At 38.3% G+C, this 62,665-nt stretch overlaps 1 protein-coding gene across 1 annotated transcript; it reads right to left on the bottom strand.

The window, feature by feature from the left end:
• Window positions 1–3,226: 3,226 nt before the first annotated feature.
• GOT1 (glutamic-oxaloacetic transaminase 1) lies at window positions 3,227–35,590 on the bottom strand. Its single transcript, XM_001373188.5, has 9 exons — window positions 35,203–35,590; window positions 23,241–23,422; window positions 14,970–15,093; window positions 14,236–14,348; window positions 13,817–13,921; window positions 13,034–13,184; window positions 12,752–12,917; window positions 10,429–10,571; window positions 3,227–3,832 (listed from the first exon to the last, which is right to left on the bottom strand). The coding sequence occupies exons 1-9, from the start codon at window positions 35,477–35,479 to the stop codon at window positions 3,693–3,695; spliced, it is 1,401 nt and encodes a 466-aa protein (XP_001373225.3). The 5' UTR covers window positions 35,480–35,590; the 3' UTR covers window positions 3,227–3,692.
• Between the last annotated feature and the right edge of the window lie 27,075 nt (window positions 35,591–62,665).

Below are 62,665 nucleotides of genomic sequence, written 5' to 3'. Positions count from 1 at the left end.
GGGGTTATATTTTATCCCAGATGCAATAGGAAGCCACTGTTGTTGAGTGCGTGGAGGAGTCATATGGTTAGATCTGTATTTATTAAGGAAGGTTATTTTAGCAATAGTGTTTAGGCTGGATTAGACTGGGTAAATTGAGGCAGTGAGATGATTAAGGCTGTTGTAATAATCTAGTTGAGAGGGGATGAGAGTCTGAACTAACGTAATAGTTGTGAATATTGATAGAGTTGCATCCAAGAATGTTGAGAAGGTACAAATGGCAAGATTTGGAAGCTGAATGTGCTGGAAAGAATGAAGAGTTAAGGCGATGGCAAGGTTACAAAGTTAGGCGACTGGATGATGGTGCTTTTGCCAAAAATTGGGAAGTTTAGAAGGAAGACAGAATTTGGAAGGGAGAGAGATAACTTCTGTTTTGCACATGTTGAATTTGAGACATCTCTAGGACAAACCTTTTAGAGACCGAGTGCCCAAACTACAACCCTCATGCTACAAATGAGCCAGACAGGAGAGGGAGGAAACGCTCCCATTGAGCTGCGAGGCAGAGGGGTGAGTGATGAGAGAAATGTCCACAGGCATGTGTGGGAAGGGGGAAGGGCGCAGTCCCCTCTGGTACACGGGCCATAAGTTCACCAACATGGCTCTAAGACATCCAATTTGAAGTGTCCAGAAGGCAAATGATGACACAATACTGTGTGAAATTAATACAAATCTATTCTCCTCTTTCCTTTTTGGAAGGAGAGTTTTGAGAATCCATGTTGGTCTCACCCCACGCTTTGGGTTGGAAGAAGGGCCTGAGGCTTATCTGTATAAGAAGGATGCTTCATGGCTCCCTGGCATCCCAGAAGATCTTTCCCTCTTGACCCACATCACTCCTGGCATCTAGAAGTCTGACCTCTGACCCAGACTGGGGTCAGGTCTGTCCAATCAGGGAGACCCAGAAGGGGGTAACATCACCACCAAGGTTATAAATTGGAGCTCAAGGAAGTTTGTGTTCTCCTTCCTAGGAAGCAGCTGGAGTGAATGGGACACTAGGTGAGTGGCAAATTCAGATTAGCGAGGAATCAGTCTTGGGATGATGTGCCTTTTCTCTCTCTAACCCACTTTGACTATTAAATAACTAATAATTATTAATTAAATTAATTATCAATCTCCAGAGAATTTTAATCCTAATAATACCAAGGTTCAGTAGAAACTGAGGCTAAAGATATAGATCTGAGTCATCTTCAGAGAGACATTAGTTAAATCCATGGGAGCTGATGAGTTACCAAGTGAGAACATATAGAGGAAAGAGAGCCCAAGATGGGAAACTCCCACACTTGGGGGGCATGTTATAGATGAGTCAGGAGACTGAGAAGGGATTGACAGGTAGGACCATGAGAGAGCAGTGTCATGAAAACCCAGAGTATCCAATTTTCTGCCAATCCTTAGACACCATTTTCTTGATACTCTTCACCATCTTGGTTGCCTTCCCTTGGATTTCCTCCAGCTTATGTGTCCAACCAAAAATGTGATGCCCCAAACCATCCACAGTAGTCCAGATGTAGGGTGGAATACAGAAAGACTATTGTACTTCCCTAGTCCTGGGAAAATATGTTTGTGAATGAAAGCTGCATTCAATTTTTTGGTCACCTTATCTAAAAAGGTCACTCTAAATTCATAATGACCTATAAAGGGAACCCCTTCCTCCTAGGGTTGTGAACTTTCTGCTCAACTGAGCCAGCCCATTAGGTTGGCTGGAACGCTTCAAACAGAGGTCACAGGTTAAGAGCCCTAGGAGCAAGACCCGGAACTAAGGCTTATGGGTCTGGGTCAGAAGGACTTGATTGGTTCCTGAGATGTAATAGACCAGCACACAGGGAAAGGAAGTGACGTGGAGAAAGAGGACTATAAAAAATGATACCTTAGAGGAGATGAGGTTATTCTCTGAAACTCTTTGGCAGGGGTCTTTCTGTGATTCGGCGTTGGTGGCCTGAGCAGAAGACACTCATGGGCTGGTAAGATTAGGGTGGTAGGCTGGGAAATATTTTTCTATTTCCTTCCCTCCTTATTTCTATCTTAGGCTATATTTATATTAAATTTAAATTGTTAAAAGCTACTATCATCCTCGTGACTTAAGGGTTAGTTGTTTTATAAACGGCAACCACAACAATCTTTTTTTTTAAACTAATTTTGTATTTCCAAACCAATTTTTCAACATTACATTTAGCATATTACATTTGGCATAATTTTCAATATTACAGAACTTGAAGAACACTAAAGCCTCCAGATCTTTTTCAGCCAAATTGCTGTCTAGACACACCTCCTCCATTTCATGCTGTGAAAATCTTTTTGAAGGAAAAAAAAAGTAAGATTTTATATCTATTGAATTTACTCTTTTAGAGATACAGACCAGTGATCCTGCCTGCTAAGATCTTACTGGATTCTAATTCTGAGTCTGAACACTGGCCTTGCTATTTACTAGGTATATGGCCTTGGTTTTCTCAGAGACTTAGTACTCTCATCTAAAAAATGGGGGCGTTTGATTCTCCAAGAACCCCATCCTCTCCACTTCCATAGAGAGTTAGAAGGTTTATGAATTAAAAGAAAGATTTGACTTGTGAGGTTTATGGAGTCCAATATAATTATGGTATCAGCCTGTTGCTAGGTAGCCATAATTGGGTTTGAGTCAATGGTAAGTGATGTCATAGGGCAGCTAGATGGCATAGTGGATAGAGTTCTAGATCTGGAGCTGGGACAACCTAGGTTCAAATTTGGCCTCAGACATGTCCTAACTGTCACTTAACCCTGTTTGCCTAAACCTTGCCCTTCTATCTTAGAGTTGTTCCTAGGGCAGAAAGTGTTATTTAAAAAAAGAAAGGGTGCCTTGGCCTCTGGGAGAAATACACTGACGTTCAATAAAAAGGAGTTTCCTTCTCTTATGCCCCGCAGGGACACCCTGAGGTATATATGGCATTTCTTCTTTTGGTTTCAGTGCCTTAACTTACACAATACAATCATACTTAAATTAACTGAAATTCACAGGACTACTTGGGTTTAATGTACCATATTCTTTAGCTCGGTGGGTCTTGACATTGTTTAAGGATGTGTCATGCAATGAGTCAAAGGGGAGAAACTCTTTTTGCCTTGGAAAACCACCAAAGCATGCATGGAAGCTTAAGGCACAGGATGGGCAAGCGGAGAAAGCATAGGAAAAGAAACAGGAAGAAAGCCTTTGTAGAGAGAAAAGTTTTGTTTTGTTTCGTTTTAATGGTATTGCCAATGGCTACAATCACAGAGTTCTTCTGCTGACTGGATCTTTGGGGTGGGTTTTGCTCCACAACTAAATGATTTGGCATCATCTATCCTTCACAACACCCACACAGAAGCAAATGAACTACGAACACACTGATTGGGGGAGGGTGGGCCAACATGCCTAAGTAACAGAATGATCATGAACATGGTATGGGGAGGGGGTTCCTTTTTTTTTTGGCCTTTAAATCAAAATGTCAATTTTTCATGGGACTCCAAAAGGACCCCAATCCTGGGTAAACTCAAATGATGTCAATTCCAAACACCGGCATCCCCACCACTGTAGTCATTTCAGTGCTTTGATTGTCACTAATACACTATATAGATAATGGGTCTAGGCAAGCAGGGGATACACACACGCGATAGACAGCAACTTTGGTGGTGCTGGTGGGATTGGTGCTTCTTCACTGGATTTTAGTGACAGCTTCATGGATGGAAGTGGCCACATAATCCAGATTCTTTGTGGTCAGGCCACACATGTTGATCCGGCCGCTTGGCAGTAAGTAGATGTGCTTTTCATTGATTAGATATTCCACTTGCTTAGCTGTTGAAAAGAAAGAAATTGTGGTTAAAAACAGCAGGGATTGGGGGCAGCAAGGTATCACGGTGGGTTGAGTCAGAGGGCCTGGGTTCAAATCTGGTCTTTGATACTTCCTAGCTTTGTGACCCTGGGCAAGTCACTTAGCCCCAATTGCCTAGCCCTTACTGATCTCCTACTTACACAGTATTGATTCTAAGATGGAAGCTACGGGTTTTAAAAAAATAACAAGGATTTGACTCATAACTGAAGGGGAATATTTAGGAGGTTCTCACTTTTCCTTTCTCTGCTCCCCAAAGGAGATACCAAATAACAAAGGAAATATTCTACTTGACTTACATAGGAAAAATTGAAGGGATTATGCTCTGAGGAAGAAGTCTTTTGTTATTAACTCCCAGGAAACTACATTTTTCTAAAAGGTACCATAGATAATGAAGTAAAACCAAAAAATTTTAGCAAGTCTCTCTGATAAAGGTCTCATTTCTCAAATAACTAGAGTCACATTTTAAAAAATAAGTCACTTTCCAACTGATAAATGGTTTAAGGAATATTAAAGGCAAGTTTTCAGAAGAAGAAATCAAAGCTATCTCTAGTCATATGAAAAAAATGTTCTAAATCACTACTGATAGAAATGCAAATTAAATCAACTCTGAAGTACCAACTCATACCTATAAGACAGGACAAAGACTAGAGGGGATTGTGGGAAAATAGATACTAATGAACTAGTGGCAACCTTGTGAACTGGTCTAAACATTCTGGAGAACAACTCTGAACTCCACCCAAAGGGCAGTAAAACTGTGCCTACCCTTTGACTCTACTGGTCTGTATCCCAAAGAGATCAAAGAAAAAGGAAAATGATCTAGTTGCACAAAAATATTTAGAGAAGTTCTGTTTGTGGTGGCAGATAATTGGGACCTGAGATGATGCCCATCGATGGAGGAATGGCTGAACAAGTTGTAGTATGCGATTATGAGGGGGTACGATTGTACTGTAAGAAATAGTAAGTTGGATGGTTTCAGAAAAACCTGGGAAGATTTACATGAACTCAGCAGAACCTGGAAACCATTGTACACAATAACAGCAATACTATAATAATTGACTATGAAAGACTTAGCTAGTGTGATCAATACAATGATCCAAGACAGTTAAGAAGGACCCAAGGTGAAATTTGCTCTTCACTTCTAGAGGGAGAACTGAGGAACCCTAAGTGCAAACTGAAGTATAATTTTCTCACTTTATTTTTCTTTCTCTTTTTGGTGACCTGGCAAATTCGGAAATATGTTTCATATGATTACACATGTATAATGGGTATCATGTTGCTTGCCATCTCAGTGGGTGGGAGAGGAGCTGGAAGAAGAGAATTTGGAACTCAAAATGTTTTTCAAAATGCTTAAAAATAAGTAAACAATGATTTTGTTTTATATGAAGGCACAAAATAAAAGAAAAAATGCCTGTCTATCAGCAACATACATTCTACTGTATTTCTGCTTGCACAGCAATAAGATCACTTTCAAACCGATTCTAGCCATAGTTTTTCGTGCCTATTGAGTATAAGTTTCAACCAGCTGGTGCCATTGAGAAATCCTCCATCCCTACACTCGGCATATTCACCAAGAAAAGAAAAATGACTGATGATAAGTCACACAATCAAAAAAGTTTAGAGACCACCGATTTAGAGGGGAAGACTGAGATAAGTATAGGTAAGGAAGCAAAGGCCAGGTAGAGTTATTCATTCAAAGATAGAGCTGTTTGTAAGTCAGATCATGGATTCAGAGCACAATGCCATCTTCAAAGTCATCTAATCCAATCTCCTCATTCTTAAACCTAACACAGGTTAACTGGCAGGTCACAGTCAGGTCACATAAGTAGTAAATGGTGAAGAACCCACATCCTCTGAATGACTGCCCTTTCAAGATGGAGCCTGCCCACATGACACTAGCTTATTCTGAAGAGTCCAAGGTTTACTCAATTTTAGGGTTAGTTTTCCAGAAAAGTTTTCTTCCACATTATAAGATACTGTGTTGTTAGCGAGCAGAGAGAATTGCATCAACAAATGTATAACTGCTTATTAAGTCCTCTCTCCCATGACAAGCTTCCCAAGCCTACTTAGTTTTCCTAAAACTCTGAGATAGACCAGAGCCTTTCTGTCCCAAAGAAGCCCCTTTTATTAGATAATTTATTATAATAACCTTATCTTTCTATTCAGCCAAATAGCTGGTTAATGTCCTTCACAAGTTGAATTTAAATTGGGTCCAAGATATTTTTTAAAAGAATATATAATAGATAATGATATGATATAGTTATATATTATGATTTTTAACATTATAGATGTAACAACAAATATGAGAATGATGACATAATATACAATGACGATATAAAAAGTATATAATAATGATAATATGTAATAAAGACAATTCTTAATTCTGTAATCTTAAGTAAGAGATTAAAAGTAATAGGAGATATCCTGTCAACATCAGTTCTGGTTTTATGCTCATTAATACAGGGGGGTAGGCTGCTGCCTCATTTAACCATCATTTAAATTCAGAATGACACCTGGGACCTAAAATGCCTCCAGAAGTAAGTAGTGACAAAAATACCCAACAATACAGATGTAATTTTTTTAAGTAGAAATATTTCCTTCAATGTTTTTGGGAAAAAATGTGCTAATCTTAATTTTATTTCTTGTTGCATTTGAATAATTTGGAGGTAAGTACAAGTCAGAATCAAAGCTATTTCCATTAATACTTCTTGGTGCAACAGAAGCTAGTTCTGGAGTCAAAGGACCTGATTTCAAATCCTGGTTCTGCCATTTAATGCCATTGTAATTTGGTTAAAAAAAAAAAGAGTAAGTTGGTTAAATTCCCCAACTTAAATGCAAAATGAGAAAGTTGAACTTCAAGGCATCTTCCAGTTCTAAACATAAAGCTCTGTGATTCTTCTTAGAAAATAAAAAAGGAGCCATTCTCCAACTGATAAGTAGTCAAAAGATATGAGCAGGCAATTTTTGGATAAAGTAATCAAAGCTATATATCGCATGAAAAAAATGCTCTAAATCATTATTGATTAGAAAAAAGCAGATCAAAACAATTCTGAGATACCATCTCACACCTATCAGATTAGCTAAAATGATAAAAGGGGCAAGATGACAAATGTTGGGGGGGAGACACAGAGAAATAAGGACACTTCATATACTGTTGGTGGGGCTATGAACTGATCCAAACATTTTAGAGAGCAACCTGGAATTATGCTCAAAGAATTCTAAAACTGTGATTACCCTTAGACTCAGCAGTACAACTATTAGATCTGTTTCCCAAGGAGATCAGGGAAAAAGCAAAAGAACTTATATGTTCCAAAATATTTACAGCAGCTCTCTTTGTGGTGGCAAAGAACTGGAAATTGAGGGGATGTGCATTAATTGGGGAATAGCTGAATAAGTTGTAGTATATGCTTGTGATGGAATATTATTGTGCTCTAAGAAACAACAAGCAGGTTGATTTTTAGAAAAACATGGAAAGACTTGCAAGAAAACATGAAGAGTAAAATGAAAAGGACCAAGAAGTACACAGCAATAGCAATATGTTTGAAGAATAACTGTAAATGTCCACTCCAGAGAGAAAGAACTGATAAATGGAAGTATGCATGAGATAGATAGATAGATAGATAGATAGATAGATAGATAGATAGATAGATAGATAGATAGATGGATAGAAAGAGAGATAGGCAGATAGATAGATGGAAGGACAGATAGGTGGACAGGTAGAAGGATGGATGGATAGATGATTAGATAGATAGATAGATAGATAGATAGATAGATAGATAGATAGATAGACAGACAGATAGATAGATAGACAGATAGACAGACAGACGGATAGATGGATAGAGAGAGATAGACAGATAGATAGATAGATAGATAGATAGACAGATAGATAGATAGATAGATAGATAGATAGATAGATAGATAGATAGATAGATAGATAGATGGATGGATGGATGGATAGAGAGATGGATGGAAAGAGAGAGCGAGAGAAAGATAGATAGATAGATAGGCAGATAGATGGATGGATAGACAACAGATAGATGGATAGATAGATGTGTATGTATAGCTCTGTCAAATGGTGGCCTTCCCCAGATTGGAGAGGGAGAGACAGATCAGAACTAAAAATATAACAAAAAAAGGTAAATTTTTTAAAAAGGAAGAGACATTAAAAAAGCAGTACAGGGACTAAAAATAAAAATACAAACAAGTCACATGAAGCTTCCAAGTGATATCTGTAAGTAATACAGATAGAAAAATGGCACTGGCCTAGGAGGCAGAGGAGCAGGGTTTTAATACTCACTTTACACAAACTAAGCAATGTGATGTCATACCCTGTGAAGTCTAGCTCTAGATGCAACTACTAGTTTGGGGGAAGAAAAAAAGCCAAACTTTCTAGATTTAAATAATTTTTAGAAAGGTAAACAATGATGGAACCTGTTGCAATAGATACTAAAAATTCTACCTTGGTATTTGTAAGCACAAATGTTGATAAAATGATTCCTTTTTCTCACTCTCCCTGATTTTCCATTGAAAAGAAAACCCTGGAAATAGGTAACTGCTATACTTATCAGTTGCTTATCTAAAACATTAAAAAGTAATGGAAGACTCAATACCCCCAAATACTTCCTGGGATTTATAACAATAACAATTGTCTTTTTTCTTTCCTTTTTTTTTTTAAGTTTTCTGAGTCTTTAAATTTGAGCCTCATCCAGCCAATATTCCTCTTTTCTTGAATCCAGTATCTCCAATGAACTACCAGGGCACCTTGACTCTACCTCCTTTAGAAATGCTTGTTATCAGGGCAAGTTGGTGGCTCTGGTCAGACCTGGTATCAAGAGGACCTGGGTTCAAATTGACCTCAGATACTTCCCAACTGTGTGACCCTGAACAAGTCACTTAATCCCAATTGCCTAGCCCTTGCCCTTCTGTCTTAGAGTTGTTACCAAGACAGAAATTAAGGGTTAAAAAAAAAAGGAAAATGCTTGTATCATCATTGATAAGAGAAATGAGATTTATATAATATTTTGTGAGGCATTTCCACAAAATCTCACTAATCATTATGATTATTGCTAATAGAATCATAGGAATAAGAGTCAGGAAGAGACTATAGAGCTGGTCCAACCACTCCATTTTACAGATTAGGAAACTAGAACCCTACCGTGGTTTGCCTGAAGTTATAATAGAAAGTAAGCAGCAAATCCAAAGATCTAACCTCTGCCTTCAATAACGCCTCACATTCTTAGTGTTTTAAGGTACACAAAGCACCTTTCTCACAACAATCAAAATATTAAAAACAAAGAAACGATCTTTAAAGATGAAAGTGCTTTCCAGGATCACAGAAGCCCGGATAAAGACAGTGCAAAGATCATATTGCACTAAATGGAAGACAGAAGAAACTCAATCTAGTCCAAGTTTCCCAAGTCTGAGCTTCCTTCCATTAGAGCACTCTGTGAGTGCCTCAAAAGCAAGAAAATATCAGCTCTCCTAATTCTTTTCCTCCTGCCACATCATAGCATCCATATATGAATCTCTAGGACTTAAAGGCATCTCTTACCTCTTGCTAGCAGACAAAAATTCCACATAGCTGATTGTTATATTTTTAAATGGTTAAGTCTAGGGCAGCTGGGTGGTTCAGTGGATTGAGAGAAAGGGCTGCAGATGGGAGGTCCTGAGTTCAAATCTGACCATGGACACTTCCTAGCTGTGTGACCCCAGACAAGGCCCCATTGCCTAGCTCTTATTGGTCTTCTGCCATGGAATCAATACATAGTATTGATTTTAAAATGGAAGACAGGGAAAGAACATGAATCATGTAAGTATGGGGAAATATTCTAAACTAATTAAATAAATGAATTTTAAAAATTTTTTAAGAAAGAAAAAAAAAAGAAAAGAAAATGGAAGATAAGGTCTTAAATAAATAAAATTAAATGGTTAAGTTCTCCCCACAGCTCAAAAGATGATTTCTTAAAAATCTCTACAACCAAGGAAACCATCAGGAATGTTTTTCTTCATACAGTCTTATAGAGAATTTTGGTGAAGTTTTTTAAAAGATAGTAGTGAGCATGTGTTAGTCAAGGGTTCAACATTAGACTTCGGCCTGAAAGTTGGAATGTGGTGAAACCTGATATCCCCCCCTAGCATGTCCTTTGCTTATACTTGGGCTATACCGATATTCCAAGCCCAACCACCTGCCGCTACTAGGATACCAAGGCAGGCTCTGTGGCAGGGTGAAGTCTCAGAGCCTTTGAGAGGGAAGCAATGAGAAAAGTTTGCTTGTTGTGGGTCACTGGGTTCCCGGGAGCTTTCTTACACTACATTACACGGAGCTTTCTGACATTAAGCTTCTGTAACAGCTCAGTTAATGGCCAATTTAAAGACGGTCTGCCGGAGGGGGAGGACAGGAAGCTCTGAGGGAAGGAGGCTGGAATAACTGGAGAGAGTGCGTGAGGAGGAGACCAGGAAAGGAGGTGGAAGTGAGGAGCAGAGCTGGAGGGGGCGTCCCGGGAGCTGCTGGTGCAGAGGGACACTGGGGCGGGGGTGGGGAGGCTGGGTGCCTGGCACTGACCCGACAGGCCCGTGAAACTGAACATCCCAATCTGGTCGGTGATGTGGCTCCAGGTGCCCGGGGTGCCGAGGGCTTCGAGCCGTGATCGCAGCTCAGCTCTCATCAGGAGGATCCGGTCAGCCATGGTCTTCACGTTGTCTCTCCTGTAAGAGGGAGAGGACTATTAGCTAGCGGCAGGCGAACACCGCATGAAGCCCTTCTACCGATGAACAATTAGCTAAATCATGAAAAAGGGCGCCCGATGTGTGCAAAGGACGGCTGGACTGTTGTAAAGAGGCTGCTTTACTGACGCAGATCTAACAATGAGTTAAGATTGAACCTGATTAAACAGGAACTGTTGAAGACAAGGACGATGACGACTCTATGGAATGGTTAAAGACGGTGTCTCGAAAGTCTTCGTGTAGGGGGCAGTGAGGTGGCTCAGTGGATTGAGGGCCAGGCCTAGAGACAGGAGGTCTTGGGTTCAAATGTGATCTCAGACAGCCAGACTTTCTGACTGTGTGACCCTGGGCAAGTCACTGGAACGCCCACTGCCTAGCGGTTACCACTCTTCTGCCTTGGAACCAATCCTCAGTATGAATGCTAAGACACAAGATAAGGGGTTAAAAAAAGTATTAGCGTAGTCTTCAGGCCTGTATTTCAGAGTGGGCACGGAACAAGCTAAGAATTCCGATCATTTCATTACCTGCAAAGAATCCTATGGATTATCACACTCATGGGGGAAAGCTAGATATTTTGTTCCACTAAGAATTTCTTCCTGACTTCTCCCTCGGTAAAGACTACACGATAGATAGTCCAAGCATAGAACAAAAGAGTAAATGAATGTTGCTGCCTGGGGTAGTAGAACATCATGAGCTATTAGAACATTTTATTTATTTTTCAATAGGCCGGGTCTACCCACCAAAATTCTTCTCACTAGGTCCCACAGCCAAGTGCCTATATTAACTCTGTAGTAATATTTGGTTTGGCAGCTGGGTGGTGCAATGGATACTGCACCAAGCCCAGAGTCAGGAAGACCAGCCTCAGATGCTTACTAGTTGTGCGACCCTGGTCAAGTCACCTGCCCCTGTTGGCCTCAGTTTCCTCATATGTAAAATAAGCTGGGAAGGAAATGGCACACCACTCTGGTTCTTTTGCCAAGAAAATCCCAAATGTGGTCCCAAAGAGTCAGATGTGACGGACTCAACAACAACATTTTTAAAGCCTTACCTTCCATCTTAGTATCAATACTGTACACTGGTTCCAAGGTAGAAGAGTAGGAAGGGCTAGGCAATAGGGGTTCAGTGACTTGTCCAGCATCATAGAGCTAGGGAGTATCTGAGGCCAGACTGGAACCCAGGGCTTCCCGTTTGCAGGCCCGGCTCTCAAGCCACTGAACCACCTCCCTGTCCCCTAAGCGCAGACTTTTGAGACAGTGTATCTAACCATTTATTCTATGATTTTATCATATCATTTTATCAGCTGCCCCTAAAACAAAAATTTGCCATAAAAAATATTTTCACTTTTTAAAAATGTGGTTACAAGCTTGGACAAGATGTACCACTTTGGATATTTAGCCAAAGATCAGAGTAGAGAGATGGGGGGGGGGGGGGGGGGTAGGAAATGAAGTACTAGGACACTCTTGTGTATCCTAGTTTCTGGAATACTAGATATTAGGCTGAAAGGGAATTCATGATTTTTATTAGGCCATGCCCCTGCTTTTGTTTCCTAAGAGATTCTCAGGCCCACAGAAATGCTGAAGCACGCAAACGCCTTTCCCAGCCTTACCGTGGAGCAGGCACTTAGGACACTGCACCCACAACCAACAGGCAACCCAAATCTGATAAATGGAGGCTCGGTATTAACTGCTCGTCTGGTTACTAGTCTCTAACACGGAACACAACCAGCTACGTTCTACAACGGGATAAGCCACACCAACAAGGCCCGGTGTAAAAAATAGACTCGAATACAGGACTACAATCCCCACGAGCCTTTGCTCCACTTCCCCAGAATGCCTTGTAATCTCACCTGGGCTGAGATCGAGAAGGTATTTAAGCTAATTCAAAGGCTTTTGAGTCTCGCTCTCTTGGGCTCTTTTTGGACTTCCATTTTGGAGCAGGCGGTCTCTTGCATGATGTGAGGTTATTTTGTCTAGGCCTCTGGCCTAGGCACATGTTTCTTACTTGTATATTCTTTAATCTTTAACCTTTAATAAACCTCTAAAAAAATATAATACTCCTTGCTGAGAGAAACTAATTTCTACCTGCCTCAGTCTCCCCGTCTCCCCTAAATTTTAATCTTTACACCGGCCCTCTAATTCTCTTCTCTGTCCTGGGCACCTTACCACTCACTGAAGAGCTCGGGGCTCGACAGGGTGGTGGCCACTATCCGAGCTCCCTGAGCAGGAGGGTTGGACCACACGACACGCACAATCTTCTCCATCTGGGAAAGGACACGCAGGACGTTATCACCATCTTTCCCAACCACGATCAGGTTCCCCACCCGCTCATCTGAAGAGAGACAGAGACAGAGATCAATTCTAAGTCCAGCGAGCCTCCCACCCCAGCCAAAGACGGGGGGCTCTGGGCCCCGGATATAAAAAGGGCTTATTTAGGGGATCACTCACTGTAGAGCCCGAAGTTCTTAGAGAAGGACTGAGCACAGAAGAGCTCAAAGCCCTCATTCACAAAATAGCGGACAGCCCACGCATCCTTGTCCAGGTCCCCAGAGGCAAAACCTTGATAGGCTGAGTCGAAAAAAGGAAACAGAAATCGGCGCTGCAAGGAAGGAAGAAGAGTTAGAAAAGGGGAACTTGGCCCAGCCCTTAAAAAGCCCATCCCCCCACTCCCACCCCCACCACCTGGCTCATCAGACAGAGCACCTACAAGACATCTATTTCCTAAACTCCTAGAGACACAGCGGCTGCCCTCCCTCCCTGTTCATTTATGAACACAGGAGCAAGCCCGAGCCCAGGAACTGGACAGCTCCATGGACGATGGGGGAGAGGGCCCTAGAAGGTGTGAACTGATTCGAAACTGGGGATCATGCTACCAGATACATCAGCATCTGAGAACACTAAAGAGGAGATCCTTCCTGTTCTTATCGACTGAATTTCGTCAGAGGAATCTCAGTTGGACAGTGCTTGGTCAATGGGTTTTAACGTTGTATTCCCCCAGACTCTTGGAAGGCAACGATCACGACCTCAGCTTTAGAATACAAGGGGCGTCTCTCAGGGTGGATTTTTCACGCCAACTCTAGCCCTGCAGCAGGTTTCTAGGAACATGAATAGAGATGATTTTCTGGTTTCACCGCTACCTTTAGGCCACCAATCAAGTGGTTTTTGGAATCGTACCAGTACACGCATTAAGAAGGTAGGTGGTTGTATCAACAGTCTGAAAGGGGCAGTTACCTTCATGACAGAAGCAATCTTCTCCCATTGCTCTGGAGTTGGATCAGTGCCAGTTGGGTTATGTGCACAGGCATGAAGGACAAAGATCGAGAACTCTGGAGCATTCTGAGGAAAAGAAATAAGCGTCAGTTCTCGCTGGCATCAACAGGAAATATCAGGAAGTAGAATCAGTACTGGTTTGGCAAGCTAAGGAAGGTCGTGAAAAAGCTGGATTTGTTCCATATATGTAATTAAGTCCCAGAAAACACCACCTGTTTGAGGAAAATGGCTCAGGCCCTTCTCAACCCAAAGACAAAAATCTCTTCATCCTCCTAGAAAGCCTCTCCCAATGACTGTGTAACTTTCTATTACGTAGAAGATAGACAGACAGACAGACACATGAGAGAATAAATAACTGAATGACTAAGTAAGTGCCGAACCTCCATATCTTGTAGCATGCCCTGAAGGTCAAGTCCTCTCTTAGATGCATCCCAGTAATGATAACTTCGGATGTCCGTAAAGCCAGCAGCACTAAATACACCGTTATGATTTTCTGAAAATAAAAAGTTTCAGAAACAATGATTGTCATAATTTGAAATCCTACAATAGAGACCTTTTCTTAGAGATCTTTGAGACTGCTTCCCTATGATGAGACTTCCTGGGACAAGGTCATTTAATAGGAAGATATAAAGGGGGCAGCTGAGTGGTTCAGTGGATTGACAGCCAGAAGGCCCTAGGTTCAAATCTGGCCTCAGACACTTCCCTTCCCATCTGTGTGACCCTGGGCAAGTCACTTAACCCCCATTGCCTAGCCCTTACTGCTTCTCTGCCTTGGAACCAATACACAATATTGACTCTAAGACAGAAGGTATGGGTTAAAAAAAAATAAGAGGGTATAAATTCTACTAGCTTCATTGTATTTTATTATAATGGTCTGTCCTCAAATCTCAAGATTTTGCCTGTTCAGTATTCTGTTCTCATGTTTTTGCCTTTTATTCTTAGCAAAATCTGAAATTTACCACAACATGGTAATAGGACACACCTTTGCAATAAAACACAATTGTGGTGGCAATGTAGCTAGTAGAAATGTAATCTATCATCAAGAAAGAAGTCACAAGGATCATTTCTTTACTGTTTTCTCCTTTTATCCTTCCTCAACAATTAAAAAACTTACCCCAGGTAGGAGAAGACACGTAGACTGGGGTGGCTGCATTTTTCGTTCCATTATACCACCTGCGTAAGAACTCGGCTCCAATTCGAAGGGCACCCGTTCCTCCCAAACCCTGCACACTTCCTATCTGAAACAGAGAAGGATGATTGGGGTGGAGGATAGTTTAGTTCTACTCATAAATACTTCAAGAGGCTAAAAATCACCATAGAATATTTCTCTGCTGTTTAATCTGAACCAAGACTTCTCAACTACTTAGGAAGCACATGAGATGAAATGGTTTCAACTTGTCAGATCAAATCATCTTTTGGTAGTGTGGCCCATCTTTATAAACCAGTCTGTTATTTTTTGGAATTAAAGTACTGATATCGTATGTTACACCCAATTAATTCTTCCCTCTATTCAGCTTCATCTCTCCTCTTAGGAAGTGCATCAGATAGGAAGCAATTCAGTAAAATATAGGATGGATTAGTTTTCAGATGGAGCATCTTCACAAATGCATATAATACATTTTCCTCTTGATGATGCCTGAATCCTTTAATTTTAGATGCCAGAATATCAATAACTTTATCAGGTTTCCCTGACAAGGGAAAAAGTTCCGCTGCCTAAGACCATCATTATAGGTAAAATAAAACCAGATTAAGAATGAAAGCTACCTAATGTTTTAAGCCAACAAGCCTGAATCAAATTATTTGAAAAGTAAATGTGTTTGACTATACACCTATCACTAAAAAGACAACAATAGAAGACCCAATGCCACTTCCCAATTGGCAAGTTTTCAAAGAATATGAACACACAATCCTCAAAAGAATTGCAAACTATTAACAACTATGTGAAAGAATGCCCCAAACCATTAATAATTGAAATGCGAACCAAAATAGCTATGAGGTTCCATCTAATATCCAAAAACTTGGCAAAGATGAAGAAAAAAAGATTATCTAAAAGAGATTACAGAAAATCTGACACATTAATGCACTACACTGATGGAGCTGTGAATCAGACCAACCATTTTGTAAATCAGTTTGGAATTATGTGAAGAAAAGCAACTAAAATGTCTATTTCTTTTGATCTGCCAATTACACCACTACGCATGACTCCAAGGAGATTAATGACAAAAAAGAAATATTCCACATACTCTAATATATTTATAGAAGTACTTTTATCTAGTACCAAAGAGATGCCCATTGGCTAAACAAGTTGTGGTGCATGAAATATAATAGAATACTACTGTGCTGTAGGAAATAATTACTTTGGTGATTATGGTAAGTGTGGGAAAACTATCTCCCTATCTTTATAGAAGTAGAGGGATCATGAGTATGAAATACGATAAGTTAGATTTTCTTTTTGATGTGTAAGATAGTTTTGCTGGTGTGTACCCCAGGCAAGTCACTTAACATCCATTGCCTATCCCTTACCGCTCTTTTGCCTTAGAACCAAAACACAGTATTAGTTCTAAGACAGAAGGTAAGGTATTAAAAAAAAAAAGTTTTGTGGAGCGTTTTTTCTCTTTCTATTTTTTATTCTCTGCAATAAAGGATAGGTCTGGGAGAGGAAAGAATGTAAGTGATATTAAAAAAAGGAAAGAGATCACTAAATTTTTTCTTTTAACAGAAACCTGGGGGGAAACTCTGAAAGACAAACATTTTAAGGAAAAGTTATATGCCCTCTAAAACATGGGTCTTAACCTATAAATTCCTATACTGATATCTACATAGAGAGGTTAAATGGCTATAGTTTAATTTTTAAGGTTTTATTATTAATAGGCAAATAAGATGTGAGGATGTGAAGACTTGACTGAAAAAAAAAAAGCAACAGGTATTAAATTTTCCATATTCTCACCAAAGAACTATTGGTGTTTTTAAAATAAATGTTACATTAATAATTTTTAAACTGATGAATAAAATGTTTATAGGGATTTACTGATTATGTCTAGTCATCTGGCCTTTACTCTCCCATTATTATTTCTTATTTTTAAAATTTAATTGAATTAAAAAAAGTTTTCCCCCATAATTACATGATTCTTGTTGTCTCTGTCCCCTCTTCCCTCCCCCATCTTAGAGTTGACAAACAATTTCACTAGGTCATAAATATATTATTGCTCAAGACCTATTTCCATATTATTCATTTTTGTAATAGAGTAATCTTTTAAAAACAAACCCCCCATCATATACCCATATAAACAAGTGACAGATCATGTTTTCTTCTGGATTTCTACTTGTAGATGTCATTATTTCTAAAAAATAATGTAATATATTTTATCTAAAACTATATATAATGTTTGGTTATTACACCATTTTGTTTCCTTTTATTGTTTCAAAATTTCTGGAAATTCAACATTTTAAAAAATATACCTCTTCTCTTGGGAGCCCCTGAGATACTTCCAACCCCCACAAGATATGTTCACCCAAAAGACATGTCTTTGATCTCTTCTAAGGTGACAGCAAGTATGGTAGTTTTGATCTCTAAGCAAAGATTACAAGAAGTAGGTCTCATAGACTTTTGGCAAAGAATGCTATCTACCTCCAGAGAAATAATTTTTGGAGTCAGAATGCAGATGAAGCATACAATTTTTCACTTGTTTGGGTTTTGATTTGGGGTTTGGGTTTTATGTGATTATTCACTTACAAAAATGAACAATATGGAAATGTTTTGCATGATAATACACATATAATCCAATCAAATTGCTTGCCATCTCCAAAAGGGGAGAGGGAAGGGAGACAATTTGGATCATATAACTTCAGAAAATTTATGTGGAAATTTGTTATTTCATGTGATTGGTAAAAATAAATAAATAAATAAAAGCTTTAAAAAAATGTAGGTCCCATAAAACAATTAACATTCCTTAACTGTCGAGGAGGGATGGTTACTAGTCCCACAGGGGTCCTAGTCCACTTTCTTTAAAATAAACAATCATATTGTTCCTACCTTATGATGCTATCTACCCTGCAACCAGATGCACTGTTTTTCTCACCTACCCAACTCTACTTCTTAAAACTATAAGAAGGCTAGTTAGTCCTACCTTTGGGCCTTTTGGTTATTGAGGCAGGTCGTTGCTATCCTACCTAATAAATTGATCATGCTCAGAAAATTGTCTCTCTATCTTAATTTCCAAATATAACACCCTCTATTTTTCTCCCACCCCATCCCCATTTAACAAATTTTTAAAAACCCCAAGCCTCTCTGCACATAGCTTCATAATCCAGCAAAAACAAATCTCTACAATAGCTGTGTTGGAAATATAGGTCTCTTTCTGCATTGTAAGTTCATCACTTCTCTGTCATGAGATGAGTGGAGTGTTTCACCTTTATTCCTTTTGACTTACAGTTTGTCTCTGGGTTGACCAGAGTTCTAAAGTCTTTTGAAGTTGTTTCTCTTTTAGGATGTTGTTATCAGTGTACAAATTTTTCTCTTAGTGCTCATTTTGCTCTTTTATTTCATAGAAGTCCTTCCAATTTCATCTGAAACTGTTCATTTCATAATACTCTATATTATCTTATTTACTACCATTTGCTTAGTGATTTCCCAATGGAAACATACTCCCTTGGTTTTCCATTTTGGGCTCCCACAGAAAGGATTGCCATAAATATTTTTGTGCGTATAGATCCTTTTCTTCTTTTTTTTATTCATCTGGGGTTTAGATCTAGAGTGTTATAGTTGGATTGAAGGGTATGCACAGACTGGTAACTTTCTAGCACTAAAGAAAAAAATTGATGTGGTTTTAGGCTCAAATTTGTCAGAAACATTTTAACTTAATTTAGCATTAATTCAATAACCAAGCTACTTTCAGCCTGGAGAAACAGTCACACTAGCATAATCACCCACGTCCTCCAAGACAATTCTCTGCACCAAGATCATTTCAGGAACAAGGAAGAACGTTTCTATTCATTTAGAGAAATCTGATACAAGGAAGAAATCACAATATATGTATTAACATTCCAGAATTGTTGAGTAAGGAAACTGTAATCCCATTTCCATTAGTACCCTTATCTCAGGAGTTTAAAAAAAAAACAAAAGGGACCTTGCCCTTTCCATGGATAATCTTTTCTCTGTGGCTCAGAAAAAGGGTGTCTCCAATCACTTCAGGTGGCCAAGTAGAAAGTCAAAGGCCAGAATAAAGTAAGAATAAAGTTTGATTTGGAGGGAGTTGATGGTACAGCTGATAGAGTGCTGAGTCTAGAAGCAAGACTTGATTCAAATCTGGCTTCAGACACTTTCTAGCTGTATGACCTCAGGCACTTTGGCCTCAGTTTCCTCAACTTTAAAATGGGGGTAATAGCACCTAACTTGCAGGATTGGTGTGAGGATCAAATCAGGTAATTCCAGGGGGCAGCTGGGTGGCTCAGTGGATTGAGAGCCAGGTCTAGAGAAGGAAGTCCTAGGTTCAAATCTGGCCTCAAACACGTCCCAGCTGTGTGACCCTGGGCAAGTCACTTAATCCCCATTGTCTAGCCCTAACCATTCTTCTACCTTGGAACCAAAACATAGTATTGAATCTAAGACAGAAGGTAAGGGTTAAAAAAAAAGGTAATTCCATAAAGTACTTAGCATAGGGCCTAGCATATAGTAAGCACTATATAAATGCTTATCCCCATCCATTCCCACAGCAGAATTATCTCTTAATCTAGTTCCCTAAGAAAAGCTCTTTTGTCCTTGACTTTTCAACAACTATTCTAAGAAGCTTTGCCCTGGAGTCTTGAAAAGAAGAAAGTATTGTTTAATACTGTCAATTTTACTAAAAAGGAGGTTTTAAATATGCTTCTACAGAGGGCATTATTCCAAATTGCTTTCCAGAAAGGCTGAACAAATCATAGCTCCCACCAACAGTGAACACACCCTCTCCAACATTTGTCATTTTCCTCTTTTTGTCACCAGAATGACAGGTGTGGGGTTGCTTTTATTTGTATTTTCCTAATTATTTTAGACTTAAGAGTTTTTTTCATATGATTGTTGATAGCTTGGATTTCTTCCTTTGAAAACTGCCAGTTCATATCCTTTGATCATCTATCCACTGGGGAAAAGCTCTTGGGCTTCTAAATTTGTCTTGAATTCAAATCTGGCTTCAGACACTTCCTAGCTGTATGAATGCTTGAATATAAGGCTTTTACTGGTGAAATTTGTTGCATAAATTTCCTACCACCTGCCACACAAGTTACCTGTCTCTTCCTCCTAGTTTTAGAAGCAATAGGCTTATTTGTGCGAAACTTTAGCATTATGTAATCAGAATTGTCCATTTTATCTAGTGTGATCCTGTTGCTTACTTAGTAAAGAATTCTTCCCCATCATATGTATATTCAGTTCTTCCATACAATCTCTGAGATGTAGAGCATATTCATGGAGGACCAGCACCTCTGGTGTGAGGGCTTGCTGAGCCCTCTTTAGGGTGGTCTGCCATCACCCATTTCTCATGTGTAGTCCTAAGAAGATGTAGCATGTGCAGCAGCCACACCTCAATTAAACTGTTTCAGCAGCCGGGCTAAACCAGGCTGATTCAAACCCATCAGTGAATTAGGAGCATCTGCCCCAAGCAGGGGAAGACTTCCCCCAAGGGAACGAGCGAATGAGAGCAATTTGTTCCAAAGGCCATGAAGGCAGCTGAAGCAGGTGCTATGAACATGTAAGAGTTTGACCAAAGAAGCCAACGGCAGCCACTGCATCCTCAGCCACCATCAGTCATCCTGACTTCTGTCTTGGCACTGAATATTGATGGCTGATGGCTCTGTGCAAGTCTGCCTCACTTATTAAGTCTAATTCAAGAACCAGCCAAGACATCACCCTTTGAGGCTCCTGGTCCTCTGGGAAATGAAGGACAAACAACAATTTCTGAAATAAGCGAGTTCCTCTTTCTGTTTAAAAGTATACTTTCAGGGCTTCTGGTCATTTTACTGATATGAACCCTCCCTCCAAGTTGGAGACTGCAACTTCTCTATAGCTTAGTCAGCCTTCGGGAGTTGCTATAGCTGAAAAAATGCATTACCCTGTGGCTAACCTGGTCATGAGTCTCTCTGAAGTAACTATATTCATAACAGACTTGTATTGAAAATATACAGATACTATCACAAATCAGGAAGCTTATTCCCTTTTCACTAGTTCTCACTGACCGCATGGGATGTGAATGTTAAAAAAAACTGTCTATTTTTGATATTTAGCAGAATTCACTATTGGAAGTGGCCATAGTCTTAATTGAGATGTTTTTTCAGATCATAATTTCTCCTTTGTAAGAAAGATATTGCTTTCAAATTAAGGCTATGAAAATAATCTTAGTGTCTCTCAATAAGTATTTGCAGATTTGACTGACTCCTTGTGCCGTCTTAGAAGTGATTTCTGTAAACCTACCAGGGAAAAAGAACCAAGACGCCTCATCCCTGATCTGGTTCTGTAGGTTTCTAATGCTCCTAAGACAATGATGTTTTATAACAACCTCCTTATCTCAGCCACGAGGCACCATTGGCTTTTACTTGTATTCTCTTGTATGCACAAGACACATAAATCACACCCAAAATAAGTCAATATTAGTAGCAAGAAATATACTTCCTCAAAAGAAGATACCGACCGTGATTCCCAAGAACGTTCCCTCCTCAGAGCTTACCTGACCCTAAGGTAAGTATAACTCTACTTTGAAATCCTGCTTATTAGTCATGTGGACAACAGTCTACCAAGAAAGAAACTGGAGCCTGGCAAGGGGAAAGTCAGTAATCCAGATGCAGGATTCCCAAGTCTGTTTCTTTCTGTTTGGTGAAGAGGCAATCGGGTATTACTTGTGAACGGGAATGGTTAGTACATTGCAGGTACTCTATGCTCAGAGCTAGCAACTCTTTCCAACCCCTCCCACTCCTAGCCAAAGAAAAATAAAGGCAGCCTGGAAATGCCAACAGGTATAACTAGATTATTGCAAAGGCCTCATAGCTGTCTTCCCATCCCCAACCCCTTCTCCAAGGCATTCTGTTCACATGGTCAAACTCATTTAAGAACCCTGTTCAATTAATTTTAAAACTTTCAATTAATAACATTATAATAAATTTAATTCTACAAATATTTATGAAGTGCTTACTATGTACAAGGTCCACGACAAGACACTAGGGTTATAAAAACAAAGTTTGTTCAAGGCTTGGCGCTATTCTACCTGCCCAAACCTATTTCCAATAACTACCTTAGGAACACGCCCTATCCATACATTCCAGTTAGGCAAAAGACAACATTCATTGTCCCACAATCATGCTCTGTTTGGTTCTGCTTTCTTGGCTTCACGTGTATGGCTTCCCTCACTTGAAATGCTATCCTTTTTCCTATCCAGATCTTTTGTTTGTTCATTTAGTGTGTGTGTGTGTGTGTGTGTGTGTGTGTGTGTGTGTGTGTGTGTTTTGGGAGGATTTTATTAGTATGAGAATTCCTTGTATGGAAATTCTCTCCAGGAAAGCAGATTTATCATGAGGAGTGAATAACTCTGGTCACACAATAAGTACCAAATACAGGACTTGAACTCAGATCTGCCGGATTTCAAGTCTAGCCCTCTAACCACTATTCTGTTTCATCTCTCCAAATCTCACCCATTCTCAAAGGCCTTCAAGTTCCACTTTCAGCTTTGGCAGGGGGCCCCTGGGTAGCTCAGGCGATTGAGAGCCAGGCCTAGAGATGGGTTCAAATCTGGCCTCAGACACTTCCCAGCTGTGTGACCTTGGGCAAGTCACTTAACCACCATTGCCTAGCCCTTACTGCTCTTCTGCCTTGGAACCAATACACAGTATTGATTCCAAGATGAAAAGGTATGGGTTTAAAAAAAATCAATAATAACAAATAAATAAATAAATAAATCAGCTCTGGCAGATTTCCTCCATCTTGGAATTCCTAACAATACAGTATCACATCAAATAGTACCCTTGTTTATGTACTATCTCCAATTGTCTATCTTTGTCCCTAATCTCTGTGCCAGGGGCAAGGTTGTTCTTTTTCGTTATCTTCTATAGTGCTCTGACTAGCAACCACAAAATAGGGACTCATCAGATACTTGTTTAATTAGTAACTTCCCAATGCACTGGAATTAACAGCTAGGTGACCAGAGAGAACTGAAGGGAGTGGCACCCTCAGAGTTAGTTCATATTAAAATAATGCAGTCAGCCAAGAAGGTATGCCAAGGGTTACACAGTAATCTGGTTGGGTCTTGATCTCGGTAAGTAACACTGCTCTAAATAAAGGCCTATCACTGGCATTCAAAGGATCACTTGTGTGTGAACTTTCTCCACAGGTTTTTAAGGGAAAAATGATTCCTTACCCAGAACTTACCCGATTCTCCTTGATGGCTGGGCTGTCATCCCCAAGAGCAATTCGGGAAGCATTGCTTCGAAATTCTGGCAACCCCAAGATAGGCAAGTACTCATGGTTTATACTCTCATTAGCAGCAATCTGTTGCTGCACCTTTCTCACTACTGGCAAAACCCAGGGCTGGCTTTCATCTGTGCGATATGCTGCAAGACAAGAAGGAGTATCTTAATAAAATCCCCCTTTGTATGGAAGTTTGTGGCATGATGGAGAGGCTTATCACCTTCCTTTCCAAAACAAGATAGAAAATCTTTGTGTGACCTTGAGCAAGTCACTCAAGCCCAACTGCCTAGTCCTTACCACTCTTCTGCCTTGGAAGGGCCTTGGAATATTTAGCATCAATTCTAAGAGAGAAGGTCAAGGTTTTGACAGACAGAGAAAAAACCATTAATAAAGTCCTATATTTAATGTGGTTATCATAAAGAAACCTTATGGATTATGCTGAGGTCATGGTTTCATTGGCCTAAGTTCAACTTTCTTGATATTTCGCTCCTATCATTATTAATCAGACCTTTTCTCCCTTTGTATATTATCTAGGCCTTCATTTCCAGTTACCTTCTCCTTTAATTTAGTAGTAGAAATCAATGTTCTCAGACTGGGTCAAATGTGTCCAAGAAATTTGCTCATATATGGAAAAATTCAGGCACTATATAAATCTGCTTCTACAAATTGATGCAAGAAGGTAGAAAGGAGTAGAAGAAGCGGTACCTGATTTCTGTTATGCATTACTGGAGTTAATAATCAAAGATGACTTGGGATCACACCTACATTTCAAAAACAAGTAGCTTATCTGCTAATGCCTTCAAGTAGAGTTCAATATACAAAAAAACACTTAGAATCACTGAACTGCAGGACTGGAAGGGACCCATCCCAAAAGCCATTTCAACTTGTGCACAAACAGAAATCCCCTGGATATCCCATAGGCATCTCAAAGTTAAAATGTCTAAAAGAGAACTGTTTCCCTCCCCCCTACCTCTTTATCCCTATCTCTCCTCCAAACTTTACTATTTTAATTGAGGATACCACCATTCTTCCACATATCAGGCTTGGCAAACTCAAAATCATTCTCAGTTCCTCTCTCCTTCAAACCACCACATTCAAGGAGTTGTTGGTCTTGTGAATTTTACCTACTTTTGTTCCTCTCTCATTCACACAGCACTACCCTCACTTAAGCCTTTCATAACCTCTCATAAGGACTATTGTAATAGATTTGTAGCCTTCCTATTTCTCTTCTTTTTCTCTCTGACCCATCTGGAGAACATTAAAATAATCTTGGGCCAGATCATGTCACTTTCCTACATGAGGCTCTTCAATGGTTCACCATTACTTCTAAGATAAAATAGATTCTTCAGTATGGCATATAATATTCTTCATAATATACTAATCTAAACAATATACCATACAATATATCAAAACTCTTTCAATCTACCTTTCTAGATTTAATTCACATTACGCCCTTTCATTCATTCTTTGTTCCAACTAAACTAGCCTACTTGTCGTTCCCAAAACAGGTGTGCCATCTTCCATCTCCATTCATTTGTACAAGCTGTCTCTCATGCCAAAAAATGTATTCTCTTTGAATCCCCAACTTCCCCTAAGGCTCAACTCAAGTTTCCCCTCTTTGAGTCTTCTGCAAACCTAATTCCACCTGAGCACTGGCCAAAGTCTGGATACTCCAAGAATTCATACTATTCATTCCCATCTACCCCCATCAAATGTACTTCCAGGTTGAGGCAAGTTAGTGTCTTAAGAGAATTTTTCTGGTTTGGCTTTATTACTTCCATTTGTCTAAAACAGTAGATCACATTACTAGCTAGAGCCTGCAGCATTTAGATAAGACCTCAAACTTTAGCTCATATAATTAAATGGTTAGAACACAAATTCCGGTTTTATCCTGAATATTTTTTAAGTTTTATAATTTTACCTGATATGGATCTTCCCTCCTTTCAGCTATCTGTTCTTTTGCCTTCTCTTTATGTCTTCTGTAAAATTCCATTGTGTCCATCTTGCTGATGTAACTAAGACCTATATAAAGATACTGAAAACTGTTGCTCCTGGTCCACTGGATCTTCTACACCACAGGCCTATGCTCTGAGCACAATAATCAGTTTTTACAATGTTTCCTTGCATTGATAAGCATAGCTGTTAGGAATGCCATCAATGAATCCTTGGACAATTTTTATGTCATCAGGTAGCAAGCATGTGTTGCAGTGATGGCAAACCTTTTAGAGACCAAGTGCCCAAACTGCAGACTGGGTGAAAAGGGGAAGGGAGCAATTCCACCCCATGTCCCTCTGGCTTTCTAGTAAAAAATTCTGATGAGCTCTCTGCTGGGGTAATGGTGCACATGCCCACAGAGAGGTCTCTGAGTGCCCCTCCCCCCCCCCCCCCCCCCGGCATGCATGCCATAGTTTCACCAATGTGGCCTTAGACTATCCATGACCAAAGACAATTGGAGGAAAAGAGGCATGAACCACTAGCCACATAACTCCCATTTCTTATCGAAGCTGCCTTTGGACCCTGGATTAACCAATGGTATACCAACCCCTCTAATTCTAAAAAAACACACATAAATGATGTTCATCAAACACCTAAGAAATTAATCAAATACAAATAAGCAAAAAGAGGAAGAATGGTTTTATGGAAAATGCCCATTTCACCTGATAGAACCAAGGCCCAACAGCCTAACTGCGACTAATATCAGGCAAAGTCAGGCAAAGGTCCAAGGAATAAGCAATCATTTAATTCAGTCCTTTATCACCTACTTTGCATAAGATGTTGGAGAGACAAATGAAATTCCTTTCTGCACTCAAGGGATTATATTATATTGAAGAAATAGAATAGCCACACAGATAAGTATCAAAGTACCCTTAGGAATAGCTAGAAGAGAGAAAGCACTAACTGCTGTCTGGGTAGAGGGCATTTCTGAGGTGGGCAGTTTTAGGGGGAAATGGCTCTTGTCAGGTGGTGGGCATGCAGGGGACATTATAGGTAATATGAAATAAGATTTAAGGTAGCCAGATTGAGTTGACAGTCCAAATTTTATCGCAGAGATATAGATCAACAAGTCAATAATGAGCAAAGCCCTTTAGCAAAAACCCTCCAGTAAAGCATTATTCAATAATCCAAGGCTTCACAGTCACAAACATTTATGGTCCCTCTGCATTTCCTGATATTCCAGTGTCTAAGGGTCTTTGGCTGTTTGTTTGCTCATGTAAATTACAACACTTATTTCATCATCTTTCTGTAGGGCAAATTTCTACTCACTCCTTTACTTTCCAGGTTAGTTACAACATTTGTGATTACAAAATCTATGAAAGTATCTTAAGAGCTGGACTAGAGCCAGGATCTCTTCTGGAGCGTCCCTAACAAATGGGCCATGGATGATACTTATGTGCCTTTATGACAATAGTTCATTACCTAAAAAAACTTATACAATGTGACGGAAATATCTGAGATCTAGGGCTAGGAGAGATCTCAGGGGTCTTCTAATCTCCAACCCTTCATTTTCCAGATGACCACAAAGGTGTTCCTGCTCTGTAGAGGCAGGATTAACAACCCTGGTTCTTTGACTACAAATCCAGCACACTTTCCGGTGAGCCAAGCTACCTCTAAGTTTTAGAAGCTCTAAATTCTAGTTCAGGCCTGTGAATTTTAGATTTGCTCCACCCTGCTTAGTCTAACAAAACAGGAATGTCTACACCTCTATTTAAGATTAAGTGTTGAGAAGGATGGCCTATTACAGACATGTGCTAGCAAATGACAAATCAGAAACAAGTTTAAGCTACCATTGGTACATGTGAGATGTAGGAAGTGATGTAGAAACAGTCTATATATTTCGCGTCATTTCCTCTCTCTGGCTTCTTTTCGCAGAGGTGGCTCTGGCTCTTGAGGCAGAGAGGTGGCTGGTGGCAGCATGCTGAGAATCTTGGCATCTTGGCGTGGCTGCAGATATTGTCCGGGTTTGGCAGTGAGCGTCCTTGATACTATACTGGGAGAAGCTTAGTAGCCTAGTTCAGGTGAGGCATCTTCACTGAGCTCTCTCAGAATTTAGGCTGATTCCTTTTCCTTTAGTTTCCTAAAAATGCCATCCTCCTAGGAGGTTCCTCATCTTGGAGGAAGCCTTTGAACTCCCCTTGGCTTAGGCTAGGCCGGAGAAATCCTATACCCTTTTACCTCTCTCTTCTTCTTAATTCCTTCCATCTATATTAATTAAACCACCATAAAACTTCCAAACTGACTTGAGTATTTTATTTGGGATTTGAATCCCTGGCGACCAATTAAATTTATATTCAGTCACAACCCTTAAATTTACCCTTATACTATGTGACTTTGGATAAGCCATCTAAGTTCTCTGAAGCTATTTCCTCACTTGTAAAATTAAGGGATTGAACAAGACAACCCCTAAGGTTCTAATATTCTAATAACATAATATAATTGACATAATAATAATATATTAATAGCTTATTGTACTATTAAGACTACTGTGATTCTAAGAAAAAGTTTTTTCCTATATAATTTGAAATTGTTTCCCCATAACTTCTCTTCTTAATTCTGGCTTCCACAGTAGCATAGACCCAAGCACACACCATCTTCTGCTGCATGACAACCTTTCTATTATCTAAAAACCAGTTGTTCTGCTGTTCCCTTTGCTCTTCTTCTTCTTTCAGACCTCTTATCATTCCAATCACTCACCTTTGGTTTAGCAATGTCACTCCTCATTCGTGGCACCCAGAATTGAGCACAACATTCCAGATAGGCCCTGAACAGTTTCCCATGATTTAGAGGCAATTTTTTTTTCATTAATGGAGCCCAAGATTATGTCAACTTTTCTAATAGCTCCATCAGTTTGCTTCACATTAATCTGGTAATCAAATAAACCCCTCAAATCTTTTTCAAATGAAGAGCTGGGTAGTCATGTATGCCTCACTCTATGCCTAACCAACTTGTTAAAATAAACTAAATCAAGTTTCTTATATATATCCCAATCAATATCAATGCACTCAATTCAAGGCAGGCTTTTTGTCTGTTGGGACTTGCTCTGAATCATTATGCTATCACCTATCCAATTAGTTCTCAGTAATGTTACCCGCACACTTACAAGCATTTGTTAAACCAAGTTATTGATTAAAATGTTAAAAATAATGGGACCTACGGGCAGCTAGGTGGTTCAGCAGATAAGGAGTCAGGCCTGGAGTTAGGAGAAACTGAATTAATATCTGGCTTGATACTTCCTCACTGTGTGACCCCAGGCAAGTCACTTAACCCTAAGGGCCTAGCCCTTATAATTCTTCTGTCTTAGAATGGATGCTTAATACTGATTCTAAGACAGAAGGTAAAGATTTTGAAAAAGAAAAAATAAGGTGTGTAGCATTTGTTCCCTTTGTATAGGACCTCCTCCCATTAGTATAGCCACAAATCCCTGGATATGAGTACTTCTCTGTGTATGTGCCTTAGGTGTATCCACTATTCCCAGCAATAGGCATGTGTCTCTGTGTTGTAGGAGAGCATGGCCCAGGATTGTGAATTTTAGATTTTCTACGCCCTGATTAATTTTAAAAATCCTAACAAATAGGAATGTCTACACCCCTACTTAAGGATTAAGTGTTGAGGAGGTATGGCCTATAACTAATATGTGCTAGCAAGTGACAAATCAGAAACTGATAGACCCCCTGGACTGTCCTAAATCGAGCTTAAGCTACCATTGGTACATGTGAGATGCAGGAAGTGATGTAAAAAAGGGTCTATATATTTCGCGTCACTTCCTCTCTCTGGCTTCTTTGGTGGTGGAAGCATTGAGCTCTGGCTCTCTTTCGTGACAGAGACATGGCTCGTGGCAGCATACTAGGCATCTTGACATTTTGGTCTGCTTGCAGCTCTTGTCCAGGTTTGGCAATGAGCATCTTGATGAGGTGACTGGGAGAGGCACAGTAGCATGGGTCAGGTGAGGCGTCTTCCCTGAGTTCTCTCGGAGTTTTGGCTGATTCCTTTTTTTTTTCCTTTACCTCCTAAAACACTATCCTCCTAGGAGGCCCCTCATCTCAGAGGAGGCCTCGTGGCTGGAAACTGAGCTAAGATTAAATGTTGGAGGAGGCCTCGTAGCTGAGGTCTCTGAACTTCCCTTAGCTTAGGCTAGGCAGGAGAAATCTTATACCTCTTTCCTCTCTCTCCTTCTTAATTTCTTTCCTCTATTGTAATTAAACCATCATAAATTTCCTAAACTGACTTGAGTATTTTTATTGGGATTGAATTAAATCCCTGGCAACCACTAGTATAATATATTCAGTCAAACCCCCTAAATTTACCCCTTACAGGATTGAGTGTGGAAATGGTTCTATTTGGTCTTTTCTTTCCACATTATTCCATTAAGAGCCCTTGCTTTGGAATGTTTTCTCCAGCCAAGAAAAGTAAACACATGGATAAGGGGCAAAAGGAACAGGACCAAAAAGCACAGCCATAAAGCTGCTTTTAAGTTGACAGAAAGGCACTAATCAACTCTCATGGAAGATAAGCAGTAACAGTAATTCATATTTTTATGGTTTATGGTTATGGTTAAGACCATTATGGTTTATAAAGTACTTTATTTACAACAATACAAGTCCAATGTTCTTTCCGTTATACCAAACTAGATCCATGAAATCACCCAAAGGCATGTTCACCCAGGCCATACTTCATCATCTTATCTAAAAGGTTACCAGGGGAAATTTAATTGATTGAAATCAAAACATACAGGCTCTGCCTAACAATCAACTGTCATATGACTCCACTCAACTTATCTATGCCTTCCTAAACCAAAAATCTCTTCCCTGGCTGCTGTTATCTCCTCCAATTAGAATATAAACTCTTTGAGGAAGGACCTGTACTGTCTTTTGTATACTTAATTTTTGCACACCTGAAGACACACTTTTTTATTCATCATGGTCCTACTATAAAAGGGGGTGGGGAAGGGGACAGTTAAGTAGCTGAATGGATAGAGAACCAGCCCTGGAGATGGGAGGTCATGGGTTCAAATCTGGCCTCAGACATTTACTGGCTATGTGACCCTGGGGAAGTCAATTGACCCCCATTGCTGAGCCCATACTACTCTTCTGCCTTGGAACCAATACATAGTATTGATTCTCAGATGGAAGATAAGGGTTTTGTTTGTTTGTTTGTTTTTTAAGGGAAAGGTTAACTTATGAAGTATTACTTTAAAATAACATACTTGTTTTTTTTAAAAATGCCAAAACTTATAAATCTAACAGTGTCATTCCCCTTATAGTAGTCACAATAGGAAGCTAGATATTGAGGAACCTAGATAGCACAGTAGATAGAGAATCAGGTCTGGAATTGGAAGGGCTTAGGTTCAAATCTGGCCTTAGATATTTCTTAGCTGGGTGATACTGGGCAAGTCACTTAACCCCAATTGTCTAGCTCCTGTTGCTCTTCTGTCTTAGAACTGATACTAACACAGAAGGTAAGGGTTTACAAATTAAATAAAAGGAAGCTACATATTTATTGCAAGGAAGCTACCAGTCATTCTATTTTTATAGTAGCTCTCCTTAAGGGCTTAGAGGACATTCTTATGTGGTGATAACAAGTCTTCAATCTTTGGAGGGTGGATTTCATAATTTCTGGAAGCAGGTCAAAGTCATTCAGAGCCAAGAATGGTGAATAAGGTGGATGATTAAGTTAAATAATATAATTGGCTCCAAAAGAGGAGTAAAATCAAAAAGTCAGGAGACCAATTTTCTTTATGCCCTTTATATAAAGAAATCTAGAAATATCTGTGGTTATATAACTTCTATCTAGTATGTTCAGAGAATCCTTGAAAAAATCTTTTGCATTTTTTGAGAGTAAATACAAATTTATACATGTAAACCTAATTAACACTAGTATTTGTTCTCTATCTTTTCCTGTTTCTTCTTCTTCCCATACAGTCCTGGGCCCACATATATTCGAGTCTGACACTATTATTGACACCCTTTGCTCAATGACTTTAATAAAGAGCTGAAGGGTTTCAATATGAAGAAGTTATCTATGATCAGTTTTTCTAGATTTGCCTCCAGGAAAACTTCATAAACTAAGATACCTTCTTAACAGGAGTCCAGGGACAACCAGGTAGCTCAATGGATTGAAAGCCAGGCTTAGAGATGGGAGGTCCTAGGTTCAAATCTGGCCTTGAAGACACTTCCTAGCTGTGTGAGCCTGGGCAAGTCCCTTAACCCTCAATGCCTAGCCCTTACCACTTTTCTACCTTGGAACCAAAACATATTATAGATTCTAAGGTAGAAGGTCAGGGTTTCAAAAACAAACAAACAAACAACAATTAAAAAAAAAAAACCACAGGAGAGTCCAAAGGAGGCAGTAAATAAGGTCCAGAGAATCATTCAAGGACATCATCCAAGGACATGCACACCAGCCACATCCTATTTCTTTCCTGGCTATATCCACTTCCCTTTGGAAATGACAACTAAGAACTACACTGTATTAGAAAATGTGGACAAGCACAGAAAATTAAGTGATTCTCGAGTCTTATATATAGTGACTTGACTACAATTCGGTTTTAAGAATACTATATAATAGAAAGAAATAGTAATTTAAGGAATTAGAAACTGTTTATGAGACACAAGAAAAAAATCTAGCTCCCTCAACTGCCCTAAGGATCAAATGAGATTATGTCTACAAAGCTCATTTTATCCATGAAGCATTAACATCACAAAGTATTACACTGTGACAATTTGTTTTATTTAAATTATATAACAAAAGGTAGCCTGTGTCAGGAAGAACCTTCCCAACCTTATACCCCAATTCTTCCATTCCTTTGATATTGACTTTCTTGCTCTTCTTCCAATGAGACATTTTACCTCCCCAGTTCAGGCATTTCCTATGGTGATCCTATTCCTGGAATGCTCTCCCTCCTCATCTCTGCCTCCTGGCCTCTTGGCATCCTTCTAAATTCCAACTGAAGTTCCACTTTCTGCAAGAAGTCTTCCCTGATTCCCTTAATTGCTACTGCCTTCCTTCTGTGATTGTCTCCATTTTATCCTGTAGATAGGTTATTTGTATATAGTTGTTTAAATATTGTCTTCCCATCAGACAGTGAGTCCTTTGAGAGCAGGGGCTATCTTTTACACTCTTTTGTATCCCCAGTGCTTAGCACAATGCCTACACATAGTAGGCCCTTAGAAAATGTTTATTAATGGAATGTTATAGTCGTTCAGTTATTCCAACCTTCTTGTCTGACTCTTCATGACCCTATTTGGCGTTTCCTTGGCAAAAACACCAGAGTGGTTTCCCATTTCCTTCTCCAGCTCATTTTACAGATGAGGAAACTGAGGCCAACAGGGTCAAGTGATTTGCCTAGTGTCACACAGCTTGTAAGTATCTGAGGGTGGATTTAAGCTCAAGAAGTTGAATCCTGAACCACTATGCCATTTAACTGTCTATCCATTAAGATTTACATAGCATTTTTTTTCTACAACCCAAGGAGCATTATTATTCTCATTCTCCAGATAAGAAGAACCAGGCATAGAGAGTCATAGCTACTTGCTCAGGCAGTATTAAGTATAACTGGAATTCAAATGCTGGCCTTCTAATTCAAAGACTAGTGTCCAATATATTGTTGTAATCATATTGACATATTAGCAGTAAAATGTAACCATCACAGGTGGAGTGGGCTGGGCATCCTCCCCTATTTTCTTACACAGTTCTAAATTTGCTATACAGTAAGCAATTACATAGTCAGTTCTATAGAGGCCACAGTAGCGATAAACAAATTAAAAACACAATCATCCACAGCTACAATGTATAACCATGATAGCAGTGCTGCCCTAAATGAATAGTGAATAGGGAGACAGATTTTTAATACCCGGAGTCCAGATGTCTCTAAAAGACTTCACATGACATGCTAAAAATACTATCATAATGCTGCTGAATGTGACTTTGGGGATGCATCACTTTATATCTCTGGGCCTCAGTTTCCTCATCTGCTAAATGAGAAACTAGATCGTCTTCTAAACCCTTGGAAATCTATGATTCTGATTCTGAATCCTAATGATGACATGTCTAGAAGGTTATTCTTGCAGTCAGCAAGCAAGTTCTTCAGATGTGGTTGTGATCATGGGGAAACTGATACACTTCTCTGCCTCCAGGCAAATCTCTCAGAAAAGTTACAGTCTTTATGGTAGAAGGAGTTTACATAATAGGAGTCCCCACCTCATCCCTAATTAAAAAAAATTTTGGAAAACTTTGGAAAGAGAACTACAAAAGCCATCATCGCAATAAAACTCAATCCCAATAACCTTTTTTTTTTTTAATCACAAAAACAGGGACAGCCAGATAAGATAGTGAAGAGAGTATTAGGCCTGGAGTCAGGAGATTCTGGGTTCCAATCTGATCTCAGATACTTTTGGGCAAGTCACTTAACCTAGATTGTCTAATCTTGCTACTCTTCTGTCTTAAAACTGATACTAAGACAGAAGGCAAGGGTTAAAAAAACAACACACATTTCCCACAACTATTTTCCAGCCCTAAGTCAAGGGCTTCAGACTAGAAAAAGGCAGACTGTATCTATTCTATATCAAGAAATGCTGAAATGACTCATTTGGACTTGTGGCTTTGGAGCCAAAGAAATTAATACATTATAATATGAGGAAAAACAAATAATTTCCCATTAAGGTTTTTTGTTGTTTTTGTGTAGAATTCTCCTTAGATTAACACCATTTCTCCAGAATAGAAAAAGACCACAGGAGAATTTATTTATTACAGGGTTGAGCAAAGAACTGTCTTGGGGTGACTATCCCACTACCAGTGGGAATAATTCAAATGAACACTTTCTTCAGTCTTATTGTCTGATAAAACATTTTGTCTCTCACCATCTCCTACCCCTAAAATGGGTTCTTAAGTATAGGTGGCAGTGTTTCTGTATCATACCCAGAAAAGAACACCAACCACCATGAGAAAGCCGGTTCCAAACCCACTTTCAACTCACCCTTTGCTTAATAACTCATTTTTCTTTCCTCACATCTTAACCCTCTTACCCTATTCATCTTCTCACAAGTTATTTCTCCTTCTATTTGTCAACCTGTTGGACAGACAGGGCAAGAAATGATCTATGAAAGATCAAACATCCACATGGTGGTGCTGAATGAAGTAGCACAGAAGTCCCGGCCTCCGAGGCCATCTCGACCAACCCTTTCATTCTAGCGCACGAGGACGCAGAGTCCCAAAGTCACACAGCTTACAGTGGCTCTCAGACATCTGCAGGATGTCTTCGGCCTGTATCTCGGCTAGCGAACTTGCTCAAGGTCACAAGAATACAAGAGAGGTGAGTCTGGGCGGAACCGGCTGTCAACGTTCTCGCCGAGCCCTCTCTAAGACTCACAGCCCCAACCCTTCCCAAACACTTTCTTTCCGGCAGGAGAAAGAGAGGGTATTATTATGCTAATGAAAGAGGAGGAATCTCAGGCTCTCGGGCGGGGATTTGGTCCAAGGTCACACAACCAGTACAGCTAGATCTAAGGACTAAGTTTACAGCTATCTCTTCAGCCCAAATGCCTCTCTCGCTGGGCCCCGGAAACAGAGTCGGGGTACCTGACGATGCAGCCGAGTCTACAGCCAGCAGACCCTAAAAGTGATCACTGCAGTCAAGGCTGAAGCTTAACCCTCGCGAAGATCGAGGTCTCCTCCAGACCCGTCAAGTGTCAGCGCTTTCCCACATCGCGGCTGCGTTCCCACAACAACGCTGTCTCTTTGTCGCCCCAGCACCCGGAGAAATGCGCCCGTAGCAGGTTGGTCCCAACGGGGGACCCCGCTGCTGCCTACCTCAGTTTCCCCACATGTTGGAGTCACAGAAGTCCGAGGCTGCTGACAGCTGCAGGGCAGTCCGGGTGCAAGGGCGCTGCTGCTGCTTTTCCCCCCCACCCCCACCCCGCAGCATCCTCACCTCCCACTCCTAGGTTGACCTTGCGGGGGTCCGGGTCCTTGCGGAAGTCTGCGGTGAGCTTGAAAACAAGAACAGGCTGAGCCTGGGGTACATCGGCGAAGACGGACACAGGCATGGTGAGGCCGAGGGCAGCGGCGAGAGCGCGGACTCCTCCAGGTCTAGGGCCGGCTCCTGCTCCTAAGGCGTCGATCCTAAAGTCCCTGACAGGAGACACAAGCCTCTCGCGCATGGTACGCACAGTCGAGCGCTGGGGGAGGAGAAAGTCGCGATCAGCCATCCTGCCTGGGCAGGGCCAAGCGAAACCCAATCGCAGAGGAGAAGGCGGGAACTCGCCGCTTCACTCAGCCAACCGCGGGCGTCTCGTTGGGCAGAGGCAATCTTTGGGGCCAGTCTGATAGGAAGCCAAGAAGGGAGGGGAGGACCCCGAGCCGGCTAAGGTGTGGGCGGGAGCTAGAGTTCAAGTGACAGGAAGATTCTCCTATGGCTAGAGACGTCATTCCCGGCGGCTGGGACGCCATAATAGGGGGAGGCGGGGGAAGGGTGAACGTAAGAGAATCGACCTTCTATTTTATGCGTGGTTTGTAGCCAGAACTCCGAGAGAGCGCGCGAAGGGTAAACCTTGCAACCATAGTTCTGCCCTCTTGACCTTTGAGAGGAGAGCCTGTGGGTCTCTGGCACTCCTACCCCCTGCTGGAGATCATTTGTTTCCAGACATCTCCTGGACCCGATCATAAACTTACCCGCCACATAAAATGGGTCAAGGACATCGGGGCTCAGCCCTTAGCCTGGCAGGCTCGGTGACCTTGGGCACGTCCCCTCCACCGGGCACTCCCTTTGATAACCGTGGGCTATGTGTGTCTAGCTAGCTGAAGCCTGAGGGACTGGAGGTTTCTGCCCCTGGGGATGAGAGGTCAAAGGGTTATTTAGACTTGCGAGGAATCCAAAAACCTTAATTTTTCTAGCTGAGGAAACGAGGCATAGAGAGATCGTGAATTGCTCTACACGAATTGTAGTGACTGCCAGAGCCTAGATGTTTAAAAAATAATAATACTCCCCCATTACATATAAAAAGCTTTAATATATTAAAAAATTTTTATTATCAAATTCTCACCCTGAGGGGCAAGCAGTTTGATATAAAGATATACATGTGTAGTCATGTATATTATTCATGTTGTGAAAGAAAACACAAACCACCACAACAGCAAAAAACATGAAATAAAAAAGTACAAAAATAACGTTAAACGCAGTTAACCGAAGGGGCTACATGTACCCCCTAGTTCAACTTATGGTTGGTGCAAATCTTGTGATATCTGAAAATTTACCACTACTAGAGACTTTGATTTGATAGGACTTTAATCAGGATGGCTCCTCCCAGTCTCTCCTCTTAATCCACTTTAATCACATACAGAGCTTTTGATCTCATCAAATATTAGTTACTCTTCCCTGTTTCTGGCCCTTCAAATTACTCTTGAGTTATTTAAACTTGTTCCTTCTGCTTAAAGAAGAAAAACTAGACTGCTGAAGGGGAGCAGCAGTTCCATAGACCCTGATTAAAGACCCCAGTGGCTACTTTGGTAATCTTTTTTTCAGGTTGACAATATGTTTGGATCAGCATTCAGACTGCATTAGTTCTTTGTAGATGGATAACATTTTTCATCATGAGTCCTTTGGAATTGTCTTTGTTCATTGTATTGCTGATAATAATAGCTGTCATTCACAATTGATCATTGTAAAATATTGCTATTACTGTGTACATGTTCTTGTTCTGTTTACTTCATTTTGAATCAGTTCATATAAGTCTTTTTAGGTTTTTCTGAAATCATCCTGTTCATCATTTCTTATAGCACAATAGTATGCCATCATCATCACATACCACAGTTTGTTCAGTCAATCCCTAATTGATAGATATCCCCTCATTCCAATTCTTTGCCACCACAAAAAGAGCTATGAATATTTTATACAACAAGGTCCTTTCTCCATCTTAAAAAAAATTTCTTTGGGGCACAGACCTATGGTGGTTTTGCTAGGTCAAAGAGTATGTGTGGTTTTAAAGCCCTTTAGGCATGGTTTCCAATTGCTCTCCAGAATAGCTGGATCAGTTCACAGCTCCATAAATAATGCACAGTGTATTATGTACCCAATCTGATACACCATTCTATTTCTTAGCCAGTACCAGATTATTTTGAAGGTGGCTAGGTCACCTTCCTTCATTTTTTTCATTAATACTCTTAATTTTTTGATCTTTTTATTCTTCCAAATGAGTTTTCCCCCCTAGCTTCATAAAATAATTTATTATTGGATAATTGGTATGGCACTATAACTAAATTAGGTAGAATCATTTTTTATTATATTGGCTTAGCCTGTCCATGTAAGGATAATTTTAGGGTTGTGACCGAATCTAAATTAATTTTGGTCGCCAGGGAATATCCCAAATAAAATACCCAAGGCGGTTTGGAAATTTATAGTGCTTTAATTAATGTAGAGGGAAGGAATTAAGGAGAAGGGAGAGGGAAAAGGTGTAGGATTTTTCCCACCTGGAGAAGTTCAAAGTCCTCCACCCCAAGGCCTCTGAAGATTAGTGGCTTTCTAAGAGGATAGTGTTTTGAAGGTAAAGGAGAAAGAATCAGCCTAAACTCCAAGAGGGCTCAGTAAAGATGCCTTACCTGAACTAAGCTACTCAGCTTCTGCCAGTATGGTATCAAGGAAAACTCAGCTCTAAATCTGGACAATAGCAGCCGCCACCCAAGATGCCAAAACACTCAGTATGCTCTGCCAGCCACCTCTCCACTGCCAAAGAAGCCAGAGAGCAAAAGTGATGCGAAATAGACAGTTTTTATATCACTTTCCTGCGTCTCACATGCACTAATTATAGCTTAAGCTTGACTTAGGACAGCCCAGGGGTCTGTCAGTTGTTTTCTGATTTGTCATTTGCTAGCACATATCTGTCATAGGCCAGCCTCCTAAATACTTAATACTTAAGTATGGGTGTAGACATTCCTGTTTTTTGTTAGTAGTGTGGAGTAATCTAAAGTTCACACCCATGAGCAATTAATATTTTTCATTGTTTATCTATAATTTTGTGTGAAACATGGTTTGTAATTGTTCAAAAATAGTTTCTGGGTTTGTAGCAGTACTTAAGGAAAAAATTATATCTGTAAATGCTTACATCAATAAAATAGGGAATGAGCAAATTGATGAATTGGGCATGTAACTAGAAAAAGAACAAACCAGAAACCCCCAATTAAATACCAAATTGGAAATAATGAAAACCAAAGGAGAGATTAATAAAATGAAAAGTAAGAAAACCATTGAACTTATAAATAAAAGTGGAGCTGGTTTTATTAAAAAACAACAACAACAATAAAATAGATAGACCATTAGTTAATTTTATTTTAAAAAAGAAGAAAACCAAATTACCAGTATCATAAAGGAAAAGGGCAATAAAGGGCAAAAAGGGAAATAGGAAATTAAAGTAATTATTAGGAGCTATTTTTCCCAATTATATGTCAATGTATCTGATAATCTAAGCAAAATGTATTAATATTTACAAAAATATAAATTGTACAGATTAACAGAAGAGGAAATGGAATGCTTAAATAATCTCATTTTAGAAAAAGTAATTGAACAAGCCATCAATTAATTCCCTAAGAAAAAAATCCCCAGAGCCAGATGGTTTCATGGTGAATTCTATCAAACATTTAAAGAACTAATTACACTACTAAATAAACTCTTTGGAAAAATAGACAAAGGAGTCCCACCAAATGCCTTTGATGACACAAATATGGTGCTAATATCCAATTAAAAAAAGCAAAACAGAGAAAGAAAACTATGAATTAAGTTTCTTAATGAACAATGATACAAAAATCTTAAATAATGCACAAGGAAGAAAATTACAGCAATATATCACAAGGATCATTCACTATGACCAGGTGGGATTTATACAAGGAATGTAGAACTGGTTCAATATTAGGAAAAATATTAGTATAATTAACCATATCAATAATAAGACCAACAGAAATCATATTATCTCAATAGATGCAAAAAAAAACATTTGATAAAACACAACTTCCATTCCTATTAAAAACACTAGAGAACAAAGGAATACATGGAGCTTCCCCAAAAATGATAAGTAGTATCTATCTAAAATCATCAGCAAACATTAAGCATAATGGGGATAAGCTAGAAGCCTTCCTTATAAGAGAGGTGAAACAAGGATGCTTATCATTATCACCATTATTATTCAATATTGTACTAGAAATGCTAGCTATAGCAAAAAAGAGAAGAAAAATTAAAAGAATTAGACTAGATAAGGAGGAAACAAAACTATCATTCTTTGCAAATAATATGATGGTATACTTAGAGAATCCTAGAAAATCAACTTAAAAAAACTGGCTGAAAAAATGAACAATGTAGCAAAGTTGCAGGTTATAAAATAAACCCATACAAATCATCAGCATTTCTATACATTACTAACAAAGTTCAGCAGCAAGAGATAAAGAGAAATTCCATTTAAAGTAGCCATAGTGTAGATTTTAAAATGAATATCTATTACTCCAAGTATTATATTTATAAGATTTATTAATAATAAACTTGAAGCAAGGGAAGAAAAAGCTCAGTAAAGAAAACCCACTTTCCCAGTCATGCATGAGGGGAAAAAAGAGCGAGAGGGAGGAGTTACCAAAACTTATATACAAATGTGAACATGCAATGTGGTGCAGAAGGGAAAGGAATTCTGGAAAATACAAAAGGAATTCTGGAGAACATAGTTCAAAGGTAGAAAATTTCCACTGAAACAATTCTCCCTGTGATCCTTTTGGGAGACCAGTCTCCCCAAAGGAATCACTTTAAACATAACTAACTTAAAAATTGCAATAATTTGTAGATTAAAGGAAAAGAAAACAAAACCAATGATTGCTAGGTTCATTGACAAAAATCCAATGAGGGGGAAGTCCCCTTTGGGATAAGAATGTACATATAAAGCAGATGTATTCAAAACCCCACAATTCAAATCACCACATCTCAAAATTCACTCTGAATCTTTTGTTGCAGTGTGTGATCTCTGCAGGCATCTTCATGGTGCCTTCTCCAAACAGTTCACTTTCTGGATTCAGGAAGGTAGCAAGTTTCTTATCCTAAAATCACTCTCAAAGGAATTTAAATTTTGGATTATAGGATAATACCACATTCCCCCCTGAGAAGGATGGTGACAAACACAGGGATCACTGAGGGATACATGGCTGAGTTATGAGGTATATGAATCAATTGGCAAAAGAAAACAAAAAACATCAAAAAAATACGAATAAAAAAGAAAAAATAACTTGTGGATGAAATATGAAATATCAGACTTATGTGTAAACATTCTAAGTAAAGGAAAAACAAACCTTTAACAGGGCCTTGAATCAGGTTCCAATTAAAGTGATTTATGTAATTATGCACTTACCCAATCAGTAGTCAGAACTACAGAAAGTTTGCCACACTATGAAAGACAGAAAAGGGACTAGATTTTTTTTTTGAAGCAGCAGAAAATTGGGAGATAGCATCCCTTAGACTGATTTTATCTTTTCTCTCAGGGATATTGGAGCCAGGATGGCAGCCAAAGTGAGGTGCTTGGTAGAATGTGGTTCAGGGAAGATCTGCCTCTGACATATGTCAAAACAGCTACAATCTTGAACCCCAAACAAGTTCTCAAGTCCTCTTGTCTTGGCTCAAAATTTTATCAATCCCACTGGGATTGTTTGGTCTCTTTTATCTTGTGTTCAATAGGCACTATGCAGGTTAGCTTTGTGTTGCACTGTGAAGTGACTCTTTTTGTATTCCCTTCTCCTGGAGTCAGACAGAATCATTAAGCAAACTCTCATAATTTTTTAAACAATGAATGGTATTGTTTTTATAGTTTATAGCTTTTTGGGTATGCGTTGACATTAGAGTTACTGGACATTTTTAAATTTACTCTAGTGAAAAATCAAAAAGCCTTAATAATACTGGTAATATGTGCTCTGAGTTCAAAAAAGGAGAGAAAAAAATAAAACTCAAATACTGTATTACACATACCAGGAAGAAAAATAATTTTAAAAGTTTTTAAAATAAAAAATATATAGCTCACGATCAGTGGCACACTGTGTCAGTCAAGGAAAGGTAGAATACAAAGGTTTCTCACCCAAAAATGAGATCCATTTCCTTTTTAACTTGACCATGACACTGTGTGAGTGCAAATGATTTTTACAAAGTAACAGCTTTTTAAATCAGTAGTACAGTAGGTAATGCATATTCAAAGAAGGTACCAAAATTCCCAAAATTAGCCCAGTTAATAACAATAGCAAAAAAAAGCCACTATCATATAGGATTCACGTGAATTTCTATATAGCCACTTGCTGTGTGACATTTAAAAAACCTATGAACTGATGGATACTTGTCACAAGTTCTACAGATGTAGCAAATCTTTTAACCTTGGCAAAGATATTTTTAACAAAGTCTATTACTGCCATTATTCCAAAATTTGGCAGAAGAGCCTAGAAAAAACACAAACCTCTATGCTGCTGATAAAACCTTTTTGGGGTCGAAAACATCACTAAGAATCTAGATTGTTCTGGTGTAAGTAGATTAAACTGAAAAGTTAAAACATTATGCTGAAGCTACTTTGGCTTCATGCTTTATATAAAACTTTTGTGGCAGAAACTTCTATTTTGTTCTCTACCTTCCATTCAACATTCCTTATATATACATATATATATACATACACATATATATGTATGTATGTATTAAAAACTATCCATTCTGAAGCTACCAGTTATCTAAAAATAGTTTCTGAAGACTGCTTAAAATTAATTGAGATATTTAGCTCATTAAATTCTCCAAAGATTGTATACAATTGTAATCAATTTTGATGGGGTCCATCCATCATCTATGTGACAATTAACAAAGGCAAAAAGGAAGAAAAGGCTGTATAAGCAACATGCGACCTCGATGGATTAGGTGACAAATCCAGCCTACATAGGAGTTATGGTTTTGCCACTGAAGAGAGTTTGTGCAGGATGACTATATGCTTGTACAATGATATTTTGTTCAGTCCAATTATAGGGGAAAGGTACAAATCAAAATAATGTAACATAATATATCTAATAGCCCAAACACAGTAATTTAAAATGATTCATTGTAACAGAAAGATATTGATTAGATTAATATATGAACTTAAAATAAAATTAAACCTTAAAGCAATCAGCAAATACAATAAGCACTAACAGGGTATAGGCAATGAATTCAAAAATCCTTTTCTCCAATTCTAATAGTCTTCTTTACTATTATGGAGGGGAAACAAAACTCAAAAAGTTAATATCAATAAACTTCCATATCTCCTTAAGGTTCCTACCCCTCCCCCAGTATCAATCATCCATTCACATTTCTTTTGTCACACCTCTGGAGTTCCCCATACACGCACTGGGCATAGGGTGACTGTATCTCATATTGGGTTTGTTGTAGAGGCTGGGCTGGCCAAAATAGTGAGGGGGTGTAAGATGAACCTTCCAACTGAATTTTAAGATTAGTCAAGCTCTCAACTGCAAAGTATCCAATCAGCACAACCCCCCCCCCCATCAGAAGTAAGAAAACATACCCTAAAGCTATAAACTTCATGATGTTAGTAAGGCTCTCTGAAAACAGAAGCTGTTTGAGAGAGTCAGGAAACTTGAGCCCTGCTTGCAATCTCTACTTCCTGTAGATGGCGCTACACTAGTAGGCACTGCCTAGGAGTAAAAATTTCCACAAGGAATGTTTAGGAGAAAAGTTCCATCCCTTCCCCCTCACAGGGGTAAAAACAATGACCCCGGGATACCTTAGTCCCCTCCCTCACATCAAGGAGCATGGAAGCCTTCTTAGTTTAGCCAGGCTGGGGTTGGGGTAGATAGTGTAGATTGGGATATACAATGCTGTGTTCCCTTGTTGAAAAGTGGCTAGGGTTAGCTTGAAAATCAGGTTAGGGAGGAGGGAAAAGGATTTATAATTCATCCTCTATAGAAAAAACACAGATGCTGCTCTGGAACCCTCAGGCAATTGGGCCTGGACTGTAGTAGCTTATGGACAAGAGAAACAGCAAGGAATTCCAGGCAGTGTCTGCAGTGGTAGCTCGAGGCAGCAGGAACGGCAGCAAGAGTGGCAGCGGGAGAAAATGAGGCTTGCAAAATTTATTTACTCCCTATTCTTTTCTCTGAGGCTTAAAAAATTTTTTTTTGAGAATTCTATCCCTTCATAGGTAACCAAATGTAGATTTTAAAATTAATATCCAATACTCCAAGTATTATATTTATAAGATTTATTAATAAACTTGAAGCAAGGGAAGAAAAACCTCAGTTAAAAAAGCCCACTTCCCCAGCCATGCACATGGGAAAAAAGAGCAAGGAGTTACCAAAATTTATATATAAATGTGAACATGCAACTTGTGGAGAAGGGAAAGGAATTCTGGGAAATTCAAAAGGAATTCTGGGGAATGTAGTTCAAAGGTAGAAAATTTCCACTTATACAATAGACAATATAAAATACTTGGAGTCAACCTGTCAAGACAAACCCAGGAACTATATGAACACAATTACAAAATGTTTCACACAAAGTCAGATCTAAACAATTAGAAAAATATTAATTGCTCATAGGTAGGCTGAGCCAATATAATAAAAATGACAATTGTACCTTTTAACTATCAGATTAGCTAATAAGACCAAAAAGGAAAATGACAAATGTAGGAGATAATGTAGAAAAATTGGGGCACTAATGCACTTTTGGTGAAGGTTGTGAACTGTTTCAACCATTTTGGAGAACAATTTGAAACTATGCCCATAGGTTATTAGTTGTGGTATGTGATTGTGATGGAATACTATTGTGCTATAAGAATTGATGATCGCAAATACCAACAACACGGAAATGGGTTCGAGTCAAGAACACATGTGATACCCAGTAGAATCATGTGTTGGCTATGGGAGAGGTGGGGGGGGGGGAGGAAAAGAAAATGATTTTTGTTTCCAATGAATAATGTTTGGAAATGACCAAATAAAATAACGCTTAAAAAAATAAAAAAGAATTGATGATCAAGCTATTTTCAGAAAAATCTGGAAAAGCCTACTTGAACTAATAAAAAGTGAAATGAGCAGAACCAAAAGAATTTTGTGCACAGTAACAGCATTGTTGTAAATTGTAAGGTAACCAACTCTGAATGACTTGGGTATTCTCAGTAATACAATGATCCAAGACAATTCTAAAAAACTCATGATGAAAAATGCTATCCACCTTCAGAGAAAGAAGTGATGGAATCTGAATGAAGATCTAAAGCATACTATTTTTCACTTTCTTTATTTTTATTTTTTATCTGTTTTCTTTTACAGCATGACTAATAAGGAAATATGTTTTACATGTTTGCACCTTATAACCTGTATCAGACTGTGGACTGTCTCAGGGAAGTGAGGTGGGGAAGGAAAGGGAGGAGTGAATTTGGAACTCAAATTTTTTTAAATGAATCTTAAAAATTGTTTTTACATGCAATTGGGAAAAAATGAAATATCTCTATTAAAAACAAAAACACAAACACAAAGACCTGGAAGAAAACTTGGAAGCTGACTTTAATCCCACTCTCTCATTTTACAGGTGAAGCTATACCAAGAAATAAATGACTTGTCTACAGTCATGTACAGTCAAGTATAGAGACAAGATTTAGATCTAAGTTATCTGACTTCAGATGCATTACAGTGATACCTCACCTGTCATAGGAGTTACGTTCCAGATACACGATAGGTGAAAATCCACAAAGTAGCAGTGATATATTTATATATATATATAAAGGCTTCATAAACCCTTCCAGTCTCCTATAAATCTTTTCAACACTCTTATTAACCTACAGTCACTGAGCCAATCAGTGTCCAGGATACAGAACATAGCGCTGTGGTTGGTCACTTTTCATTCCATTAGCCAATAGTGTGCCACTAAGTGTAACTCTGTGATATAGAATTAGATATAGAGTTTTTTAAAAACCTGTAATACAATGAAGCCAGGATAAATGAATAGCAGGATGCCTATACTCCTCTTCTCTGGAAGAATTCCAAGAAACTTCTTATGAAATATAACTAGGAGAAATCTTAGAGTCCAGTTCGTCCAACCCTTTAATTTTATAGATGGGGAAACTGAGGCCCAGGGAGGTTAAGGATTCAAACACAGATGCTTGTACTCCAAATCCAACACTCTTTCTATATACCCCCCCCCAACACAAAAGATTCTAAAGTGTGAGAAAATTCTTGGCCTTGACCACTCTCTGACATCTTTTAATAACTACTGCATAAATTCATGGCATTGATGGGTACTTTAATTTACATAGCATTTTACATATATTAGTTCATCTAATTTTCACAACCACCATGGGAAGTAGGTGCTATTCTTATCCCTATTTTAGAAATGAGGATGCTAAAGCAGATAAAATTTTAGTGACTTGTCCAGGGTCATACAGCTAGTACTTGTCTGAGGCAGGATTTAAACTCAGATTTCCCTGATTTTGAGTCCAAAGCTTTGAACCAATATACTACCTATATCTACCTTTTTTCTCATAAATATACAAATATCCATTCCACATCATGACTTTCCCCATGCCAGTTTCAATACAGCATGGGTCAGCATAAGAAATATAAGAAATTAAATAGGATTTTTTGGAGATTTTTATAGAAGTCACAAATTAGATCTCAAGGATGTGCATGAAGTCCTCCCCAAGATGTATGGGACTTAAACTTTCTTTTTTTTAATTTTAAAAAATTTTATATGTATTTTAATCCAATAACAAATTTATACATAAGTTTTCCAAAGTTACATGATTCATATTGTCTCCCTCTCTTCTTTCCTCCCTGCTCCCACAGCTGATAAGCAATTAAATATGAGTTATACATATATTGTCACTCAAAACATATTTCCATATTATCCATTTTGTAAGAGTATAATCCTATAAAACCCAAACCCCATCTTATATACCCAAATAAACAAGCGATAAATCATATTTTTTCATCTGCATTTCTATTCCAACAGTTCTTTCTCTAGACCCGGATAGCATTCTTTTTCATAGGGACATAAACTTTTAAGCATAAATCAATACGTTGTGACCACAAAAATATGGTTTTGAAGACTTAAATTGCCAAAACTGTAAAGCTAATTTTTAGTGTCTTGATTTATATCAAAAATAAGTGGTCACCATGGGAAAAATTCCCAAATATGAAAATACCTGTCAGCTGGGTTTTTATGGAGATTTTAATTAATACAAATAAAGGAATTAAGGGAAGGGAGAGAGACAGAGTAAGAGGAAATAGTAGGAAGGGCCTAAGCCAAAATGGAAATCTTTTAATGTATGACTTTGTATGAATGACATACTAAAAGTGCTTATTATATTCTTGTTGCTTTATTCATCCACTTGCAAATCAAAAAATTAGTCTCAGTGTATAACTGTATTTTGTTGTTACTGTTTTTTAGTTGTTTTGATCATGTTTGACTCCTTGTGACCCTTCTTGGAGGCCTAGTATCTTGAATTCAAGATAATGGAGTGGTTTGACATTTCCTTCTCTAACTCTTTTTACAGATGAGGAAACTGAGGCAAACAGGGCTAAGGATCACACATCTGAAGTCTGAAGCAATATTTGAATTCCTGACTCCAGGCTTGACACATTACCCACTGTACCACCTCACTAGTGCCCTTATAACTATATATTAGGATACAAATGTAATTATATATGTTAGTATACAAACGTATGTGATCCATGTTAGTAAATACACATTTATGTTAACATATATAGACATTAGTTACAATTTCTTACGGAAAACTTTGCCTCTTGATTTTTAACCACAGTGGGGCCCTGCCAAAAACATTTCAATAACACTTCTGTGTTTGCCCCCGTGGGGAACACAAGTTCCGGCCAACGATTTGAAGCTCAAATAACACCGTGAACTTTATAGACTTACCAAAGGAAAAGGGCAGGTGCTGAATTACAACAGTTCATGAGCTCAACCTTTCAGAGGTTGAGGAGGGTGGGAGGGTCCCGCTTATGGTAACAGTCAGCCAATGTCATGGTCATTCTTCATGTCACTCACCCCATAGCACTGGCTGTCCCCAAAGATCAGATAGACGTGCTGAGTGAAGCAACTTCGTGACAAAGCTATTAAAGTCTAAGGTAGGATTTCTGTAGGGCCTGACTTGAATCTGAATATTAGGAAGTAATTTCTAAGGAAAATAATAAGCAGAATTGGAGGAAAAGAAAAAAGCCAAAATTTTAAATAACTCAGGGTCCAAGCTAACACAAATTGGAGCATGGAGTGGTAGAAAATGTCTGGATTCAGAGGCAGAAGACCCAGTTTGAATTTGTTGCTAGTACTTAGAACTGATGAAGAAAAAAATATTCAACTTTTCTGGGTACTTTTTGGGCCCAAATCAGCCCCAAACAATTTGATATCATTGAACACAAGCATTTCTAGCTTGGAGAAAGGGAGGATGACACTGGTATAGTTCTCTATAACCTCCACCTGAATCTGTCCCAGAATTATTTCAGGTAATATTCATAGGACATTTAAACAAAGAAAGATCACAATGTTAAAGATATAGTTTGGATTAATATTCAAGAATAGTTGAATGGCCACATTGTTATAATATTGGTCCTGGTGGTCTTGAGACCCTCATGACAGTCTTCTCTTCTGAGGAGCTACAGAATCTATGCATGGAAGCCATCATTAAAAGATTAGGCTTGATGGTCTTCAGGCCATCATGATCATCTCCCCTTAAGGAAAGCTATAAGCTTATAGAACATATTCTGGAAAAATACTGACAGTAATATTTTTTAACGTTAGTACAGCTGGGCTTCCCAAATGATATTTTGTCTGCAACAGTTTATTTTTCTGTCTGATATGCAACCTCCCTGGAGGAATATTTTGTCTTCCACCAGCTTTGCCATGAGCTCATTTTTTTTTCTGGATAATAAACACCTAAAATAATACTTTGCCCTGACCCTGATATGTAAATTAGTCATCTCTCTGGGGTCCACCCAAAATCAGAGTTCGAGAGCTCCTCTCTCAAAGGGGCAGTTTGGAGCAAAGATGGAAGCATGCTCTCCCATGGGAGAACTTCCTTCCTGCTGAACCAGTGTCTCACTGCTGCCCAATACAGTGCCACCTATGTCAGTATCTATGCCTGAGATACATGTTGGGTCCCATTTTCTTTCTCTCTTGTCCCACCTTCCCCACTGTTTCCCATAAAACTTTGCATTAAAACAATTCACATTATTTTACATATTATTCTCAGCATCTGAACTCATTAAGGGGTGGTTTTTCCCAATATCTCTGGTTGACCATTCCTTAGACATACCAGGAGAAGGACTTAACCTATTGATAGCTGCACCCACACTGAGGGAGTATGGTAGTGTGACCCCAGATGAAGAAAGGAAGAATCAGTAGAAGAACCCTATGACCTCCTGGGAGTGGTTCCATTCTGTCAGAAGACTATTAGAAAACACATTTGTCCATCCTGCTCCCTCCTGGATCATTCTTCTCTTTTCTGGAGAAAACTAAAGAAATTCTTCCCTATTCATCAATATTTTTATCCTTTCCCTAAGAAGAACTGGATCCTATCATTTCAAGTGATTAGAGGGACTAAAGATATCAACAAGACAAGAGTTCTTTTTTAACTTTTAATTTTTTATTCTAATAAATTTCCACATGAGTTTTCTGAAGTTATATAATCCATATTGTCTCCCTCCCTTCCCCCCCAACCCCCCAGAGATGGCAAGCAATTCAATCTGGGTTATATATGTATTATCATGTTTCCATATTATTGATGTTTTTAAGTTATAAGTTCAAATAACTTACCAAAGGAAAAGGGCAGGTGCTGAATTACAACAGTTCCTGAGCTCTGTCTTATAAAACCTTATAAAAGTCTTATAAAACCCAAACCCTAAAATATATACCCAAATAAACAAATGATAAATCATATGCTTTTATCTGCATTTCCAAGTCCAACAGTTCTTTCTCTGGAGGTGGGTAGCATTCTTTGCCATAAGTCTCTCAGAACTGTTCTGGATCATTGCATTGCTGTTAGTAGCAAAGTCTATCACATTTGATTATTCCACCATATTGCTGTTATCGTGTACAATATTTTCTTAGTTCTGTTTATTTCACTCTGCATCAATTCATTCAGGTCTTTCCAGTTCTTTCTGAAATCATCCTATTCATCATTCCTTATAGCACAATAGTATTCCATCATCATCATATCCCACATTTTGTTCAGCCATTCCCCAATAGATGGACACCCCCTTCATTTTCCAATTCGTTGCCACTATAAAAAACACAGCAATAAATATTTTTGTACTAGCATTTTTCCTTTTGATCTCTTTGGGGTACAAACCCAGAAGTGATATAAAGGGCAGGCATGCAAAGAGTTATTATTGATAAAAGTGTGGGCACCACTCAATTTATTTCACTAAGAAAAGTCTTTTTTGTTCTTGACAAAAGCCCAAGGAGTTTTTCTTTGGAGTCTGGAAAAGACTTCAAAAATGTTTTTTCATGAAGGGGATGGTTTCACAAAATCCTGGGAAGACAGATGAATTGATGCAAAGTGAAGCTGAAAGAACCAGGAAAACGTTTTTTATGATAACAGCAATATTGTAATGATGATCAATTGTGAAAATTAGTAATTCTGATCAAAATGACTTACCACAACTCCAAAGGACTCATAATGAAAAGCACTATCCATCTTCAAGTAAAGAACTAATGGAATCAGAGTGAAGAATGAAGCATATATTTCTCTTTATTTTTCTTGCTTCCCCCCAAAACAGAATAAGGGGGTTCAGTGGGCGTCCTTTCCTGAGGACCACTTTGCAGTCTTCAGTTTCCAACCGTGACCATGTCAGACAGTGTGGTCTTTGATGGCTCCTGTGACTAATGGAGAAATTTGTTTTACATAAACATTTTTGCAATGGGTTATCTATTTCTTGTCTTTACAATGGATGGGAAGTGGAGGGAGAGAAAGAATTTAGAACTGAAAATAAAATAAAATTGAATTTTAAAATATTATTTTTTAATATTTTCAGCTGTACTAAAAATGAGCTTTTTAATATATTTCCACACAGCTGTGTGACCTTGGGATAAATCACTTCAACTGCCCAGATCAAAGTTTTCTAAACTAAAAAACAAAAGTGAAGTGATGATCTCTGGGGTGGCTTTCAGCACTAAATCTTACTAAACTTTCTCACCACCACCTCTGCACTCCCTTCCCATAGACGCTATTTTGAACTCAGTTCCTTTCTGTCCTCAGGTTTTAAACTTTCCCGCCAATTTTAGAGGCAGTTAGATGGCACCATAGTAGAGTGCATAGAATGCTGATCTTGGAGTCAGGAAGACCATAGTTCCATTGCACCCTCAAACACTTACTATGGAATTGTCACTTAGCCTCCTTGCTTCAATTTCCTCAATTGTAAATGAGGATAATAACAGTCCCTACTTCATAAAATTATTGTAAGCATCAAATAAGATAATATTTGTAAAGTGCTTGGCACAAAGCAGGTACTACATAAATTCTCCTTCCCTTTTCTCTGTTAAGACTTCAATCATTATAGAAAACACAAACTTTCCAAGTCATTGTTCATTTTAACTGATCCTGATGAGTGAACAGAACAAGTAAAAGACAAATAGTTGTGTGCAAAGAACCAGGATCTGGACAAAGTTCTTTCACTGAAAAGTCAATAAAGACCAAAAAATGACTGACTATCACAGAACAATGTAGTTTTAGATGTGTAGGGCTGCTCAGTGAGAATACTGAGTTTGTGAGGGGTGAATTACTTTTTTCTGACATCATAATCTTATTGATTACCTTTCGTTATACCCTAAAATTTCAAGCACTTTCCTCACATTAGGATATAGGCACTTCTACGTGAAGTAAAATAAGCAGAACCAGGAGAACATTATACACAGGACATGCAATATTGTGGAGTGATCAACAATGATACTCTCAGAAATACAATGATCCAGAATGATTCTGAGGGACTTATGACAAAGAATGTTATCCATCTCCAGAGAAAGAACTGTTGGATTAAGAATACAGATGAAACTATATGATTTATCCTTTGTTTGTCTGGGTATATGTTTTGAGGTTTTGGTTTTATGAGATTATTCACTTATAAAATGAATAATATGGAAATATATTTTGCATAATAATACATGTATAACCCAGAAAAAATAAAATCAAGAATATATTAACCAGTCCTGGAAATAGCAGATCCCCAGTTAAAAAAAAAAAACAAAAAGATAAGTAGCAGAAAATTGGAGGAGAGATACCTGATAGTAGCTGGTAGGGACAGTCAGACCAAATTCAAGAAGACTATTGTTTGTTTTTAAAGATGGAGACATAGCTGTGTTAGTAGGTAGCAGAAAAGGAGCGAATTGACAAGGAGAGATGGAAGGTTTTAAAGGGTATGGATGATAGAGCAGAAAATCTACTGGAGAAGATGGTAAGCAATGGGATCAAGAGTATGTGTAGATGTGCTATAAGAAATGGTAAGCAAGATGATTTCAACAAAAGCTGGAAAGACCTGCAGGAATGGATGCAGAGTGAAATAAGCAGAACTGAGAGAACATTGTACATAATAACAGCAATATTGCAAGATGAATTTCCGTGAAAATGTGACTATTCTGCAATGCAATGATCTCAGACAATCCTGAAAGATTTATGATGGGGGATGGTATCCACCTCCAGAGAAAGAACTGTTGGAGTTGGATAAATGAAGATCAAGGCATGCTAAATTTTACATCAGTATATTTATGGTTGTATTTTGGGGTTTTGGTTATGTATGACATTACTCTTATAACAATGACCAATATGGAAGTGTGCTCTGCATGATAATAAAGTTAAAATTAAACAAACAAAAAAGAAATATCTCAGAGATGAAACCAGGAATTCTGTATCCAGTCCTGTATCCAGTTTTTATAATATTGGGATTAGTTGTTCTTTGAATGTTTGATAGAATTCACTTGTGAATCCATCTGGCCCTGGGGATTTTTTCTTAGGGAGGTCTTTGATGGTTTATTCAATTTCTTTTTCTGATATGGGGTTATTTAAGTATTCTATTTCTTCTGCTGCTAATCTAGGCAATTCATATTTTTGTAAATATTCTTCCATATCACCTAGATTGGCATATTTATTGCCATATAATTGGGCAAAATAGTTTTTAATAATTGCCTTCATTTTCTCTTCATTCGAGGTGAGGTCTCCCTTTCCATCTTGGATACTGTCAATTTGGTTTTCTTCTTTCCTTTTTTTTTTTAAATTATATTGACCAGTACTTTGTCCATTTTATTTGCTTTTTCAAAGTACCAGCTTCTAGTCTTGTTTATTAATTCAATAGTTCTTTTACTTTCAATTTTATTAATTTCTCCTTTGATTTTTAGGATCTCTAATTTAGTTTTCATCTGGGGATTTTTATTTTGTTCACTTTCTAGTTTTTTTAATTTGCATGCCCTCTCTAATTTATTAATATTTGAACTTAAGGATATAAATTTCCCCCTAAGTACTGCTTTAGTTACATCCCATAGATTTTAAAAGGATGTCTCTTCATTGTCATTTTCCTCAATGAAATTATTGTTTCTATGATTTGTTTTTAACTGATTTTGGAGAATTGTATTATTTCATTTCCAATTAATGTTTTATTTGCCTCTCCATATCCCTTTACTAATTATTATTTTTATTGCATTGTGATCTGAAAAGGTTGCATTTATTATTTCTGCTCTTTTGTACTTGTTTGCAATGTTTTTATGCCCTAGTACATGGTCAATCTTTGTGGATGTACCATGTGCTGCTGAGACAATGGTGTATTCCTTTCTGTCCCTAATTATTTTTCTCTGCATATCTAACTCTGATTTGTCTAAGATTTTGTTCACTTCTCTTACTTCTTTCTTATTTATTTTTTGGTTTGATTTATCTAGGTCTGATAGAGAAAGGTTCAGGTCTCCAACTTGTATAGTTTTTCTATCTATTTCATCCTTGAGCTCCACTAGTTTCTCCTTTAAAAATTTGGATGCTATGCCATTTGGTGCATACATGTTAAGTACTGATATTTCCTCATTGTCTATACTGCCTTTTATCAGGAATGTAATTACCTTCCCTATCTCTTTTAACTAGATCTATTTTTACTTTGGCTTTGTCAGATATCATGATTGGGACTCATGCCTTCTTTTTCTCAGTTGATGCCCAATAGATTTTGTGCCATCCACTTACTTTTACCCTATGTGTATCTACCTTCCTCATGTGTGTTTCTTGTAGACAACATATGGTAGGATTTGGGTTTCTAATACACTCTGCTATTTGCTTCTGCTTTATGGATAAGTTCATCCCGTTCATATTTAAAGTTATGATTACTACCTGTGTATTCCCCATCATTTTGATTTTCTCTCCTTCTCCTGCCCTTTCCTCTTTTATTATTTCCTTCTACATCGGTATTCTGTTTTTAATCAGTCCCCCTAATCCCCATCCTTATTTTATTTTCCTTTCTCCTCCCTCCCTTCTTATTTTTCTCTTAATTTACTTTGGGTATCTTTTTAAGCTACCCCACACACTCTCCCCCTTTGTATTACTTCCCTCCCCACTCTCCCTTTCCTCCCCCTCACTTTTTATTCCCCTTTTTGTTTTTTAAAAGTCTATTAAATTCCCTACCCTCTCTCTTTCCTTCCCCCCCTTTTAAACTTCCCCCCTTAGTTTTACCTTCTCAGCTTCCCTATAGGGTAAGCTAAAGTTCAATACCCCAATGGATCTAGATGCTCTTTCCTCTTGGAATTTATTCCACTGAGAATAAGGTTTGATTATTATCTTTCAGCACTTTCTTCCTCTCCTTATAGTTGTATTCTCCCACACCCATGTGTCTTTTTGTGTAGTATAGATTATCCTAATTTTCTTATTCCTTCAAGTTTCTCTTGGTGCCATTTTTCTCCACCCCCCTTTCTTTCTACTTTTAAAAAAAAGATATGATTTTAAACTACTTAGTGCCCCAATCTCTACCTACAGATAATTCTTCTAACTACTATAATAGTAAATACAATTTTTGACAGTTACAAATAACATTTTTCCATATCAAAATATAAACAATTTGGCCTTATTTGAGGCCCTTAGAGAGCAAAAAATAAGACCCCTCTCTTTCTTATTTACCTTTTCATGTTTCTCTTGGTTTTTGTATTTTTGATGTCAATTTTTCTGTTTAGTTCTGGTCTTTTCTTTTCAAATATTTGGAAGTCTTCTATTTTGTTAAATGTCCATACTTTCCCCTGGAAATATATTGTTAATTTTGATGGGTCTGAATGTCATGTTCCAAGTCTTAAGGTATTTTAGTGTGAAGGCTGCCAGATACTGTGTAATCCTGATTGATGCTCTTTGATAGCTGAATTGTTTATTTCTGGCTTCTTGTAATATTTTCTCCTTAGCTTGGAAGCTCTTGAATTTGGCTATTACATTCCTGGGGGTTGTCTTTTGAGGATTTAGTGTAGCAGGTGATCTGTGGACTCTTTCAATGCCCATTTTGCCCTCTTGTTGCAGAACCTCAGGGCAGTTTTCTTAAATAATTTCTTGTAGTATGGTGTCAATGTTTCTGTTTGTTTCCAGGTTTTCAGGTAGGCCTATAATTCTCAAATTGTCTCTCAGATATCTATTTTCAAGGTCAACCACCATCTCAATGAGATATTTTGTGTTGCCTTCTAATCTGTCATTTTTTTTGGCTTTGCTTTATTAATTCTTGCTGCCTTGTGAGATCACTGGCCTCTACTTACCCAGTCCTAGTTTTTCATGACTGGTTTTCAGGTAAGATATTTTGATCTTCCTTTTTGGTTTGATCTATCCTGCTTTTCATGGCTTCCAGGAGGTCATTTCTGGTCTTCAATTTACTTATTATTTCATTTGATTTCTGGGCTTCAATTTCCATGTGGGAGATTCTGTCTTTTAAACTGTTATTTTCTTTTTGGACTATTTCCCACTTTTCTTGCCACATCTCTTCCATTTTTCTGACACTCGGATTTAAAGTCTTCAAGAACTTGTGACCAATTTTCATTTTTTCCCGAAGGTTTTGGTGTGTTTAATTGTTTGCCGTCTTCTGCTGTCTCTTCTTTAGTCTGGTTTTTTTCTGCATAAAAATTATCGAGGGTCAAAGTTTTCTTCTTGTTTTTTTGGTGTTTGTGGATTTTAGTTCCTGAGAGTTGATGGCCATTGCCTTGTTCCTTCCTGGTCAGATGTCTATAAGTGAGGAATCTGGGTGATATTTGTATTGGACTCTGAAGAAGTTTTTGCCCTGAGGATATTTTTACCAGTCCTCAGCAGTATCCAGTTGCTCTTAGTGGCAAGTCCAGTCCCTAAGAATTTAAATATTGCATTGCAGAGGTCTGGGTGTGGATTGTAGGCAAGTCTCTGTATTGAGCACTAGAGACATTTTTGCCCAGAGACTATTTTTTGGGTCTCTGTGGTGTTCTGCTATGAGTCTCCCCTCTCTGCCCAAGCTCCATGCCCTATCTCCATGTTTCTTCAGCCTCCTGTGGTCCCTATACTTGCTGTACTTACAGGAAGGTCCAGCCCCTAAGAACTTAAAGATTGCCTTGGAAGAGGTCTGGGTGTGGGGTGTAGGGAAGTCTCTGTATTGAGCACTGGAGATGTTTTAGCCTGAGGGCTTTTTACAGTTCTCTGTGGCATTTTGCTGTGAGCCTCCCCTCTCCCCAAGCTTATCTCCACCTTATCTCCACATTTCCTCAGCCTCCCAGTGTTCTGAGTCTAGTTTCTCTTAGAGGTAAGTCTGTGTTGATCTCAGCCAGCCTCCCTCCTAGAATTTGGAAGTTTGTCCCATGCTCGCTTGAACTCTGAAAAGATAGGTGAAGTGTGGGGGAGGAGTGATGAGCTCCCCCCTTAGTGGGGGAAATTTCACAAACTTCTGGGTATTGTTCAGTCCTCAGAAGTACAGTACAGTCCATCAATTGGGGAATGAATATCTGAACAAAATGTGGTATCTGATGATGATGGGATACTATTGTGCTGAAAGGAATGATGAACTGGAGGAATTCCATGTGAACTGGAACAACCTCCAGGAATTGATGCAGAGTGAAAGGAGCAGAACCAGGAGAACATTGTACACAGAGACTGATACATTATGGCACAATCTAATGCAATGGACTTCTCTACTAGCAGAACATTTCTGAGGGACTTACGAGAAAGAATGCTATCCACATCCAGAGAAAGAACTGTGGGAGTAGAAACGCAAAAGAAAAACATTTCCTTGATCACATGGTTCAAAGGGGATATAATTGGGAATGTAGATTCTAAATGATCTCTCTAATTAATAATATGGAAATAGGCCTTGATTGATGATGCATGTGAAACCCAGTTGAATTGCTCATTGGTTATGAGGTGAGGGGGGGTGGGAAGGAGTATGAATCATGTAAACATGAAAAAATATTCTTAATTAATTAATTAATTTTTTTAAAAAGTACAGTCCATTTCCAAGCCTTACCAAGGCTATTCTCTGCTGGATTAGCTTTTGAGAATACAGGGTCTCCTTGCCTGCCTAGGAGAGGCAATAGAATGGGACTTTATTATTCCTCCCTCCAAGGAAAGACAGGTTACTGTGCACTGGTTCTGGGTTTAATTCCCCAGGAGATCTTGGTACCTAGAAGTGTAGAATCTGTAATCATTACTCCTTGACCTATAAGTAACTTGCGAACTCCTCCAGCCATCAATAGGATTGAAACTACACTGATTGGTTAAAGGATACTTCAACTATTTAGATAGTCTGCAGCAGCTAGGTGACACAATGGATAGGGTTTAGAGTGGGGAAGACTAGAGTTAAAATCTATCCTGAGACACTTACTAGCTGTGTGACCCTGAACAAGTCATTTAATCCTTTTTATCTTTGTTCCTTCATCTGTAAAATGAACTAAAGAAGGAAATGGCAAACCACTCCAGTATCTTTGCCAAGAAGGCCCCAAATGGGGCTACAAAGAGTCAGATTCAATTAAAATAACTGAAACAATAATAAAATTTAGAAAAAACTCTGGCAATAAGACTAAGATAGCCTAGAGGAGGAGGAAGGCAGAAAATTGGGGGGAAATATTTATTGACAGTTTCTGAGATAAAGATCTCATACCTAAAGATATGAATGGAGTTAGGCTTTGCCAGTCCCTACAAATGGAGACTGTTGTTGGTTGGAACTGTGAACCGTTCCCATCATTTTGGAGAATAATCTGGAGTCGTATAACTGTATATACTCTTAGAACCAGCAATACCACTGTTTTCCAAGGTGACCATGGAAAAAGAAAAAAATAACCTAAATGTTCTAAAATATTTATAGCAGCTCTCTTTGTGGGGGAAAAGAACTGGAAACTGAGGGGATGTCCATCAATTGCGGAATTGCTGAACAAGTTGTGGTTTTATAGCTGTGAAGGAATACAACTGCATCATAGGAAATGAGCAGGTAAATTTCTAAAAAACAATATGAAAAGCCCTGCCTGAAATCATGAAAAGCAAAATGAGTTGAAACAAGTGACCATTATGTACAGCAATAGAATTAATGTTTGAAAGATAACTTGTGAATGTCCACCTCTAACTGATAAATAGAAACAGGAAAGATAGATGTGTTACATGTCAAGTGATGCCTTCTCTAATATGGGGAAGGGAGGGAGACACCTGGGAATAGAATTTTTAAAAGGAACAAAACAAATGATTGTGATATAATTTTTAATTTGTATAAATATAGATACTATTAATTTTAAAATTGTATTTTAGTGCTCCTATATGTATTCTTTATTGTTCAGTTGTATCTGCCTTCTTGTTGCCCCATTTGAATTTTTGATTTTTATAGAAGAGATTCTGAAGTAGTTTGCAGTTTCTTTCTCCAGCTCATTTTACAGTTAAGGAAACTGAGGCAAACAGGATTAAGTGACTTGTCTTGGATCTGAGGCCAGATTTAAACTCAGAAAGAGGAATCTTCTTGACTCCAGACACACTATCAACCATACCATCTAGTTGCCCCCTATATAGAGTCTTTAGGACCCCGTAACTCTGAGAAGTATTACAGAGGAAGTAAAACTGTGTTGGCCTCTGGGTGCCACTGTTGATCTATGTTCATTGTAAAAACAATAGTGTACTTCCTATGGAAACCCTGCCTGCTTTTTTGGGTTAAGTGGTTTGTGGTGTGCCCTGGCGGAACTTTTAAGTTAGAATCTCTTTCTGTGTCCTCACACTTCCATATCTCTCTTTCTCCCACTGCTAGTCCTAAATCAGTTTCTTCTTCCTTACCCCATTTCTCCTTGAGAGTCCTCCCCTTTCCAACACTACTATAGTATTTCCCCCTGAAGATAGGGTGTCTTTCTCCTTTTTGCTAAGCCTCATCAATTCTTCCTCAGTGGTATCTCAAATCTTTTCCCTAAACAGTCACTACCCTAATTCAAGCCCTTTTCCCCACATCCCAGGAATGCTCACCCTGGCTTTGGCAATTTATCTCCTTGCTTCCATTCTCTCAATCAGCAAAGGAATCTTCCTGAGGCCCAAGGCTGACAGAGACAAGACCATATCAATCCCAATTAAAAGCCTTTAGTGGCTTTCTATTGCCCCTGGGACCTAGAAAACACAAATGCTTCATCCTGATGTTCAATGCTTCTATAATCTGGCTGCAGTCAAGCTTACCTTTCCAGCCTTATTTCACATTACTGTCCTTTGTGCATTCTACCTGTAAGCAAAACTGAACGGCCAAATGTTCTCTAAAATCAATATTTCATCTCACACCTCTGTTTATTTGCATACACCAAAAGTTCTTAACCTGATGGATCTATGAACTCACTTTTAATAGCACATTTTGATTGGTTTATTTTATAATCTTAAGTGTTTTACTTTATATATTTAAAAATGTTATTCTGAGAAGGGGTCCAGAGGCTTCGCTAGACTGCCAGAGGGAGCCATGACACAAAAAAGTTAAGAATCGCTGGTATAAATCACCCCCACACTCCAGAGCATTCAGGCCTTCCTCATCTTTACCTCTTTCAAGGCTTAACTCAGATTTCACATCCTCTGTGAAACCTTCCCTGATTCCCCTTTCCTTGGTCCCCTAGTTGTGAGGCATCTTTCCTACCTCTGATTATTTTGTACTTACTTTGTGTTCCATTGCTCTCCCCCAGGAGGATGTCCTACATCTCTCCCATTCTCAGTTCCTTCAACTATAACATAAGGGAGTGAGACTATTATATGGCCTCTTTCAGTTCTAAATCTATGATGTTAAGTTCCCTGCTGGCAGAAACGACTTCCTTTTGGTCTTCCTTTTTTAACTAGCACATATTAGAAGGTCTTTAATAAAGAAATATTTGGGGAATATTTTGTTTTTGTTTTTAAAGAGATTTTGTTTTCCCAATTCCATTTAATTACAATTTTCCACATAACATTTTCTGAAATTATAAGAGCCAAATTGTCTCCCTCCCTCCTTTCTCTCCCCTCTCTGGGAGATAAGCAATTGGATCTTGGTTATACAAGCATTATCTTGCAAAATATATTTACACATTGATCATTCTAATAAGAGAATACTCATATAAAACCAAAATTCAAAATAAAAACAAATAAATTAAAGTGAAAAAATAATGCCTTTCATCTGCATTGTGACTCCTACAGTTCTTTATCTAGAGCTGGACAGCATTCTTTGTTGTAAATCCTTCAGAACTGTCCTGGGTCATTGTATTGCTGAGAGTAGCTAAGACTTTCACAACTGATCATTGTACAATATTGCTCTTACTGTGTACAATGTTTTCCTGCTTCTGTTTATTTCACTCTGCATCAGTTCATGTAGGTCTTTCCAGCTTTTTTTCTGAAGTTATCCTATTCATCATTTTTTATAAAACAATAGTATTCTATCACCATCATGTACCACAATTTGTTCAGCCATTCTCCAACTGATAGATATCCCCTCAATTTCCAATTCTTTGACACCACAAAAAGTGCTCCTATAAATATTTTTGTACAAATAGATCCTTCCCCACCTGCCCTTTAAAAATTATATTTTGGGATATAGACCCACTAGTGGTATTACAGAATGAAAGAGTATGCACCATTTTCTAGTCCTTTGAGCATAGTTCCAAATTGCCCTCTAGAATAGTTGGATCAATTCACAACTCCACCAACAATGCATTAGTGTCCTAATTTTGCCACATACCCTCCAAAATTTATTACTTTCCTTTACTGCCATATTGGCCAATCTGATAGGTGTGAGATGGTACCTCAGCATTGTTTTAATTTGTAATTCTCTAATCAATAATGTTTTGGAACATTTTTTCATATGACTATTGATAGCCTTAATTTCTTCTTCTGAAAGCTGCTTATTCATATCCTTTGACCATTTGTCAATTGGGAATGACTTGTATTCTTATAAATTTGACTTAGTTCTCTATATATTTGAGAAATGAGATCTTTATTAGAGAAATTTGTAATAAATTCCTCATACACACCCAATTTATTGTTTCCCTTCTAATCTTGGTTATATTGGTTTTGTTTGTACAAAATCTTTTGAACATAATATCATCACAATTATTCATTTTACATCTCATAATGTTCTCTATTTTTTGTTTGGCCATAAAATCTTCCTTTCTCTGTAGATCTGACAGGTAAACTATTCTTTCCCCCTGATTTACTTATGGTACTATCCTTTCTGTCTAAATCACATGTCCATTTTGACCTTATCTTGGTAGAGGGTGTGAGAGATTGGTCTATATTTAGTTTCTGACACATGGTTTTCCAGTTTTCCCAGCAATTTTTGTCAAATAGTGAGTTCTTATCCCCAAAGTTGGGCTCTTTGGATTTATCAAATACTAGATTGCTAATATCTACTCTATTTCATTGATTCACTTTTCTATTTCTTAGCCAGTACTAGATTGTTTTGATGATTACTGCTTTATAGTACAGCTTGAGATCAGATATGGCTAAGCCATCATCCTTCACACTTTTTTTCATGAATCCCTTGATATTCTTGACCCTTTGTTCTTCCAGATGAATTTTGTTATTATTTTTTCTAGTTCTATAAAATAATTTTGGTAGTTTGTTATGGTACTGTGTAAAAATTAAATTAGTCTCTAGTAATAAAAGTATTATATTTGAAGTTTATTAAGGACTATTAGAAATCAAGGAAAAAGAAAATACAAAGAAGAAAAAATCAGCCTAGGGCTGATTAGCCCATTCAAAACTCCGGGCTTAGCTTACCCACTATATCATTGCAATGGAAGAGCAGCAAAGAAGGTGTTGCTGCCAGTTAAATACTCCTTGTGATCTCTCCCAAGTGGAGACTCAGGTGAGATTATACGGAATTCTGGAAAATACCAAGGATTTCTGGGGATTGAAGTCTAGGGTTCAAATCTCCATTTTACAACTGAATAAGTCAATTAATTTAGGTAGAATGTCATTTTTAACATATTAGCTCAGTCTACCAGGATAAATCATTATTTCTCCAATTGTTTAGATATGGCTTTATTTGTGTTAAAAGTATCTTGTAATTGTGTTTATATCAATTCTGGTATTTGTCTTAGCAAGTGGATTCCTAGGTATTTTATATTGTGTCATTATTTTAAACGAAATTTCTCTTTCTATCTCTAGCTGCTGGACTTTGTTGGTAATATATAGAAATGCTGATGATTTATGTGGATTTATTTTCCCCCTCAGTACTACTTTGGCTGTATTGATATGTTGCATCCTCATTGTCATTTAATGAAATTTAATGAAATTATTGATTATTTCTATAATTTCTATATTTCTATAATTTGTTCTTTTGACCACTCCTTTTTTAGAATTAGATGATTTAGTTTCCAATTAATTCTTAATTTGTCTTCCCATAGACCCTTATTGATATGATTTTATTTATTTTAATCTGAAAAAAAGATATATTTATTATTTCTGCTTTTCTACATTTGGTTGTGAAGTTTTTATGTCCTAATACTTGGTCGATTTTTGCATAGGTGCCATATACTGCTGAAAAGAAGATATAGTCCTATTTCCATTCATTTTCTCCAGAGATCCATTCAATCTGAATTTTCTAAAATTATATTCTCTTTCTTTACTTCTTTCTGGTTTGTTTTTTGTTTACAAGACGACCCTCTCTGCTTGTCTTCCTAGTAGTTTTCTGCAGGAAAGTTGCTTCACTCTATCCTCTTGTTGGTTCTGTCTCTCTTGTATTCATTTTGAAGTATTATTTTAAGGCTGGCTAGAGAGGATTCTCAGAGCTGTTCAAACTTTCTGCGACTCTACCCCATCATCTTCAATAAAGAACTATCTGTCCCCAGTTTATCTTCCAGTAAAATTAAGCCCATTATAAACAATAGCCAGCAGAGGGCAGACCTGTCCTTTGATCAAATTTTGAATTCTCTGAGAAGGGGAAGTAGGGAAGGAAAACCAAGCCCGTTGGAAAGCCACCGTATTTTCCCAGGAAACACG

This window comes from Monodelphis domestica, chromosome 1 (assembly GCF_027887165.1).
Source record: "Monodelphis domestica isolate mMonDom1 chromosome 1, mMonDom1.pri, whole genome shotgun sequence".
In the NCBI taxonomy this organism is placed as follows: Eukaryota; Metazoa; Chordata; class Mammalia; order Didelphimorphia; family Didelphidae; genus Monodelphis; species Monodelphis domestica.
Note: the sequence above shows the minus strand (reverse complement) of the source record. Positions and strands in the feature narration are given on the sequence as shown.

Bases quoted from the DNA above. Each gene is read 5' to 3' on its own strand.
- GOT1 (XM_001373188.5), bottom strand. From the start codon at position 35,479: ATGGCTGATCGCGACTTTCTCCTCCCCCAGCGCTCGACTGTGCGTACC. The intron at 23,423-35,202 runs GTGAGGATGCTG...CTTGTCTTGCAG, and splicing joins GGTCAACCTAGGAGTGGGAG to CATATCGCACAGATGAAAGC. The intron at 14,349-14,969 runs GTAAGTTTTTTA...TTTTATTTTCAG, and splicing joins CGTGTCTTCTCCTACCTGGG to AAAATCATAACGGTGTATTT.